Here is a 72,089-nt window from a genome sequence, read left to right on the forward strand (position 1 = left end):
TAATTCAATAACAATGAATTTTACCAAATTTCCAAACTTTGCTGAAAAACACGAACTGGTTCTGCCCTATTTTCATGGAACAATAACTTTGGTCTGGAATTTGAATGATTTCTAGTTGAAATCTGGGAAAAGTGCCTTCTGAAAAATTTTGTTACTATGAATCTATTTTCCAACGGTGTAAATTTTCCAATTTTTGAACTTACCAAACTCAAGATATGATTTTCCAAGTATGGTCACGCAAAGCTGAAAATTTTTGATCTCTTAAGGAATGAAAATTTATGAACTTCCCACTTCCTTTTGAGATTGATGATTCATTTTAAACTCGATTTCATGGAGGATACAAGTTTCCCTTGTGACTTTAAATCTTCATTTTGAATCTCAATTTTCGATGAATTAAAACCCTTTTAAGGCGTTGTCTTAAATTTTAAGTAAGTACATTCTCTTCCTTGAATGTTAAGTGGTTTAGAGTGCATGTGAGTGATGGTTGGTCACTATTTCTTCAGGTGCTCAAGAGGGTTTCGAAAGGGATCCCGGTGAGGACAACTAAAGGGCTTTATTTGCTCACTTGCTTTTGAATTGGTGAGTGTCAAGTGCATGAATTGCTGCTAAATACTGAATTGCTTCTTGTTAATTAAGTGATTTGGACTTGTCGAGACGAGTGTGTACTTTATCGCACTCGTTTTCTTTTACTTGACTAGATAATTGACTTGAGTGAAAGTGAATTGATAATTGAATTGCGTGAACTTGGCAAATTGTATTTGTACATCTGGGGACGCCCAAAACTCATTGGCTAACCTTGCGACTCGAGGCGGCATGAGCTTGGTCAAGAAGCCTAGTGGACCATGAGAAAATTATAAGCTTGATCTTTGAGGTCTTGCTTAGCATACTCGAGTAGTATTGCCCTTCCAGTGAGTGTTTGGTTACGGATCCGAGAGGATGAAATAAGGGATGGAGGAAGTAAGTGAGAATTCTATAGACTTGCTACCTACTCGGTTGACGGAGTGTCATCATGTGGAGGTATTGGATCAAGTCTTGGCAAAGCAATGGGAATTTAGCTCCTGAGAGCTCCCGTATCCTTATTGATTGTGCTTTACTGTTATTTGTGAATTACATGAACTTTCTAGCTATATTTCTTGTACAAGTGTTATCGTTACTTGAACTTATGTGTTTGCATGCTTTTCTTGGCCTCACTGAGCATTAACTCACCCCGTAGTTTGTTTTCCTTAACAGGAGCTCGGAATGGAAAGATTTTGGAGAAGCTGACTTGATTACCTTTTGATTAGAATTTGGATGTAAATGGTTTAGTCAACTTTGAATGGTTGTATTTTGGGAAAATTTGATGTACCTTTTAGAAATTTTGTGATGTAAGACTTGAATGATTATTTAAGGAAGCGACTTTTCTTTATATTGGGTTTTATTATTGGTTGATTACCTTTAAGTTTAAATTTGACTCGTATTGAGCCCTGGCGATAGCTAGGCAGGCGGCCCGCTGATATCCTAGGGTTCGCCGTAAGGAGAAGTGGGGTCGTCACAGTTGGCATCAAAGCCTAGATTTAGAGATCTATTTGGGAGATGTTTTAGGGGATTTACTCTTGAGAATAGGAATGAGATAACTTAGTTATGCCTTAAGTTAATGTTTGAGTGAATTAGTGACTTTAAGTTTCCAACCTTGAGTTTTGTAGTTGTTTTGTAGGAATGGAGAATGGTAATTAAGGTCAGGTGGCTAATGGTAACGGAGAGGCTAATGGTCATGTGGAGCCTCTTAGGCCTATCCGATATCGAGTACTTGGTGGAGGATCTCGTGTTCGATACTCACCATCCTCTAGGTTCCCTTGTTGTCCCTGTAGGGAGACGCATGTCTGCCCTAATGATCTAGTGTTGTCTATTGATGATGAGCGCCGACAGCTATTGATTTCTAATAGGGCACTAATTGAGCAGATTGAGGAGTTGAGGGTTATAGTGGAGGTCCAGGGTGCTAGGATCTTAGAGCTTGAGGGGACAGTGATAGATGAGCGGACTGGAGCTGTGGCCGCTCGTGACCAGGTCCAGAGGACTAGGGCTCAACTAACTAGGGTAGTCGATGAGATCCGGGAGTGGGCCGCTAGGATTTTAGCTGACACCACCATACTGATAGATGAGGTGGTAGACGGAGTCGAGAGCTCGGCTCATGAGGGCACTGCTGAGGAGGAGCCTTTTGAGGAGGACCTAGAGAAGGACGTCCAGACTAGCGGTTCTGCTGTGAACTAGGCTAGGATTGTTGAACTTTTGATTATTTTGTAATTGGGATTAGTCGGGGTGGTGCTAGTTCAAAGACCATTGTATTGTGCTTAACTAGGCAGCCTATCTTTTGGAAGCACTTGAATTTACTTTTGATGTGCCGACTTTATTGTACTATGACTCCTAATCTCTGCCATGGATTGTGTTTATATGCGACCATTTTGGTCTCTTCCTTGTTTATTTTCGTTTTACATGATTAAAGTGTCATTTTAACATTACTTATATATATTTGTTTTGTTTCTATGCCTTTAGAAACTACTAAGACTATGGATGGCCGTAGAAGTGGAAGGGGCCGAGGGCGTGGGATTAGGCAACCCCAAGCCCATGGGGATGATCAAGGATCGGCAACTGGGCCGAGCCAAGGACAAGGAAATGTAGAGGATAACCAAGTGGTTACTGCCATTAACCGTATGACGGATATCTTAGAACGGTTAGTAGAGCGTCAAGATCCAGGACCTGTTAACCAACCCGGAGCTCAAGAGAGAGGGAAGGATAGAGCCTTGGAGCGATTTTTTAAGTTTGCTCCGCCTAAATTTCTTGGGGAATCCGATCCAGAATTAGCAGAAAACTAGTTGGAGAGAATGACTAATATATTCACCGCCTTAGATTATACCGAAGAGAGACAAGTGAATTTCGCTACCTTTCAATTTGAAGGTGCAGCACGTACTTGATGGGATGTGTAAGGGTAAAATGGGAAAGAGCGTAGACCCCTTGAATCTGGGAAAACTTTATAAGAGAGTTTAATGAGAAGTTTCTCCCACCCTTGATTCAAGAGAAAAGGGAGGACGAATTCATAAAATTGAGACAGGGGACTTCTAGCGTGGCTAACTATGAGGGGAGATTTACTAAGCTTTCTAGGTACGCTCTAGAATTGACGGCCACTGAAAGGACAAAGATAAGGCGATTTGTACAAAGACTTAATGTGGAGATTCAAGAGGGGTTGGCAGTAGCCCAAATCTCTATGTTCACTGAAGCCCTAGAGAAAGTGCAGAGAGTCGAAAGTGCAAGACTGCAAGTTAGAGATTTTCATGCCAAGAAAAGGGGCGCTCCTAGTCACCTTCCTGGACAAGCAAGTAAGAGTGTCCCACCTTCTTAAATGGGAAGAGGAGCGGGAGGATTAAGGACTACTGGAGCACCAAGAGGGGCTTTATCAAGAGGAGGCCGCAATAGGCAAGGTCAAGTGAGAGGAGCACCTTCTGGTGGTCAGGCCGTGACTCCTTAAGTTGATTGTGGCTACTGTGGCAAGTCCAACCATGCGGAGATTAAGTGTTGGAAGAAATTGGGAAAGAGTTTGTATTGTGGCAGTATCGAGCACCAGATCTCAAAATGCCCAAATATCCCAAAGGAGGAAGGTGGTACTCAAAGGCTAGAGAAGTCGGCTTCTAAGCAGTCTAATGCTGGAAGGAGTCGACCTAAGTTGCCGGCTAGGGTTTACGCTTTGGACCATTAACAGATCCCCGATTCCACTGAGGTAGTTGATGGTATGATCCCTATTTTTCACCGTTTAACTAAGGTTTTAATTGATCCTGGTGCGACACACTCTTTTGTAAAAGCTAAATTTATGAGTGGGGTAGATGTGAAGTAGATTAAGTTACCTTATAATTTGGAGGTTAGAACGCCTATTGGGGATCAAAGTTTAATTGCTAACTTGGTATATAGAAACTGCAAGATATGAGTTGGAATGCAAAAACTATTAGCCGATTTGATGAGTTTAGCTATTAAGGGGTATGATGTCATCTTAGGTATGGATTGGTTAGTTCGCTACCATGCTCAATTGAATTGTAAGATGAAAACGGTAGAGCTGTGCATTCCGGAAGAGGCAATCCTAAAATTGGATGTAAGCGGTAGACTAGCCTCATCCGCCCTTATTTCAGGAATTCGAGTTAGAAAGATATTGAGTAAGGGAGCTCAAGGGTCTTTGGCTTTCCTTATAAATATTCCTAATGACACGGTGAGATTGGAAGATATGCCAGTAGTTAAGAAGTATCCTGATGTTTTTCTTGAAGAACTAGAGTCTTTGCCGCCGGAAAGAGAGATAGCATTTAAAATTGATTTGACTCCAGGAGTAACACCTATCTCTAAGACACCTTATAGAATGGCTCTGGCTGAATTGAAAGAACTGAAGTTGCAATTACTAGATTTACTAGGATGAGGTTTCATAAGAGAAAGTGATTCTCCGTGAGGAACTCCTGTGTTGTTTGTTAAAAAGAAGGATGGGAGTTTAAGATTGTATATAGACTACTGGGGCTTGAATGACGTTACCATCAAGAATAAGTACCCTTTACCCCACATTGATGAATTGTTTGACCAATTGCAGGAGGCGGTAGTATTCTCAAAATTGGACCTCAGGCAGGGCTATTATCAGCTAAGAATTTTGGAAAAAGATATACCTAACACTGCCTTTAATTCGAGGTATGGGTACTTTGAGTTTGCAGTGATGCCGTTTGGGTTAACTAATGCTCCTGCAGCTTTTATGGATCTAATGCACCGAATCTTTTAGCCTTGTTTGGATCAGTTTGTGGTGGTGTTCATTGACGATATACTGGTGTATTCTAAAACCCTGGAGGATCATGAGAAATATTTGAGAATTATCTTGCAAACCTTGAGGGAACATCAGTTGTACGTTAAATTTAGTAAATGTGAATTTTGGTTGAAGGAAGTGACTTTCTTAGGTCATATAATTTCCAAGGAAGGAATTAAGGTAGATCCGACCAAAGTTGAAGCAGTTTCTAAGTGGAAGCAACCGGAAAATCCTACTGAAATTCGAAGTTTCTTAGGGTTAACAGGGTATTACCGGAGGTTCATTAAAAATTTTTCTAAGATTGCGGGACCCCTGACTGAATTGACTAAGAAAAGTGGGAAGTTTATATGGAGTTCTAAGTGTACAGAAAGTTTCTAGAAGTTAAAAAATGGTTTAATAAGAGCACCTGTCTTGACCTTACCTAATGGAAAGGATAGCTTTGTGGTTTATACAGATGCTTCAAAGGAAGGCTTAGGGTGTGTATTGATGCAGAATGATAAGGTGATTGCATATTGCTGTAGGAAGTAAAAACCTCACGAGAAAAATTATCCAACTCATGATTTAGAGTTAGCGGCGGCAGAATTTGCATTAAAGAAGTGGAGGCATTACCTATATGGGGTGACATTTGAGGTTTTTATAGACCACAAGAGCCTTAAGTACTTGTTCTCTCAAAAGGAGTTAAACCTGAGACAGTATAGATGGGTGGAGTTTTTAGAAGATTATGATTGTACGATCAATTATCACCTTGGAAAAAGCTAATGTAGTAGCTGATGCTTTGAGTCGTAAAGTGCAAGTAGTTGGATTGATGATTAAAGAATTGTACTTGTTAGAGGAGGTTAGTAGTTGGAACCCTCGTCTTGAACCAAGAAAGGTAATCCTTGGGAACATTGTCGTGAAATCCGTTTTGCTCGATCGTATCAAGGAGGCACAAGAGAAGGACTCAGAGGTTCAAAAGTGGTTGAAAAAAGTTAGAAAGGGGGAAAAGTCGGATTTTAATTTGGGAGTAAATGGAGTACTGAGATTTCGAAATCGCATGGTAGTGCCAAAGGATGAAGGGCTAAAAAAAGAAATCTTGGAAGAAACTCATTGTTCTAAGTATACGGTACATCCTGGAGTGAATAAAATGTACCAAAACTTGAAGATCCTGTATTGGTGGGAAAATATGAAGAAGGAAATTGCTCGATTTGTCCAAACTTGTTTCATCTGCCAGCAGGTTAAAGCCGAATATCAAAAACCATCTGGCCTATTGCAACCTTTGGAGATACCCGAGTGAAAATGGAAAAATATCACCATGGATTTTGTATCTAGATTACCAAAGATACAAAGAAGTCACGACGCCATTTGGGTGATAGTGGATAGACTAACCAAATCTGCTCATTTTCTACCGATTAGTATGAAGTATTCCCTAGAGAAATTAGCTAAATTATATTTGGATGAGATTATAAGGCTACATGGGATCCCAGTAAGTATTGTGTCCGATCGACACTTTCAGTTTGTTTCTCGATTCTGGCAGAAGATGCAAGAAATGTTAGGAACTAAATTGAGTTTTAGCACTACCTACCACCCACAGACTGATGGACAGTTAGAGAGGACCATTCAAACTCTTGAGAACATGTTGAGATCCTGTATTTTTGGATTTTGGAGAGAGTTGGAGTGAATACTTGACATTTGTAGAATTTGCTTACAATAATGGCTTCCATCCATCCATTCAAATGGCTCCATATGAGGCTCTTTATGGCCGGAAGTATAGATCTCCGATTTATTGGGATGAAATAGGTGAAAGAAAGATGTTAAACCCAACTGCAGTACCATGGATTGAGGAGGCGTACGAAAAGGTAAAGTTAATACGCCAAAAGATTCAGACAGCCTAGAGCCGCCAAAAGAATTATGCAGACAATCGAAGGAAGGATTTGGAGTTTGCGGTTGGAGATCAAATTTTTCTTAAGATCACTCCTCTAAAAGCAAGTTTGATGGCAGGAAGAGGAAAGAAGTTGCAACTAAGATTTGTAGGACCTTATAAGATTCTCCAATGTGTGGGAAATGTGGCCTATAAGTTGGAACTGCCACCAAGTTTCTCTCGAATTCATAATATTTTTCATGTGTCTATGCTCAAGAAGTATGACCCAAATCCCTCCCATGTACTGCAACCAGAAAATATTGAGATTGACGAGGAACTGACTTATAAGGAGAAACCAGTGAAATTTCTGGATCTTAAGGTGAAGGAACTAAGGAATAAGCAAATCCCGTTGGTAAAAGTTGTATGGAGAAATCACGGATTAGATGAAGCAACTTGGGAGGTAGAAGAAGAGATTCGAGAGAAATATCCAAACCTATTTCTGAATCAAGGTATGAATTTCGTGGACGAATTCTTTTAAAGGGGAGAGGATGTGAGGACCCATATTTTATTCTTATTTTAGTCTATTTTATAATTATTTTACCTTAGTGTTATTTAATTATACTTTTTTTTAGACAAAAGGATTGTTGTTTTTATTGATCAGAAAGCATTAGACCGACCGCCCGATGAATTCGCTTCCCTATAGCAATGTGAAATCGTTAGAAAACAATGACGAAACTGAAGCAACTCCTCCAGCTCCTTCTCCAACTGCCATGGACAAGCACTAGCCCCCTGAACGATCCGAATGAGTGTAAGCGAATGTGCCTTGATATGTATCTCTTGGAACCCTCGGGCAATACAGTATTTAACACCCACCAGGAGCCCGCGTAACTCTGCATGCAGGCTGCTCATTGTCCCAAAAAATGTAGAATAACCGAACACAAAATTCCCATGATAGTCTCGCACCAACCCACCCCCTCCACTCAACCCTGGGTTTCCCCGAGAACACCCATCAGAATTTAACTTCCACCCTCCTTGCGGCGAGATCCATCGAACCGGTTGAATGACCACCAGCTTCTGGCAGTGGGCTACCTCATAAAGCAATCCTACCCACGAGGATGCTGACCACCTCATCCTCAGGAATTGCACCTGCAAGATGTCTCCTAGTAATTGGACGATCCGATTCACAATCTCTCTAATACTCAACTTTTGCCCTTCAAACACCCCCTATTCCGTGCCTTCCACAATTCCCAGCAGACCACTGCCGGGAGAACCCTATTCAAAAATGCCAAAATACTATTATGCCCTTTCCTCAACCACCAAAACCACACCATATGCCGCATCGTATGCGCCCCATCCATTTCTCCTGCATGTATCTCAAAGTGACGTCAAACTAATCTTGCTCCTTCCCCAGGCCAAAAAACGTGCTCCATGTCCTCCTCCCTAGGATCCTGGCAACACCAACATCAAGAAGGGCCCCATACCCCAAATCTCCTTAGTTTTTCCATAGTAGGGAGCTTGCCTTGTAGTAACCGCAACATCAAGAAAGAGATTTTAATTGGTAGACCGTGGTGCCAGACAGCTGCAGCATTCCAAGATCTGTTATCAACATGCCGGACCAGGGAGTATGCCGAAGACGTGGAGAAGCTACAAGAAGGCGTCAACGTCCAAACCATTCTATCTGGACCTTGAAAGGTTGGGGGGGCCACATCCAGGATGTGCGCAACCAATCTGCCTCCAAGTGTTGATTAAGCATCGCAATATTCCAGACCCCCTGATCTACAAAATTAGCAACCAAATGGTCGTGGAATATCTCCACCTTTTGACATAACGCCCCTGCCCCCATCCAATTGTCATGCCAAAAACTCATCAAGCCCTGCTTCACAACCCAACTGATGTTGTTCTCCATCACTTGCTGCACTGCACTCATCCTCCTTCACATTTGAGAGCTCCACGGACTAGCCTCCGCCAGAGAAGGATGTAACCCCGAGCAATATTTTCTTGATATGAACTCTGCCCAGAGTGATTGTTGCTGCCTAAATTTCCACCAAAGCTTAACTGAGAACGAGTCGTAAACACCCTTCAACCCACGCAAACCAATACCTCCTTCATCTGATGTCCCCCATAGGAAGTCCCAAAATGTGATGTCCACAAGGCCTCCTATCGAATCCAATGGAAATTAGTCCCAAAGTCTGATGTCCCCCACAGGAAGTCTGCGAATATCTTCTCCAAGGACACGAGAACCCCCTTTGGCGGAGAAGCGGCTGCCAGCAAGTGTGTTAACATTGAAGCTAACACACTCTTAAGCAGTACCACTCGACCTCCAACAGATAAAAACTTATTCTTCCACAAGAAAATACGAGTCACCACCGCATTATAAATCTTTGGAAAGTAAACCTTTTTCTGCCATCCAACATACAGAGGACATCCGAGGTAACGTACCGGAAAAACTCGCCTCTGAAACCCAAGTGTCTTGCCAATCACTGCTGCCTTCTGCGGCGGAAACTTTGGGTGAGTCAAGAAGCAGCTTTTTTGGGAATTTATCCACTGTCTCGATGTCACACTATACTCGTCCAGTACCCTTTTAATCAGACCTAGCGAGGATCTCGCTCCATTGGAGAAGATGATGACATCATCGGCATACGCCAGATATGTTACTACAGGACACCGAGGAGGGACTTTAAAAGGAATGAACCGTCGCTGAGTGGTTAACGCATTTAGGGCTCGAGAAAACACCTCTGCTCCGATGACAAATAAGGTTGGCGATATGGGATCCCCTTGCCGGAGACCCCGTGACGACTTGAAAAAACCTTGAGGAGCGCTATTGACCAATACCGAGAACTAAACATTAGAAACAAGGCGCTAGATCATGTCAATCCAGGTCTCAGAGAACCCAAAGCAGTGAAGAACTTGTAAAAAAAAATGGCCACGAGACTCTATCATATGCTTTCATCATGTCTAATTTAATCACCATGTTCCCACCTCGATTAGAATTCGTGATATCTGATAACAACTCTTGAGCAAGAAAGAAATTATTCGCAATCTGTCTCCCTTTCACAAATCCGCTTTGCTGTGGAGATATGAGCCGGGGCAGTATCTTAGCCAATCTCTCCAATAGTAGCTTCGAAATGATTTTGTTAGCAAAATTACATAGACTGATAGGTCTAAACTGAGTGAAATCCTGAGGGTTTTCCACTTTTCGCAGCAGTACAATCGATGTAGCCGTGATAATCCTAGGGAGCTCTGCCCCACAGAAGAAACTCACCACCGCCCGATATATATCCATAGCTATCACCTCCCATGCAAAAGTGAAGAATTTTCCTGTGAAACCATCCGGACCCATTGCACTTTCCTCATCTAGGGAAAAAACAATGTCCTTCACTTCTTCAAGCCGCGAGATCTCCGTTAACAAAGTGTTGTCTTGGACAGTGACTAATTTTGGAATGAGCTCCAAAAAATCCCTGGCCGGGGAACTGCTATCTGCCGTGAATAACTCCTGGAAGAAACTAACGGCCGCCTCACCAATCTGTGACTTCTCCTCGAGCCACTCTCCGTCCGACTTCCTCACCCGATGAATCATAGCACGACGTCTCCTCTCCGCAACCAGTGAATGGAAGAACTTCTGTGACGCCCCCACTTCTCCCTAAGGCGAACCAAAGGGTATCCGCGGGACGCCTGCCCAGCTCTCGCCAGGACTCACTACAATCCATCATTCAAGAGCTCGAAATACTTTAAGTAACTTCAATACATAATTAAAGTACTTCAAATATCTCACACTTACAATTATGTAGCTTTCAAGCTTAAATACAACCCAACGGAAAAGGGGTACAATAGCCATCCGTTATAATATAACTTAAAGTTTCAAAAGAAAACAATCTAGTACTACTCACGAGCACCCTTGGTCTCGAACCCTGTAAAAGAAAACCACAACGTGGAATGAGCTACACAGCCCAGTGAGGTTCCAAGACACTCTAACAGTTCAAATAAATCAAGTAAGTTGGGCATATCATATGCATGGTTCAAGGTTACACAATGGCATGTTATCATGAGGTGATAATTTTTGTACGGGTAATTTGAGACATTTATCATGGTATGAGACATTGGCATGTATAGTTCACGAGTGATTGGAACTTATTACCGGTGCGAGTAATTAAACATATTACAGGTATGGAGCATTAACATGAAACAGGTTTCATGATATGAGTACATTGAACAGGCAACAGGTATGGAGCATATCGCAGGCATGGCTCAGGATTTCATGTTGACATTTTAGCATGAAACAATTATCATGATACAAGGTAAACATATACTGTAGGATACGGTGTTCCAGTGGAACTCTGTCGGTCATCTGCACCTTATGACTTCCGGATCCCCTCGGTTTGACTGGCCATCACCTTATCCCTCCAGTGGTAATACTCGAGTATACCGAAACGGTGTCCCAAGGTTCCAACCTACCCGACCGAGCCCAGTCCTGGCTCGAGTAGGTTAGTAACGATGAGAAGGGCCCAATTCAGCTTAGAGCTTACAACATGCACAAGTAATCAAGTAATTCGGCAAAAGGTAAAATTCATTATTTGAGTAGGTCGAGTGAGGTAAAGTACACACTCGCCTAACAATGATGGACAGCTTCATATAACATGCGATTCATGATAATCAAGTGATCAAGTAAGTTGGTGATCACGTAAGCAGATAATCAAGTAAGCAAGTAGCCGAATGGATTAGAAAACGGTAAGTAAACACGGTAAACGGTGGTAATTACGGTTAATTGGTAGACATATGTCATTTTAATAGGCCACCATTGGCCGTTTTTCACTTTTTCCACATAAGAGTCGAGGAGATTCACTCCAACCGACTTTTACTGTCATAGCATAATTAATCATTTAAACACATCATGTAGATATGCTCTCCAAGCATTTCATATCTAGTATTTCAAGTAATCACATAAATATGCTCTTTAAGCATTTCATATCGAATAGTTCAAATATACATATTTCAGGTATTTCATGTCGAGTAATTCAAGTATACCTCATTCAGATATGCATGAGTGTGGTAAATACTTAACATATAGCACTTAACACTTAATAATCATGGGTTATGCATGTCATAGACTTATTCCAATTACGTATTCCTATATGGAACACTCACCTATAGCAACAAGAGAGTAATACTCAAACAAATGTCTAGGCGTCCACTTCGAGTTCCTCTTGAAGGTCCCCTTGAGCGCCTGGGCAAATAACCATTAACTATTATACACTATCACTTAGAACCCCTACTTATCAAAGAAGGTTATACAATCTAAGGAGAATTCATTAATTGGGCCTTAATTATTAATAATCGAGGCTCAAGAGTAAAGTTTTAAAGTCTAAAGAGAGAGACTAATATTTTCCATGAAATCGAGTTCAAAATGTTCAATCGGTATCGAGAAAAGAAGGCAAGTTTCCAAAATCTCATTTTCTAAGAAATTGACAAATTTCAGCTTTGGGTGTCAATTTTAGAAAAATTGTATCTTGCACTATGTAGGTCCAAAATTGGAAAGCTTGATACCGTTGGAAACTTCTTCAAAAGCGCTAAAAGTTCCTAGAAGATAATTTTCCATGATTCCAAACAGAAGGTATTCAAAAATTGACTCAAAGTTGCTGCTTGGGACCATTTAGACAGTTTCGGGGTTGGTTTTTGACCATCTTTGAAAATCCGGCAAAATTCATACAATACGAACTAACCTCCGAAATTTAGAACTCAATTAGAGCTACAATCAAAGTTTAAAACAAAACAAACGGTACAAGAATTGAAGTTTTGAGTGCCAAGATATAGCAGCTCAAAGTTGGCTAAAAATTCCTCCTCGATCAAGAATTTCCAGATTTAAACATGAACTTTGGGACTTCGTTTGAACATCTAAACAGACTCAAAATGGTACCAAATTTGGTATGATTATACTACCATAAAAGGGCTATTCCTCTGTCAAATTTCATAGAAAAATATGCACGGAAAGTCACTTAACGAAATCACTCAAGTTTCCAAATTTTTAAGGCAAAGCTGCCTCGTGTATGAAAATTTCCTTTTCTAAACTTTTGACCAAGGGAAGATACCTAAAACATGTCTCGTTTATGATAATCAGGTCTAGCAAGAATTCAAAATACATTTGATAGGTGATTTACATCAAGTATTTCGAAATAACAAGTCCCAAATCATTGTTAGTTACAAATCTGTCCAAGTGGAAAATTCTATCACTGTAGCTGTTTCAAACTTTGGCCACAACTCACTCAATTCAACTTGGAATTGGGCGTGGTTGATGGCGTTGGAAATCTCTCTCATAAAGCTGAGTTTTCTCAGAAGAAACCATTTTCAAATTCCATTCACAAACAGCTCGTTTTTGAGCATGAAGATACAAGTCCTGTCCTGTCTCCTGGAGAGAAACGAAACAGGACAGTGATTTTCAATCGAATGGTGTGGCTCCCTCAAGTGGAACCAGAACGTGAAATTGGCACCAATGGAAATCTGGGAATGTCTAGTTTCCAATGCCACAAACGGTACTTGATTTCGACATCGGAGCAAAGAGTTATAGCCGATACAAAATGACTGCCTGGGCAATACGGGATTCATTTTCCAGTTTTGCTAACTTTGGAAATCAACTCATTTGACCAACCAAATCATGTTATTTTTCAATGAAATTTTGTACACACTCACACTAACATGTAAAAAATATAATCAAGTCATTAGAACCTCAAAATTGTGCACAAAATGGTCGGACAAGACAGGGGTAAAACGGTCACTTTTGCTCCAAGCACCTCCTATGATTTTCTACCAACAATACAACATTAATCCACTAATTTAAGCACTAAACCACCATTAAATCCATCATCAAGCATGAGATCAGTCCTCAAGACAAAGGTGGGAGTTCATAGAGCCCACCCATTTCATTTTACACCATAAACAAGCTACCCAAATGCAAATACTACCTTGTACATGTAAGATGATCTTCATAAAGCAAGATTTAAGTGTTGGATTAACACCTACTTGATTAGAGGATGAAGGCAGAAATTTCGGCCCCTTAGATGCTCAAGAAAACCGTGGATAGCAGCCCTCTTTCTTAGCTTGATGTAATCTCCAAGTAACTAGCTAAGAGTGGTTGAAATTTGAAGTGAAATGGAGAAGATTTGGTGAAGAAATTAGGATGGAATTGGAGTTGTTTTTCTCCTTTGTTAGCTGGCCAGATGAGGAAGCAAGAGAGAGAGAGAGTGATCAGATTTTAGCTTCCAAGAGAAGGTTCATTTGTGTGGCCCATAATTGTGCAAAAGTCAACCCTACTACCGCGCGCACTCGCGCGCGTTTCGTGCTCGATTCCTCTCGTGTTTGTTTCGCTAGTGCACTAAACCTCTAATGCACTTATATTCATATAAATATCATTCACTCTTAATTGTCCCAAAATAAGGGTCTAAAGTTCCTAAATTAAAATCACGCGTGTGAAAACGCGTATCTCCAATCTGAGCGCGATAACGCGAAACTTCCGAGAAATTCTTATAACGATAATACTAATAACTATCACTTGAGTATTTAAACATTAAAATACCTAATTTAGGTCTATTATACAAATCTCCAATATTCCAAACTTATTGTACTCTCAATCAGTCAAGATTTCCAAAGACGTGTTCACTATTTTCACTAAACGAGCTTCCGGAAATTAATTTTTGAAACAAGTCATTTTAAAAATATAATGAAACTATATTTCCATGTAATTAGGTCTCAAGAGCTTAGAAAATAATATTCGGAGTAAAAGGCCAAATAAATAATTAAATAAGCGAGAAATGGGAGATTAAATAAGTAAATTTTGCGAGTCCTCACAACCTCCCCTCCTTAAAAGAATTTCGTCCTCGAAATTCATACCTTCTGTAATCTCAGACAACTCTGAACCGTGTGGTGTGTTCATGTCATGCGTTCTTTCAGATGCCACTGGTCGGTTTCTCCTTCCATTGACTTGTCGAGAGACAGTTCCATTTCCTTGTTGAGCAGTAGTTTCTCGTGGATACCTCCTTGGACAGTCATGAACTTTATGGTTGGTACTCCCACACCCCATACACTTTCGTCCCTTTAACCAACAGTTTTCTTCAGTGTGATTCGTCCTTCCGCAATATCCACAAGTCGGACGAGGTATTATGACCTGACTGGCTTGCGAGGTTTTCTTTGATCGTGTCTGTTCTACTGAAGTCTTTCGCGACATAGTTCCTTTTGGTTCCTTTATCATGAGTGGTGCAGGAAATAACAGTCCTACTTCATCCACTTCTTTTCTAACTTTGGGTGGTGGTCCATTTTCTCCTAGTGTACTGTCAGATGCATCTCTTTTCCTTGCTTGAAAAGCTCTCAGTTGAGATTTTGTGCTTTCTACCCTTTGCGCTTTTTCGAGAGCATCACTAAATGTTTCAACCTGTGCTGCAGCAAGGGCATCTTGGATTTCCAAATCTAATCCTTGGATAAACCGTCTTATTCTCTTCCGTTCAGTAGCCACCAATTCTGGGGCATATGTAGATAATTTCGTAAAGCGTGTTTCATACTCAGCTACGCTCAAAGTTCCTTGACGAAGCTTTATAAAATCATCTTCTCTCTTTTCTTGGACAAGTGGAGGAAGAAATTTCTCATTAAATTCACGTACAAAGTTTATCCAAGTCCTTAGGGTTTGATCTCTTTCCCACTTGTTTCTTATAACATTCCACCAGGCTCGGGCTGCTCCTTCAAGTTGAAATACAGCAAAGGTGACTTGTCTCTCCTCTGTGTAATCCAAGGCATCGAATATATTTCTTATATTCTCTAACCAATTCTCAGCCACCTCTGGATCAGGTCCTCCAGCAAACTTGGGTTGGGAAAATTTCTGAAACCGCTCTAAAGGTCGATCCTCCCCTATTTCTTGGTTTCTACGTTGGTTTCCTTGTCCAACACCTTGACCTTGTTGAGCTACTAAGAGCTCTAGGATATCCGTCATGCGAGTTAAAACTTGTCCCATTTGGTCATTTCCTCTCCCAGCACTTAGCTCGACATTTTGGTCAATATCAGATCCATTATCTACTCTTTCATTTCGGGGTTGTCTAGGTTGACGTCCCTTTCGTTGTCCTCTAGTTTCCATGTTCACAGCTAGTCTATACGCACATGCATAAACCTCATACTTAGCTAAAATTGAACTATACTCATATACCAGTAGCAACATTTAAAGAGGATGAAGTCACTTACACAAATAACATTATCACTATGCAAGTAAACACAAAGTAGAGTTCATTACATCATAACACAAATTATGGTCAAGTAAAGTTCATGCCAAGTCAAAGTCAATAACAAAAATAAACAAATGATTATCACCAGTACATTCATCTCTAAGGCGCAAACTCTTAGGTTCTACTCCCATCGTCTCACTATGGAAGATCACAAATAGGGATCCACTAGATTAATTGAAACTAGATGATTCTCGTTCCCTAACATGCTCGATTTCAATCCCAACACAAGGATCTTTTGAGTTACAATATTTTCCAACTTCCACTCTTAATTATTGTACCATCTTAACCAAACAATTATTGGTTTCCTGTAACCATTCACATGAAATATCGATTCATTCTTATTCCCCACAAATGGAGACATAAAGTCCCTATGATTGCCATCAACTCTCAAATACTCGGGTACAAGAATCCAAAATAGGATAATTCACAACTCGAGCCGGCCGGTCCCAAGAGTAAATCACCACATTCGAGATTCCTACCCAACATACATATTAAATTCCCTCCAATTATCAAGATAAAGGTTTTACAACCTACAATATTCATGATTCACAGCTTACATTTCTAGAAGGGCACTTAAGCCTTTACTCAATCACAAAGTAAGGACCATAACACCACTTGGCCCTATCTTGCTCCTTTGTAGAGACCACGCGAAGTGGCACTAAATTTCATCGCTACAAGCAATCATTTAACTTTCAGACTAGTCCCACAGTCCGGCATCCTAAACATTTAAGCCTAGGATACACTACAAAGATCTGAAACCTAAGCTCTGATACCAACTGTGACGCCCCCACTTCTCCCTAAGGCGAACCAAAGGGTATCCGCGGGACGCCTGCCCAGCTCTCGCCAGGACTCACTACAATCCATCATTCAAGAGCTCGAAATACTTTAAGTAACTTCAATACATAATTAAAGTACTTCAAATATCTCACACTTACAATTATGTAGCTTTCAAGCTTAAATACAACTCAACGGAAAAGGGGTACAATAGCCATCCGTTATAATATAACTTAAAGTTTCAAAAGAAAACAATCTAGTACTACTCACGAGCACCCTTGGTCTCGAACCCTGTAAAAGAAAACCACAACGTGGAATGAGCTACACAGCCCAGTGAGGTTCCAAGACACTCTAACAGTTCAAATAAATCAAGTAAGTTGGGCATATCATATGCATGGTTCAAGGTTACACAATGGCATGTTATCATGAGGTGATAATTTTTGTACGGGTAATTTGAGACATTTATCATGGTATGAGACATTGGCATGTATAGTTCACGAGTGATTGGAACTTATTACCGGTGCGAGTAATTAAACATATTACAGGTATGGAGCATTAACATGAAACAGGTTTCATGATATGAGTACATTGAACAGGCAACAGGTATGGAGCATATCGCAGGCATGGCTCAGGATTTCATGTTGACATTTTAGCATGAAACAATTATCATGATACAAGGTAAACATATACTGTAGGATACGGTGTTCCAGTGGAACTCTGTCGGTCATCTGTACCTTATGACTTCCAAATCCCCTCGGTTTGACTGGCCATCACCTTATCCCTCCAGTGGTAATACTCGAGTATACCGAAACGGTGTCCCAAGGTTCCAACCTACCCGACCGAGCCCAGTCCTGGCTCGAGTAGGTTAGTAACGATGAGAAGGGCCCAATTCAGCTTAGAGCTTACAACATGCACAAGTAATCAAGTAATTCGGCAAAAGGTAAAATTCATCATTTGAGTAGGTCGAGTGAGGTAAAGTACACACTCGCCTAACAATGATGGACAGCTTCATATAACATGCGATTCATGATAATCAAGTGATCAAGTAAGTTGGTGATCACGTAAGCAGATAATCAAGTAAGCAAGTAGCCGAATGGATTAGAAAACGGTAAGTAAACACGGTAAACGGTAAACGGTAAACGGTGGTAATTACGGTTAATTGGTAGACATATGTCATTTTAATAGGCCACCATTGGCCGTTTTTCACTTTTTCCACATAAGAGTCGAGGAGATTCACTCCAACCGACTTTTACTGTCATAGCATAATTAATCATTTAAACACATCATGTAGATATGCTCTCCAAGCATTTCATATCTAGTATTTCAAGTAATCACATAAATATGCTCTTTAAGCATTTCATATCGAATAGTTCAAATATACATATTTCAGGTATTTCATGTCGAGTAATTCAAGTATACCTCATTCAGATATGCATGAGTGTGGTAAATACTTAACATATAGCACTTAACAGTTAATAATCATGGGTTATGCATGTCATAGACTTATTCCAATTACGTATTCCTATATGGAACACTCACCTATAGCAACAAGAGAGTAATACTCAAACAAATGTCTAGGCGTCCACTTCGAGTTCCTCTTGAAGGTCCCCTTGAGCGCCTGGGCAAATAACCATTAACTATTATACACTATCACTTAGAACCCCTACTTATCAAAGAAGGTTATACAATCTAAGGAGAATTCATTAATTGGGCCTTAATTATTAATAATCGAGGCTCAAGAGTAAAGTTTTAAAGTCTAAAGAGAGAGACTAATATTTTCCATGAAATGGAGTTCAAAATGTTCAATCGGTATCGAGAAAAGAAGGCAAGTTTCCAAAATCTCATTTTCTAAGAAATTGATAAATTTCAGCTTTGGGTGTCAATTTTAGAAAAATTGTATCCTGCACTATGTAGGTCCAAAATTGGAAAGCTTGATACCATTGGAAACTTCTTCAAAAGCGCTAAAAGTTCCTAGAAGATACTTTTCCATGATTCCAAACAGAAGGTATTCAAAAATTGACTCAAAGTTGCTGCTTGGGACCATTTAGACAGTTTCGGGGTTGGTTTTTGACCATCTTTGAAAATCCAGCAAAATTCATACAATATGAACTAACCTCCGAAATTTATAACTCAATTAGAGCTACAATCAAAGTTTAAAACAAAACAAACGGTACAAGAATTGAAGTTTTGAGCGCCAAGATATAGCAGCTCAAAGTTGGCTAAAAATTCCTCCTCGATCAAGAATTTCCAGATTTAAACATGAACTTTGGGACTTTGTTTGAACATCTAAACAGACTCGAAATGGTACCAAATTTGGTATGATTATACTACCATAAAAGGGCTATTCCTCTGTCAAATTTCATAGAAAAATATGCACGGAAAGTCACTTAACGAAATCACTCAAGTTTCCAAATTTTTAAGGCAAAGCTGCCTCGTGTATGAAAATTTCCTTTTCTAAACTTTTGACCAAGGGAAGATACCTAAAACATGTCTCGTTTATGATAATCAGGTCTAGCAAGAATTCAAAATACATTTGATAGGTGATTTACATCAAGTATTTCGAAATAACAAGTCCCAAATCATTGTTAGTTACAAATCTGTCCAAGTGGAAAATTCTATCACTGTAGCTGTTTCAAACTTTGGCCACAACTCACTCAATTCAACTTAGAATTGGGCGTGGTTGATGGCGTTGGAAAGCTCTCTCATAAATCTGAGTTTTCTCAGAAGAAACCATTTTCAAATTCCATTCACAAACAGCTCTTTTTTGAGCATGAAGATACAAGTCCTGTCCTGTCTCCTGGAGAGAAACGAAACAGGACAGTGATTTTCAATCGAATGGTGTGGCTCCCTCAAGTGGAACCAGAACGTGAAATTGTTACCAATGGAAAGCTGGGAATGTCTAGTTTCCAATGCCACAAACGGCACTTGATTTCGACATCGGAGCAAAGAGTTATAGCCGATACAAAATGACTGCCTGGGCAATACGGGATTCATTTTCCAGTTTTGCTAACTTTGGAAATCAACTCATTTGACCAACCAAATCATGTTATTTTTCAATGAAATTTTGTACACACTCACACTAACATGTAAAAAATATAATCAAGTCATTAGAACCTCAAAATTGTGCACAAAATGGTCGGACAAGACAGGGGTAAAACGGTCACTTTTGCTCCAAGCACCTCCTATGATTTTCTACCAACAATACAACATTAATCCACTAATTTAAGCACTAAACCACCATTAAATCCATCATCAAGCATGAGATCAGTCCTCAAGACAAAGGTGGGAGTTCATAGAGCCCACCCATTTCATTTTACACCATAAACAAGCTACCCAAATGCAAATACTACCTTATACATGTAAGATGATCTTCATAAAGCAAGATTTAAGTGTTGGATTAACACCTACTTGATTAGAGGATGAAGGCAGAAATTTCGGCCCCTTAGATGCTCAAGAAAACCGTGGATAGCAGCCCTCTTTCTTAGCTTGATGTAATCTCCAAGTAATTAGCTAAGAGTGGTTGAAATTTGAAGTGAAATGGAGAAGATTTGGTGAAGAAATTAGGATGGAATTGGAGTTGTTTTTCTCCTTTGTTAGCCGGCCAGATGAGGAAGCAAGAGAGAGAGAGAGAGTGATCAGATTTTAGCTTCCAAGAGAAGGTTCATTTGTGTGGCCCATAATTGTGCAAAAGTCAACCCTACTACCGCGCGCACTCGCGCGCGTTTCGTGCTCGATTCCTCTCACGTTTGTTTCGCTAGTGCACTAAACCTCTAATGTACTTATATTCATATAAATATCATTCACTCTTAATTATCCCAAAATAAGGGTCTAAAGTTCCTAAATTAAAATCACGCGTGTGAAAACGCGTATCTCCAATCTGAGCGCGATAACGCGAAACTTCCGAAAAATTCTTATAACGATAATACTAATAACTATCACTTGAGTATTTAAACATTAAAATACCTAATTTAGGTCTATTATACAAATCTCCAATATTCCAAACTTATTGTACTCTCAATCAGTCAAGATTTCCAAAGACGTGTTCACTATTTTCACTAAACGAGCTTCTGGAAATTAATTTTTGAAACAAGTCATTTTAAAAATATAATGAAACTATATTTCCATGTAATTAGGTCTCAAGAGCTTAGAAAATAATATTCGGAGTAAAAGGCCAAATAAATAATTAAATAAGCGAGAAATGGGAGATTAAATAAGTAAATTTTACGAGTCCTCACAACTTCGAGTTCCTATCCCCATCCTGAAGCCACTTCACCCGTGCTTTCTGCCTCCCGAAACCCTCCTCGATCGTAAGAGCGTGGCGCAAGCGCACCTGAGTATGATGTCATCCATTGGATCCAGGTCATACCTTGTCTCAACCTCTACCACCTCGCGCTCAGTGCTCCGGGCTGTCTCAAAGATATCCCCAAACGAGAGCTTAGACCATTACTTGAGAGCCTGCTTAACACCTCGCAGTTTTGTTGCCAAAACCTGCAAGGGAAACCCGCTCACCGGCTGTGACCAACATTCTCGAACCATCCCCAACAAGTCCTTGTCAGTGGTCCAAACATTCAAAAATCGAAACCACAGATAACAACAACGGAGAGTGATCAGACGGATCCTGCCCCAAGTGTTGAACCATGACCTAGTGTTGCATCTCCAAAGCTGTCCCATTTAACAGCAATCTATCCAGGCATTTCCAAATTCGAGCTGTACCCGACTGGTTATTACACCAGGTAAACTTCGACCCCGAGAACCCCACATCAACCACTCCCGCTAATGACACGAAATTTAAGAAATCCAAACCTTCCGAAGGTCGAACCGGCAAACCCGCCCTTTTTTCCCCTCCGTTGGTGATCACATTAAAATCTCCCACCAAAAATCACAAAGCTGAACTCGGTTTATCCCATAATAAGTCACCCCACAAAACCTCGCTTTCCTGATCCGTACACTTATCATGAATACATGACAAATGAATGGAAGCAGGCAATAAATGAGATTGCACTTGGACAATTATATGTTGGGACGACTCCCCAATACTCTGGCAATGAAACAGAGACCGATAAAACACCCAAACGGAACCCCATTGATTAGTTAGGCAGCAGTCCATCCCCAATTTCAATCTAATGGTAGTAAGGTTCTCCAAACCCGTCTTAGGTTCAACAACGACTACCAATTGTAAAGAATGTAATTTAATAAGTCTCCTTAGTCTTTTTAGATTAGAAACTCGAGCCACTCCTCTTATATTCTAGAAAAGCACCTTAATCATGAGATACCGCAGAAAAGGAATTTGTTGAACCATTACCCCTAGATCTCAGGGTTCTATCAGAGGGAAAATCCGCATGAATACCACGTACCTTTACCATAGAGGCCCTCCTCAAGCCTACTTTCTCCTGCTCATGGATGCCAGAAATCACCACCGAATCGAGATGCAACTCTGCCAGCGGCGACGTCTCCCCGTGAGCATGCACCCCATAGCCTCCTTCCCTGGGAGGTAAATTTCCAACCCTTCGCTGCATCTCCTGCAACTCGTCCGCCATTCCGTCGGCAGCCTCTGACCGTGCAGACCACGCACCCGTTTGCCTCACCCCAGCCTCTCCTGCCCATACCAATCCCAACGAGTCTCCACCCATTCCTGGCAGTACAGTTACCGCCCCTATACCAATTGGTGGATCCTCAGCTGTACCCACATGCCCAAGCTCCACCGCTGGAGACTGGGCAGACTGTAAACCCGCCCCTTGCTGCTGCTGCTGTTACGCCTCTGCCGATGCTCCCAACTGCTGCATTTTCTCCACCCCCTACTGCTGCTGCTGTTGCGCCTCCACTGAAGCTTCCAGCTGCTGCACTTCCTCCACCCGTTGCAGCTGTAGATCAGCCGTCACCCCAACCACTGCGGGTAACAGTGCCGCCTGTCCAGCCGTGGGTGTTACCGAGGCCTGCAATAGAGCCGCAGCCTCTCTATTTGAATTCCCCACATTCGTACGCCGCCCTGAAGTAGGCCGCATTGCAGGATTCAAAACATGACACTCACCCTCAGCATGTCCCCGGCGGAAGCAATAAGAGCAGTACTTGGGAAGGTTATCCACCACCAGCTCTTGCCAAAAACCAGGGTTGTCTCCATTCCCAATCCAGACACGTGACGGCATTGTCTTCAACAGATCCACTTCTACGCACACGCGAGCTACTGTGAGGACTCGAAAATTTTCTCATTTTATCTTATATTACTGGCTTATTTAATTATTTAGTTACCCGTTTTCTCTGGATAATTTATTTCAACCATTTTAAATTCATTTTTATGGAACCATGTCTTATTTATACTATTAAAACGCCTCGTTAACAAATTTAAATTTTTCGAAGGCTCGTTTATTAAGGAATAACAAATACACATCTTTGAGATGATAGTCGATCTAAGAGTGCAATGATTTTGGAGAATTAAGGATGATCAATAGTGGACTAAGAAGAGTTAATTGAGAGATTAGATGTGATTAAGTTAAATAAAGCTTTTATTACGCGTACATTGATAGTTTCTCGAAAGTCGTACCCCGCGATAAATTGGAGACTTCAGAAATTAATATTTGTGAGGACACATGTTTTATTTCTAATATAGTCATTTTTATAATTAATTACCCTAGAGATAGTTAATTATATCATCGTTACATGAATTCCTTTTAAAGTTCACCTTATCACACGCGAATTGAAATTTTGCGTATATCGAGCCGAAATGGTTAAATGGAGATTTAAGAAATTTATTCTAGACTACTAAGAGTGAATAATTATAAGGTTAAAGGAACTACATTAGAGGTTTAGTGCACAAATGTAACAAACCCGAGAGAAATTTTTTTGATGATTTCATGACTTATGGTGAAGATTGATGACATTTTCTATTTAATCATGAATTTTCTGATTTAATATGATTCATATGTTGTGGCTTTGTATGATGATTGGAAATGGTATATAAGGCATCTAGGAGGCGGAAAAAGTGGAAGATTGCAAGTAATTTCTGTTTTGGAAGAAAATGGAAAAACCTAGTGTTCATGAAGCTACATTCTGCCCGAATTTTTAGCTCCTAGTTAGAGGCTGAATTGGCCTTTGCTTAAAACATGAAAGTTGTAGGTAATGATATTTTAAAGGTGCCTACAAAATTTCAGGTCAATCGGAGAAGTGTAGAATGAGCAAAGTCGAAATTACTATTGCTGTTCTGGTTTTACCCGAAATTGAGAAGTGCGTCTGTAATGGGTTATTTTGGTTGAGAATGCTTCCAAATTGGTTGTTGAGGCCTTCTGATGAAATGTAACCCTGTTTCTTAGCTTTCAACTGGTTTTGGAATTTCTGGATTTGGACTTGGATAGCCTGATTTATGATGTTTCCGCTAGAATGCGTTCTGTGAATCTGTAACCCTGATTCTGGTATGGTATCTTGCATTTTTGACCTGGTTACACTAGAAACTGGGTTGAGTGACCTTCTGAAATATTGTAGCCCTGTCTCTTAGCTTCGAAACGGTGGGTCTTTCACCTTCATCCGACAATCGTAGCGCCTTTGGTACCATTACCGCAAAATGACGTCAAAACTGTTTTTCTGGTTTTGAGCTTAACTTTCATTTCCGGACTTTTCCCTAGCTTGACTTGTACTAGTACTACTTGGAGCTTGCTGAATGGCTATTGGATGAACTTGTTGTTGTGTGTGTACCTTTGGGTTGGAATGAGGAAATAATGAAGCCATGATGGCTGGAAAAGTTAGCAAATTCAGGGGAAGTGTTGTCCGAACTTTGAAGGGATTTGTTTGCATGGGAAAAATGCACTTTTCATCCTCAAAGTTTGGGTTCTTGACCAATTTCACCTCAAAGTTTCACCAAAAACACATTTCATCCTCAAAGATCCGTAATTTTGTCAAATTAAGGACAATTGACGGAAATTTGCATGTGAGCCGTTAGAACCAACTTTAAACCCAACAAAAATAGGTAAAACTGAATGGAGCCATTTTTTTAATGGAACAATAATTTGCAACGGACAAAAACCAACATTCTTTTCCTTCTTCCCTCTCCTTCATTATGATCCACACACACCGCACTATCCTTCATTCCTTCCTCTCTTTGCTCTTTCTCTCTCAGAAAGTCAGAGAGAGGGAAGGGGAAATGAGTTTTAGGGATTTTTCCGTTCTTTTCTTTCTCCGCACCTATCTCACCCCTGTCGTTCATGCCTCACGCCTAATGACCCACGACCCTTTCAGTACCCTCATGCCTAATGCTCACGCTATTATCTCTTTCGCTACATTAAAAGCTAGCTAACAAGCTGCAGATGGATTGGTCAAGGAATTAAAGAAGTGTGGTTTTGGGGCCATGGAAAATGGGCTCTTACTGGAAGAGTTTTCACCAACTCTGCCGACCCTTTCGCAAGAAGGGCACATGGTCAGTGTAGCCATTGGCAATTGCATGCATGTACAAGGGCTGCGCTAGTTTTAGCGCTTTCAGTTCTTGTAGCTCCTTCTCCAGCCTCCAGTTCTCGTCCGTCAGCGTCTCGTAGCATTTCTTCAAGAACTCGCAGTCTACTTCCGTTTGTTTAAGCTTCGTTCTGCGTATAGCCAAGAAAAAGGCCCCCTCCATTATTTCAAATAGACAAAATTTATGCATATCTCAAAAAACTGGCTCGCACGATCGATTCTGTTTTTCCTCAACATTGTTAATCTTCGGGAATGAGGGATGAAGAAGCAAGTACCTGGCTCTTCTGTTCTGAAACCACACCTCAACTTGTCGAGGCCTTAAATTCAGTTCCCTCGCCAAATCTTGCTTTTGCTTCTGCAAAATCAGCATATATGTATGTATATACACACGATTTAATTTTCCCTGTGAAATGATTGTTCAAATGTTTAAAAAAAAAGAGCAAGGAATGTTATACTATTACGTGTGAAAATAAATCAACTAGCTAGCCACAGAGAGAGAAAGAGAGAGAGAGAGATGTTATCGGATTGAGAGTGCTATGCTGCTTGAAGCTCTCTTCCAAAAGAGCAGACTGAGCTTTTGTGAGGCAAAGCTTCTTCCTTCCATTAGAACCATCATCATCTTCGTCACTTACTCTTAAGGAAACTGTCTCGATCTCTACCTCTTCGCTGCTACCGAGCTCTCTCTCCCTCTTCACGCTATTGTTGGAAAAGGATGACGCAGCACTATCTTGACGATGCAAGTCAGCAGCAGAAAGTGGAGGCTCATTATTGGAGGCCTTATTAGCAGAGTGACTGAGAGGAAGAAGGAAACATTTGTCTATAGTTGCAGCAGAGTTTGACATCCATTCATTCATGTCGTCAACATATTTCGCGACCTTAAAGATTTTGTCATCAGATTTGACTCCCATTGCTGTCACAGACGCGTTTACAAGCCTTAAAGAATCCTTGAACAAGACATTGCAGTCTTTCAAAGCTGTCAAAGTTCTTGAATCTTTGACCTCAGAGATTGCCTTTTCATTAGCTGAAATCAAGTCCTCTAGTTGATTGATAGCAGCACGGAGAGAGAGGGTGAAAATTCTTGATGGGGTGGTCTTGATCTCGCCTAAATCGGTGGAGAAATTCATGCGGAGGCACCATATAGAGTCAAAACATGAGGTTGGTTTTGGAGTCAGATTGCAGATGGCACGAATTGCTCTATCTGGAGTTGAAGCGGAGAGTAACTCAGACTCTTTTTCTTGTATGAGAGCTATGGAAACTGTGATGATTGAACCGATGATAACCGTGAATAAGATGATGAAAAAGACGTAGCTCCTTATCTTCCTTTTCTGTCTCGAAGCTTGATCTTCCATCAGCTGCCTATCCTTATTGGTGACTGAGTTCATATTTGATTTCCACACTTTCTTATGGGATTTGTTTGAGAATAAGGAGATGATTCTTGTCGAGTGGGGATATGGACTGGGAAAGATATAGTAGCTGCTTGATTATCTTCCAAACAGACAAGTATAGATACTGTTCAAGTTTTGTGGAAATAGTCAAGTCAATTCTGGCCCCATCTATTATAAGTCTCTGAGCCAATGAAACAAGAAGTCAAACTTTGGGAAATTTTTAACCACAATCTAAGACCAACATGCAAGTAATTATGAAAGTGGCTCCATTCTATTTGACCCGTTTTTGGTTGAGTATAGAGTTGGATTTGACAGACCGTGCTTCTCACATGCAAAGTTCCGTTCAAATTAAATAGTTGTCCTTAATTTTCCGTCAATTGTCCTTGATTGACCAAAATTGCAGGTCTTTGAGGATGAAATGTGTTTTGGGTGAAACTTTGAGGTGATATTGGTCAAGAACCCAAACTTTGAGGATGAAAAGTGCATTTTTCCCTTGTTTGCATTGAGTTTGTGATCTAAGACTTGGATTTGAGCAAGGCAATGTTATATGATGGATGATTTCTGAGCCATGGAGGTGAGCGACTTCAAACTATTTCTAAAGTTAATTATGAACTGTTTCCTGCATTATTTACTTTTGAACTGTTTCCAAAGTTACTTTTGAACTGTTTCCAAAGTTACTTTTGAACTGTTTTCTTGCATCATTTACTTTTGAATTGTTTTCTTGCATATCATGCGTACTTGCATATGAGTGTTCCTTGTTTGCTGTATTTCTTGACTTATTGGCTTGTTATTATTGATTGATAATGTGTTAAGTGCTTTCAATGATTGTTAAAACGGGTTTTCTAGGCGAGTGTGTACTTTATCGCACTCGACCTAAATGAAACATGAAATTTTCAATGATTAAATATTGAAATGCTAGTTGCGCATGAATGTAAGCCGTTTGGCTGAACTGGCCACTGCCCTTCGTTACCGATCGACTCGAGCCAGAAGCGGACTCGGTCGGGCGATATGGTGACCCTGGGTGAATTCGGTATACTCGAGTATTACCTTGTAGTCCGGCTACGTCCGGATGGGTGGAGTCCGGCCAATGGTCGGATGGGCGGAGTCCGGTCAACGTCCGGAAAGGGGATGAACGAAATAAAAGATGAACGAGGGTTTATTTAAAAAATGTATTTTCAAATGATTGGAGGAATAAGGGGGAATGTCAGGGCAACGAACAAACGAATAACCCGTATCCTTTTCATGAATGTTACTCTCGCTTTCCATTGTACATGTTTCTTGAATTATTGATACTCCATATTTAATGTTTTATAAATGTTGTAATTGTTTCTGGACTTATCATTTGATTTATGACATCATTGATTTATGACCTCATTGAAATGAACTATTGTTAAACCGATTGATTACTGATTTTACCGGTTACTCGCTGAGCTTCTAGCTCACCCCAAAAATATTTTATTCCCCTCCACAGGGCTCAAGGCGAAGGAAGGACTTGTAGTGCTTATTCATGTGTCTGGATGGCCTATATCTTGTACAGTTTGGATTTGGAATCATTTTATGTATAGTTGGGAATTGTTTCCGCTTCGCTTATGACATGTAATTATTGGAGACTTTGATGTATATTGGAGATTTATATTGTAATATTTGGGGTTTATTCTTGTAATTCATTTGAGGATTGTAGTGAACGACTGAGTCCCGGCGAGAGCTGGGCAGGCGATCCGCCGAACCCTCTGGTTCGCCTTAGGGGGAGGTGGGGCCGTCACATGGGATAGTACGAAAGGATCAAATCTAGTTTATTTAGTATATCTGGACCAATGTGAGCTTTTACTTTAAGTGTAAGTTATGGAAGGTAATGGTGATATTAAGTCATCTCGGGGGCGCCTTCCGGTGGTCCATTGTCGAGAAGGGCCTAAGAGAGCTCATTGGAGATATAATCCAACTCGCTGAACTAGGACTCCATGTGATTGCCAGAGAACTTACTCGTACCCAAATAATGGAGTGTTAACGGTGGTCGATGACCAGAGGCAGTTGTCTGAGGAAACTAAGATAGTTCGAGAGGATAATCAAGGACTAAGGGAATGATGACCAAGTGTGTTACCTTGGTCGAACAAGTGGTGATGACAAGGTACTTAATGGGGGAAAATGAAGAAGAAAACTGCTAGTGCTGGAAATGAAAATGATCCTACGGAAGTAGCAGAGACTTCTGGCTCCGCCAATCACTAAGCTAGTGATTTAAACTATTTTAATAGTTTTTGCCTAGGATAGTCGGGATGGTGCTTGTTCAAAAGCCATTGTATTTATTTAACTGTACTATCTAACTTTTGAAGCAATTGAACGTTACTTATGAGATACTTGACTTTATTGCTTTATGACTTCAAATCTATGATTGGGCTGTACACATTTGCGATTATTTCGGTGTCTTCCCTTTTATTTTCGTTTTGCATGATCAAAGTGTCACTTTTCAATCTTCATTTATGTGCACTCATTTTACGTCATGCCTTTATAAATGTTAAATTTATGAGCGGCCAAAAAAAGTGAAAAGGGACCGAGGGCGAGGGGTTAAGCAACCCCAAGCTCAAGGGGATGTTCAGGGAACGGCAACTGGGCCGAACCAAAACCCTAGAAATGAAGGAAAATAATCACGTAGCTACTGTTGTTGACCACATGATTGATGTCCTAGCACGATCAGCTGAGCACTAAAACCCTAAACCAATCAATCAACCTAGGAACCAAGAGAGGTGTGAGGATAGAGCGATTCTTGAAGTTTGCCTATCTAAGTTACACGGAGAGTCTAACCTCGAAATAGTAGAATTGGTTTGAGGGGATAAAATGATGCACTAATGAGAGCAAGAGGTAAGGATTTCTTGTGAGGACCCAAAAATTTTCTTATTTATCGAATATTACAAGTTTACTTAAATATTTAATTACTCATTTTCTCCGAATTATTTATTTTGACCATTTAAAAATCCATTTATATGGAACAACGCCTCTTTTATATTTAAAAGTTTTTGTTGGAAAATTCACTTTTCAAAAATTCGTTTAGTTCGGAATAACGAGTGCACGTCTTTCGAGGCTATACTTGAATCGGGAGTGTATCAATATTGGAGAATTAAGAATGATCAATAGTAGATTAATAAAGGTTAATTGAGGAATTAATACTAAACTCCTGTGAGGACTCGCAAAAATTTATTAATTTAAATTACTATTCCGAGCTTATTCAAATATTTAATTGCCTGTTTCCTCCGAATATTATTTTCTAACATCTTGAGACCTAATTACATTGATCTATGACTTACTTATATTTTTAAAATGACTCGTTTCAAAAATTAATTTTTGGAAACTCGATTAATGAAAATAGTGAAAACGTGTTTGGAAATTTTAGCCAATTGAGAGTACAATAAGCTCGGAAAATTGGAGACATGTACAATGGTCCTAAAATAGGTAATTTTAGGTTTAAGTACTCAAGTGATAGTTAGTGGTACGATCGTTATAAGAATTTCTTGGAGGTTTCACTCTATCGCGCTTAAATTGGAGATACGCGTTTTCACGCGCGCGATTAATTGAGGAACTTTAGACCATTATTTTGGGACAATTAAGAATGAATAATATTTATATGAATATAAGTGCATTAGAGGTTTAGTGCACTAGTGAGATAAACTCGAGAGGAATCGAGCACAAAACGCGCGCGTATACGCGCGAGGAAGAGTTGACTTTGGAGTGAATTATAGCCACACATTAAAGCTTCCTTTAGAAGCCTCATTTAGATCAAAATTCCCTCTCTCTTCCTCCCTAAGACAGCCGGCCATTGAGCTTGCAAAAACAATACCAAAGTTCTCCTAATTTCTTCACAAAATCTTCATCAATCTTCATCCAATTCACACCAAAATTGAACTACACTTAACTTAACCCTTGGAGTTCATATTAAGCTACAAAAAAGGGGAGCTTTTCATGGTTTTCTTGGCCAAGGAGAGAACCGAAAATTCTGTTCTTGCACACCAAGTGAAGTAGGTAACGATCTAACCTTCAAAACTTGGATTATGGAAGTTATAGTGCCCTTATATACTCATGCATGTTGATGGGTAGTTTGTTTATGATGGAAAATTGGTTGTGTGGGCTCTATGAACTCCCACCTTGGATATATGGACTTACTTGTGGTGTTTTGATGGTAATAATGTTTATTTAATGCTTAAACTAGTGGATTAATGTTGGGTTGTTGATAGAAACTCAAGGATGGTGCATTGACCAAAAGTGACCGTTTTACCCCTGCTTTGTTCGAGCACTTTGGTATGAAATTTTGAGGATCTAATGGCTCATTTATGTTTTTCACATGTTATATTGGTTTTGTAAAAAGTTTCATGGAAAAATAACATGATTTGGTTGGTTAAATGAAGTGATTTCCAAAGTTTAGAAAACTGGAAAATGATTCCCGTCACTACCAGGCAGTCATCTTGTTTCGGCTATAATTCATCGCTCCGATGTTGGAATCGAGTGCTATTTGTGGCACTGGAAACTAGACATTCCCAGATTTCATTTGGTATAAAATGCACGTTCTGGTTCCACTTGAGCAAGCCAAACCATTCTTTTGAAATTTGCTGTCCTGTTTCTTTGCTTCCTGGAAGGCAGCACATGAGCTGTAACTTGATGCTCACGAACGAGCTAGTTATGGACAGATTTTGAAAAAAGTTTCTTCTGAGAAAATGTAGGCTTATGAGTTTATTTTACAACACCACTAACCACGTCAAATTCCAAGTTGAATTGAACGAGTTGTGGCCAAATTTTGAAACTGATTCAACGAGGAAATTCCTCATTTTGGGCAAAATCCTTAACAACTCTTGGTTTAGGACTTGTAACCGAAATTCCTGGTGTTAATCACCCACAAATTTTGTCTTGGATGCCTCTTATACATTTTCTATGCAAATGGACCGTGTTTGAGGTACTTTGTAAGCCAAACGTTTTGAAAACGGAAAACGGAACTCACAAGGCAGATTTGCCTTGGAAATTCTAGAAACTTGGGTGATTTGGTTAACCAACTTCGCGTGCTTATTTAGCTATAAAATTTTACAGAGAAATATTCCTCATATGGTAGGGTAATCCTACAAAATTTGGTGTCATTCCAAGCCCGTTTCACTGCTCGAATAAACTCCCAAAGTTCATGATTTGAGTTTGGAAAACCCTTGTTTAACAAGGAAATTTTGGTAACTTTGAGCAACCATATCTTGATGCTCAAAACTCCGATTCTTGATCCGCTTGTTGTGTGTTAAACTTTGATTGTAACCCTAATTGAATTTCAAATTTGAGAGGCTAGTTCCAATTCTGTGAATTTTGCTGAATTTCCAAAGTTGGCGAAAAACCAACCCCGAAACTGCCTCGATAATCCAGAACAGAAACTTTGAACCCAATTTTGAATATCTTCCGTTTAGAATCATGGAAAAGTGTATTCTAGAAACTTTTAGTACTCTGGAAGTAGTTTCCAACGGTACCAAGTTTTCCAATTTTGGATAATCAGGGAGTGAGTTATGATTTTTCAAAGAATACCCAAAAAAAATTGAAAATTCTTGACCTTTTGAAAAGAAATCCGCGCGGAAACTGTTCACCAGGAATTCGGCTAGATATCCGACCCGAACCCGGCCGGATTGTGACGTGGCCAGTCTTTTTCCGACTTCGATCGTTCGTTTTGAGATCTAATTGCTCGTACTTGTTTCCGTCCAATGATTTTAAGGATGATGACCCATTTTTACTTGAGTCTCGTAACACTTTTGAGTCTCGGTTTCTCAAAAGAAATCTAGGCTGACTTTCGAGAGATTTTCTAAGACCGTACTAGTGTACGACCTTCCTCATTGTTTGAGGATTATCAGTAATAGTCTATTGTTAATTGCTCAGGTACACAAGAGGAACTTCAAGAGGATCCCACGGTGGACGCTTGAACTTCAAGTGCCATTTCTTCTTGTTTAATTGGTGAGTGTCAAGCGCATGTTTACTTGAACTCCTGTGAACTCAATACATGTTTACTTGTTATTGATACTTGAAATTTTAAAATTTGAGACGAAGGTGTATTTTATCGCGCTCGTTCTCGCTTGAAATAAATGGCTCGTACTTGAAATGCTTGAATATCTCGATTGCTTGAAATGTCACATGCTTGTATGGCTTGCAATAGTATGCTATGGTTGCATACGTCGCTGGAGTGAATCTCCTCGACACTTGAACATGCTTGGGGGACGCCCACATCTCATCGGCCGACCTTGGACTCGAGCCGGCATGGGCTTGGTCGGGAACCTTGGCGAGCCATGAGACAGATAAGCTCGACCTAATTAGAGGTCTTGCTTGGCATACTCGAGTAGTATCACCACAAACCAAAGACAGGCGGGCCCGAAACAGGGGTATGTAAGGTGAAAGGGGACAGGTTAAGTGGAGTTCTATGGACTAAACCTACCCGATTGACGGAGTGTCAATTCGTGGAGGTTATTGTTCGTGCAAGTGGAACATAGCTCCTGAGAGCTCCAGTATCCTTGAATTGTTTCTGTTTACTTTTCCAGTGAATTGTTAATCATTGAAATATTATTGCTCGACTTGTAAATTTGGATTGTTACTTGAACAATGTGCTTGCATGTGTGTTCTTGGCCTCACGAGCATTTTGCTCACCCTGTAGATTTGTTTTCCTTAACAGGATTGGGCTTGGAATGAGACTCGGAGGAAATTCTCTATTGCGTGCTTTTGTGGACTTTTGTAATAGGGTTCCAATTCTATTGACTAGACTTTGTGACTATGGTATATGTTGGGATGTATTATGGAAACCCGTTGTATGGATTGGGTAATTGTTAAACATTATTAAGTTTGAACGCTTCCGCACTAATTGCATTTATATTATCTGGATGTGATATCTAGTACCGTTATAAGCTTGAACGTAAATTGCTTGAGTCCTGGCGAGAGTTGGGCAGGCGTCCTGCGGATACCCTTTGGTTCGTCTTAGGGAGAAGTGGGGGCGTCACATTTCTTCTCGAGCAACTTTGTAAGTATTGGAAAATGAATTAGGGTATGAAACTTTTATATTAAGGAATAAGACCTCAGTATTTTGTTATGGTTATAAGGGATGATAGTAATCTTGTGGAGACTCAAGAGCTCATTCATATTAAGCGGAGAATAGGTAAGATTTATAAGTTGGAGTAACCTATAAGTCAAATAATGAAAGAGTAATAGAGCCAGAATTTCCATTGTGAATAGTTACTCATTTTGATCCTTAATTTGCCTGGCAGGCTAGCAGTTGACTTAAGCCAACCGGTAAGATGGCAAATTTGGGAGAGATGTGTAAGGAAATGGACCTGCTTCGAAAGGAGGTAGAGTTTCAAAAGAAATTAGCTGACTACTGGGAAGGACCGTGGAAACAAGAATATGCAGAGAAAACTGAGTTGCTACGCCAGAACGTAGAACTGGAGAAGAAATACAAAGGAAATTCTCAAACTGATCATGCTGTGACTTCTCGTGTAACTTGTGGATCTGTGGCAAGATTAACCACACTGAGGCCGAGTGCTGGAGAAAGCAAGGAAAATGTCTGAAGTGTGGTAGTACCAAACATCAGATTGCAAGTTGCCCTAGTAACCCTAATTAAAGAGGAAATACTCAGTAGCCAACTAGGTCGGCTACAAAGCCATCGAGTACCGAATGGGGGTAATTAATATTAATGGCTATGAAAAGAACCCAAGTAGTGGAGGTTTCACAAGTCGAGATGGTTTGACTCCACTCAAGGGATAGAGGTTGTAGTTTTACCTTAGTTTAGACTGGCACTTTTGGAGGTGGTAATCTTTTGTATCTAGGAAAATCCTTTTGCTGTTTTGTATCTTGGCAACTCGACACATTTTGTTATGACCTTGTCGTTTCCCTTCTCCTTTTGAAATGATTTGATAAACCTCTTCCAACTGGATGTAACTATTATGATCTTTATGACAGCTGAAAATTTACTTCGCTTTTAATTGATTTTATGACTTACATGTACATTTAAAACGTGCCCTACACTTTTTAGATTTATAATAAGACATGAACGGTAGTAGACGTGATCGAGATCATACTTAAGAATATAGACAACGCTGAGATCTTAGAGGTGACTAGGAATCGGGACCAAAAATCGAGAACGTAGGGTTGAAGTTGGAATCCGATGTTTGATTGCCAATTTGATATATTAAAATTGTGAAATTTGGGTTAGTGAAAGGAAATATTTGATAGATTTAATGAGCCTAACAATTATGGGACATGATATAATGTTTGGAATGGAAGTTTGAGGCTATACATAGATTCTCGAGACTTGAACAATATGACTATTAAGAACAAATACCCTTTTTCCTCATATAGATGAAAATTTGATCAACTGCAAGGGCCGTGGCATTATTCAAGTTGGATTTAAAATAGAAATTTACTAGTTGAGGATCCTAGAAACTAATGTACTTAAGATCACTTTTAATTTAAGACATGGCACTTCAAATTCACAGCTACGCCCTTTGGGTTGACTAATGCACTAACAGCAATTATGGACTTAATGCATCGAGATTTTAAACCGTATTTGGATCAATTTGTGGTGGCATTCATTGATGACATATCGGTATACCCTAAGGTTCGAGGAAATCATAAAAGACACTTGAGGATAGTTTTACAAATCCTGAGAGAGCACCAATTTTTGTTAAGTTCAATAAGTGTGACTTCGAATGAAAGAAATAGGACTCGATGAGAATTTGACCTATGACAAGGGGTCGGTAAATATTTTAGATTGAAAAATGAAGATCTTATTTGTATGGAGTGACTTTTGAGGATTTCATGGATCACAAGAGTCTTAAGTACTTCTTTTCCTCAAAAAGAGTTGAACTTGAGGTAACGAAGATGGGTGGGGTTTCGGAGGACTATGACTGTACGATCATTTACCACCCATAGACTGATGGACAGTCAGAGAAGGCAATGCAAAACCTTGAGGACATGTTGGGATCATGTATCTTGGATTTTGGAGAAAGTAATTGACATTGGTGGAATTTGCTTAGCTAAGATTCTAAGTAACTATGATATGACACATTCTTTTGAAAACCCTAAATTCATGAGTAAGGTAGACATAAGGTCGATTAAGTTATTCTATGACTTGGAAGTTAAAATGCTTATTGGGGATCAAAGTTTGATTGCTAATTAGGTGGATAGAAATTATGAGATATGGATTGGAGAGAGTGTAAGTTGTTGATCAATTCGATAAGTCTAGCTATTAAGGGGTATGATGTAATCTTGGATGTGAATTTCGAGGACAAAATTCCTTTTAAGGAGGGAAGGATGTGAGGGCCCGAAAATTTTCTCATTTTATTTTATATTACTGGCTTATTTAATTATTTAGTTACCCGTTTTCTTCGGATAATTTATTTCAACCATTTTAAATTTATTTTTATGGAATCATGTCTTATTTATACTTTTAAAACGTCTCGTTAACAAATTTAAATTTTTCGAATGCTCGTTTATTAAGGAATAACAAATGCACATCTTCGAGATGATAGTCGTTTTGAGAGTGCAATGATTTTGGAGAATTAAGGATGATCAATAGTGAACTAAGAAGAGTTAATTGAGAGATTAGATGTGCTTAAGTTAAATAAAGCTTTTATTGCGCGCACATCGATAGTTTCTCGAAAGTCGTACCGCGCGACAAATTGGAGACTTGAGGAATTAATATTTGTGAGGACTCATGTTTTATTTCTAAAATAGTCATTTTTATAATTAATTACCCTAGAGATAGTTAATTATATCAACGTTACATGAATTCCTTTTAAAGTTCACCTTATCGCGTGCGAATTGAAATTTCGCGTATATCGAGCCGGAATGGTTAAATGGAGATTTAAGAAATTTATTCTAGACTACTAAGAGTGAATAATTATAAGGTTAAAGGAACTACATTAGAGGTTTAGTGCACAAGTGTAACAAACTCGAGAGAAATCAGTGTTACGAATCCTGCGCGCGACCACTAGTGAAAGTTAACTTTTTGCACACAACCTAAAGCTACTATTCCATTCTTTCTTCCCAAATTTTAGCACACAAAACCTCTCTTTTCTCTCTCATCTTGGCCAGCCCTAACAGCAAGGAAAAGAGGAAGAAGAGCTTCACTCAATCTTGCACCATCCTTGTTCCAAATCCTTCACAAATCATCACACAACTTCCATACAACTTGGAGAGCAACTTAAGCTAGAAGAAAGACTTCATCTTGGCGGTTTTCTTGGAGCTTTGGTGCCAAAAATTTCTGGTTTCTCTCAAAGCTAGGAGGTAACCATCCAACACCATCCAATCTTTCATTCTTAGCTTTAATGGGTTTTATCCTAGGCTTTGAAGCTTATAGCTTCATTATTGTTGTTATTACTTGGATTGGATTGGTTGAAGTAGGCTCTATGAATTTCCACCTTAGTTGTATGGGCTGATATAATGATATAATACTTGGTTTGAGTTGTTTAAGATGATTATGTATAGAGAATTGAAGGAAAGATCGAAGGAAATTGAGTAGGAATGTTGGGCCGAATCTGTCCTGTTTTACTGTGCCTTTATTTCAAAATTTTGTGGGTTGTTTTGCTGTGAAACTGATGTATATATGTTGTATATGGTGTGTAGAAAGTTTCTACCAAAAATCATTTGAATAGGTTGAGAAAAACATGAAATTTCGAAATTTAATCAAATCTGGAAACTGTGTTCGGGCAGTTTGAACAGTGTCCCTTTGATCGAACATATCTTTTTGTACAGATGTCGAAATTGAGTGCCGTTTGGAATTTGAAACTAGACAGTTGTAGCTTTCCAACGGTATAAAATTCACTTTCTGGTTCGAAATGAGTGAGTTGTAGAGAGTTGGCAAATTTTCTGTCCTGTTCTGTTGGCCTATCTGAGAGAAAGGTAGAAGCTGCATTTTGTGGCTCTATTTTCTCTCACTTGAAAATTGATTTTCAAAACGATTTGTTCTGATGAAATGTAGACTTTTGAATCTAGCTTTTAACGCCACCAATCATTCTCAATTCCAAGTTGTATTGAGTGAGATATGGTACAATTTGTAAACTACAGCAGAGCTGGAAAACCCTACTTATTGCTGGCCAACTGATTTGGTTGTTTGTTAGTGCTTTGCTTTGAAAATTTTGATATCAACCAACTATGAACTATTTATGAAATGTTTCTTGGACCTTGGTTTCACAAATGAACCAAAATGGGATTGATTTCGAGGTGTAAAATGTTTAAAAAAGGAAAAAAGAAAGCAAGAAGACAGATTCGTCTTGGAAATTCCTTGAACTTTGGTAGTTTTCTTAACTACCTTTCGTATGATTTTTCAAATGAAATTTGATATAGGAGTAGTCCTCATATGGAAGTTGAATTGTACCAATTTTGGTGCCAATCTAAGACCATTTCGATATACAAATGATGTGCCAAAATTGTTCTTCAAATCTGGAAAATTGACCAAACAGTCATCATTTTTGGCCAACTTTGAGCTACTATATCGTGATGCTTAAAACTCTGAATCTAGTTCCGTTTGTAGTGTTTAAAACCTTGATTGGAACTCTAATAGTGTTGTGAATTTCAGAGGCTAGTTCACTTTCTGTGAATTTTACCGAATTTCCAAAGTTTGCCGAAAAACAAGACTGAAACTATCTTGTATGCTCAGATCAGCCACTTTGAACTGAAAAATGATTGTCTTCCGTTTAGAATCTTGGAAAAATGTCTTCTAGGAACTTCCAGTACTTTGGATCTAGTTTCCAACGGTATAAAGTTTTTCAATTTTGGACTTACTGAGTGCAAGATCTGATTTTTCTAAGTTTGGCATGCAAAACTGAAATTTGCCGATTTCTTCGAAAATGCAATTTTGGGAACTTGACTTCTTTTCTTAATATTGATTGAACATTTTTAAACTGATTTCATGGAGAATATGAGTTTCCTTAGTAACCTTGAACTCCTCACTTTTGAATTTTGAATTTCTATAAAGTGAAGCTTATAAGGACATTTACTTGAATTTTAAAGCTGGTGTTTATTCTTCCTTAGTTGATAAAGAATTTGTCAAAATGTGAGGATGATTGTTAGTCGTTTCTACAGGTGATCAAAAAGGCCTCGAAGAGAATCCCGAAGCGGATCATTAAAGACTTTTCACTCACTTTTGTTGGGAATTGGTGCGTGTGAAGTGCATGAATTATTGCTAAATGCTTTAATTGTTAGATGAGCATTTTGAAATTGTTGAGTCGAGTGTGTACTTTATCGCACTCGTTCGTTTTGAAGTAGAATTATAATCGAATTGTGCTAAATGAATTGCTAATGAATAGAAAATTGAATTGTATAAACTTGGCATATTTGGTGTGTCATGTTGTCGATTGGACTGAATGTCATCGACTATTAAATTGTAATCGAAATTGGGGGACGTCCAAACTCATCGGCCGACCTTGCGACTCGAGCCGGCATGGGATTGGTCGTGAAGTTTGGTGAGCCATGAGGAAAGTATAAGCTTGATCTATTGGAGAGATCTTGTTTGGTATACTCGAGTAGTATCGCCTTTAATAAAAGAAGTGCGGACCCGGAGCAGGGGGGTAATGGTGAACGGGGAAGAGTAAGTGAAGTTTCTACGGACTTATACCTACCCAGTTGACGGGGTGTCAACTCGTGGAGGTACTGGATCGAGCAAGTGGAATATAGCTCCTGAGAGCTCCTGTATTCTTATTGAGTGTATTTTATTGTTATTTGTGCACTACTTGAACGTTATTGCTTTATTAATTGCATAAGTGTATTGCTAATTGAACTATGTGTTTTACATGTTTTCTTGGTCTCACTGAGTATTGGCTCATTCCATTAGTTTGTTTTCCTTAACAGGTTGGATTGGGAGATTTTTGGAAAAAAAACCGACTAAGTTATACTTTTGATTGGAATCTTGGTTGTAAATGTTTAGTCAACTTTTAATGGTTGTATTTTGGGATTTGATGTATCTTTTGAGAACATGATGTAAGATTTGGATGTTCAGTTAAGGAAGCGACTTTTCTTCATTTAGACTTGTATCATATGATATGTATCTTTAAGTTTGAATTGAATTGTCACGAGTCCTGGCGAGAGCTGGGCAGGCGTCCCGTGGATACCCTTGGGTTCGCCCTTGGGAGAAGTGGGGGCGTCACAGCTACACTTGGAGGGGACACAGCAAGAGTGGCCACATCCACCAGTAAAGGCAAACCCACGCAGGACATGATTTGAAAGGGCACCTCCTTGTTGAAGAAGTGCAAAGGTAACTTCGGTAGTTGGAACCACAGAGGGACAACAGAGGACTCCCTGTCTACATGGAAGCCTGGCCTCCATTTGAAGACTCGCATAGGGGCAGCAGAGACGTACCAAATCCTCTTGAACCACACTCGATGGAAGTCAGCCTTATTATGCAGTTGTATCAACACATGCCGTGCATCCAGAAGACCTACCGTGGGTTTCTCTCGAAGATCCAGCGCTGAGAAGAACTTGCACACCTCCTCCATCTTCGGTCTACCCTTGGAAAACTTCCTTACTAACGCAGAACGATAAGGGTTGGCCAAGGTCTCCACAGCCGCCTGCAAAAAAGATGATGGTTGGCTCCCCCTTGTGAGTCTCCGCTTCTGCCGCTATGGAGATCGAAGGGTGAGACGCATTCTGCTTGAACAAATCTGAGAAGGACTTACTTTGGAACGTCGGGGAGACTGGTTGCATCGGGGGGTGCCCTCCAGCAGGTGGCTGGAGAGCTGCCATGACAACCCATGACCGAACTAAACCCTAGCCGGCCTAGTTGCCATAAAGAATGAAACCCTAGCAACCTACTTGTTCAAGATCTATTTAATTATCCTATTTTGCATGAATTTTCTTAAATTAAGCTTTTATTGCGCGTGCGTCAAAAGTTTCTCGAAAGTCACACCGTGAGGATTGCACGAAAGTTTCTTGAAAGCTTTTTTGCTTAATTTTCTTAAATTAAGCTTTTATTGCGCGTGAGGATTTAATACTAGACTACTAAGTTTGAGTAATTGTAGTGCTAGAGGAATTACCTTGGAGGATTAGTAGTTAAGTGTATCAAACAAGAAAGAAAGTGGTAGTGCAAGGCACTATTGAGCCACTATTGAGAGTTGACTTTTTATCCAAACTTATGGTTAGCCTTTCTTTATTTTCCCTCCACAAAATCAAGCACATTTCACTCCTTCACCATCTCTCTCTCTCGGCCGAACCTTGAAGTTCAAAAGGGGGGAAGAAAAATTTCATCTTTTTCTCTTCAATCTTGCTCAAAGATCATCATCCACCCACAAATCTCTTGGAATTTTACTCTAGCTAGAAGAAAGGTGCAAGCTTGTGGTGTTTCTTGGTGAAGTATTGGTGGAAAGTCTTGTATTCAACTAGGGTTTAGGAGCTTGAAGAGGTAATCACTTCATCCTTCCTTAATCTTTCAAATTTTACTAAGAGTAGAGGTTGTATTTCATGGGTTTGAAACCCTAATCAAGATTCTAGGCTAGAGGACTTGAGGAACTTTTATTTCTTGCTTTATATCCTAAGCTAGTGGTCTTGAGGTGGCCTTTAGGTATCAGACTTGAGGCTTTTTACTTGATTGTTGTTGTTATGTGATGAGTGACTTGATATTGGTTTGGTAAGTAGAGAGAAAGTTGGAAGAAACTCTTGAGAGAGTAGACCGAAATTTCTGCCTTGTTGTCTTGCTTGGATTTCAAAATTTTGTTGTTTATATGGCTGCTAAAATGCTTTTTATATGTTGTATATTATGTATAGAAATTGTCTTCCAAAAATCATTTCAATTGGTTGCATAAAACTTGGGTTTTGTGAAAGGTAGAAATCTGGAAAATGGCTTCCAGGACAGGCGACCAGTGATTCTTTGTCTGAGCATAACTCTTTGTATAAAAGTCAAAATCAAGTGCTGTTGGTGGCATTTGAAACTAGACACCAAGATCTTTCCAACGGTATAAAAATCCACTGCTGATTCGTTTTGAGTGAGCCGTAGCGAACCGGCAAAGTAGACTGACCTGTTTTACCTGTTTATCCGAGAGAAACTGTGAAATTGTATTTTGTGGCTCAATTTCGTCTCACTTGTGAAAGGAGTTTTAAAACAATGTCTTCTGATGAATTATAGAATTTTGAATCTAGTTTCCAACACCATAAACCACTCTCAATTTGGACTTGTGTAGAATTAGATATGGTCTGATTTCAAAACTGCATCAAAGCTAGAAATTGGAAAATTGTTGAACAGGCTGTGAAATCCATCCATCTTCAAACTGTTGTATCTTGTTGTTCAAAAATCCAAATTTAGTTCCGTTTGTTGTGTTTGAAACTTTACTTGAAAATATTTCTGTGTTATAAATTTCAAAGGTTAATTCAATAACTATGAATTTTGCCGAATTTCCAAACTTTGCTGAAAAACAAGAACTGGTTCTGCTCTGTCTTCATGGAACAGTAATTTTGGACTAGAATTTGAATGATTTCTAGTTTAAATCTGGGAAAAGTGCCTTCAGGAAAGTTTTAGTACTATGAATCTAGTTTCCAACGGTGTAAATTTTCCAAAATTTGAACTTACCAAACTCAAGATATGATTTTCCAAATATGGTCGCGCAAAGCTGAAAATTTCTGATCTCTTAAGGAATGAACATTTATGAACTTCCCACTTCCTTTTGAGATTGATGGTTCATTTTAAACTCGCTTTCATGGAGGATACAAGTTTCCCTTGTGACTTTAAATTTTCATTTTTAATCTCGATTTTCGAAGGATTAAAGCTCTTTTAAGGTGTTGTCTTAAATTTTAAGCAAGTACATTTTCTTCCTTGAATGTTAAGTGGTCTAGAGTGCATGTGAGTGATGGTTGGTCACTATTTCTTCAGGTGCTCAAGAAAGTTTCGAAAGAGATCCCGGTGAGGACAACTGAAGGGCTTTATTTGCTCACTTGCTTTTGAATTGGTGAGTGTCAAGTGCATGAATTGTTGCTAAATACTGAATTGCTTCTTGTTAATTAAGTGATTTGGACTTGTCGAGACGAGTATGTATTTTATCGCACTCATTCTCTTTTACTTGACTAGATAATTGACTGGAGTGAAAGTGAATTGATAATTGAATTACGTGAACTTGGCAAATTGTATTTGTACATCTGGGGACGCCCAAAACTCATTGGCTAACCTTGCGACTCGAGCCGGCACGGGCTTGGTCGAGAAGCCAGGTGAACCATGAGAAAATTATAAGCTTGATCTTTTGAGGTCTTGCTTGGTATACTCGAGTAGTATTGCCCTTCCAGTGAGTGTTTGGTTATGGATCCGAGGGGGTGAAATGAGGGATGGACGAAGTAAGTGGGGTTTCTATGGACTTGCTACCTACCCGGTTGACGGAGTGTCATCACGTGGAGGTATTGGATCAAGCCTTGGCAAAGCAATGGGAGTTTAGCTCCTGACAGCTCCCGTATCCTTATTGATTGTGCTTTACTGTTATTTGTGAATTACATGAACTTTCTAGCTATATTTCTTGTACAAGTGTTATCGTTACTTGAACTTATGTGTTTGCATGCTTTTCTTGGCCTCACTGAGCGTTAGCTCACCCCCATAGTTTGTTTTCCTTAACAGGAGCTCGGAATGGAAAGATTTTGGAGAAACTGACTTGACTACCTTTTGATTAGAATTTGGATGTAAATGGTTTAGTCAACTTTGGATGGTTGTATTTTGGAAAAATTTGATGTACCTTTTAGAAACTTTGTGATGTAAGCTTTGAATCATTATTTAAGGAAGCGACTTTTCTTTATATTGGCTTTTATTATTGGTTGATTACCTTTAACTTTAAGTTTGACACATATTGAGCCCTGGCGAGAGCTAGGCAGGCAGCCCACCGATACCCTAGGGTTCACCCTAAGGAGAAGTTCTCGGTAGACTATTTCTGTCAATTCTTTTGTGATGAGTCATCATCCAAATGTATCCAATCAAAGGTAAACTATCAAAACCAGGTAGTTATCTTCTAAAATGCTCCGTAGCCTATATATGCAGAATCAGATTCGAGTCATGGAAGAATTTCACTCCTCTCTGACAATTGGTACATGCGGCAAATATATCAGCTAACACTGTTGGTACTATAGAGCATTGTCGGCTCTTAATCCCAAGAAAAAGGTCAATCACGAGTTTAGTGATTTTGAAAGCAATCTTCTTATCCCTTCTCGGAAAGAGGAAAATTCCAGCCATAACAAGTCCATATACCTACGGCCTCTTGCGTTCCCACATTGTCTTCGACGCAAACAAAAAGTCCTCGAAATGCCTCTCGAACCCATCTTTTAGTGCAAATCTATCAAATAAGTACATCTACGTTTTGATCAGATTCTTGTATTACAGACTCTTTCAACCCAATGAAGTGACAAAACTTGGCCTTGTTGGAGGTGAATGACAAAATTACTGTCGTGCCATGTGCTGACAAGTTAAGAAGACCGGCTACCACTTCAATTGTCACAGTCATTTCTCTATTTCCTATTCTAAATGCCGAACAAGTAGAATCTCATAATTGTACAAATGCCTCCACCAAGTAACCGTTCGACTTAATATCCTTAAAATTTCCAATTGGTCCTAGGCAAGACGCTACCTGATGGATTTCGCTAGACGAGAGAAGTGCGGACCACCTTCGAACCTCAACTGGAACTACCAACAATTGTTTAATTCATCGAGAATTGTCCATCTGAACTATAAAGTCCAGGTCAAATACCTTATCTATGGGCCCCACTTCTCCAGTTTTTGGCAAGAATTAAATGTGAAAATGCCATAAAGGGTTAGATATCCAGGAGAGAAAAGGTTGGTATAATCCTAAAAATGGGATTCTCTAAATGACATTCCCTCTAAGGTTAATGCATGATGCCAGTTTATTATGCAAGTAAATATGCAACAACAGGAATTAAACATGATCTAAGGGAGCTCCTTTGATATGTCGGGGTAGGCCTAAAAATGAAGTGCAATTATTAGGACACTAATGCAATAAATTATAATTTAAACGTGTAATAATCTATCTATTAAAGTAGGCTCTTAAAAGAATACCATGCCAGGACGATTATTTCTATGGCCCATGAATGCAAGAAAGGAAAGGAAAGAGTAGGTTAGTTCAGTTGGTAGATAACACATAACACATAAAATATTGGAATAACAAAATGATAAGGAAAGAAAAATGGGTAGAATGTGATGACCCCACCTTCCCCTAGAGCGTACCCAAGGGTTTGGCGGACCGCCTGCCCAACTTTCGCCAGGACTCACCCACTAACGTTCTTGAAATAGCCTTTTAAGCCTCGAAATTAATATAAAAGTTCCATTTCCAACCAACAATTCAAACTTAATTTACAATCCAAAAGTAAAACGTAAGATTACATGTCTAAAGGTTCCAAGTACATCTCATCTGCAAAAGTACAAGTACAAGAGATTATATACACTAGTTCACGGCTACTTGCTCTAGCCTCCACCCCTGTCAGGAAAACAAACTAATGGGATGAGCTAAAAGTTTAGTGAGGTTGCCAAACAAGCAAACAAGTAGGTAAACACGGGAGCATTTACACTTAGCACTTTGCACACTTGGCACAGTAATAAATAGTCATTGAAGAATCAATCATTCATTCATTGAAATGATACATGCTCATTTGGAGCCATTCATTCAAGTAATTCATTCATTCATTCACCAACTATTTTCCTTATCCCTCTGACATTAGAAAACATTTGTAAGTGAAAATTCCTTCAGTGTTCATGTCATTCATTCATTTATTTTTATTGCATTGAATTCGCTAGCCAGTTCTCCACCAGACTTCGTGGTAATACTTGAGTATACCAAACATTGTCCCAGGGTCACCAGCCACCCGACCGAGTCCGCTTCTGGCTCGAGTCGACTGGCAACGGAGGGTAAGGGCCCAATTTAGCCAAAAGGCTTACATTCATGCACAAGTAGTATTCAATCATTGAAAATTCACTATTGCTTGGGGGGTCGAGTGCGATAAAGTACACACTCGTCCATCAAAAATCCATTTAGCAATCATTGGAAAGCATTTAACATTCAGACAACATTTACAACATTCCACATAGTCATTTAAAGTACACACATGCAAGGAACACTCACCAACGATTAGTGTTTAGCAAAATCAGGTTCCAGCCTAGCTCTTTGGCCGGATTCTAAATCTGCGATCAAATGTTGAATAACAAAATACAATCAAGTAGGGTTTGCTTAATCGACTGTTAAATTGATGGATATATGTTTTACTATGTGTGTAGAAAGTGTCTTTCAAAGATCATGTCGATTGGTTGTATAACACTTGAGTTTTGGAAAAGTTGAAATCTGGAAATTTGCTAGCAGGGTAACCGGACAGTGGTTCTTTGTCTGAACATAACTCTTTGTACAAAATTCAAAATTGAGTGCCGTTTACGGAATTCAAAACTAGACATTCAGACCTTTCAAACGGTATAAGAATCCCCTGCTAGTTCGTTTTGAACAAACCGTGGTGAGTCGGCAAAGTGGACTGTCCTGCTTTGCCTGTCTGTCCAAGAGCAACTAGGAAGCTGCATCTTGTGGCTCGATTTTGTCTTATTTGTGAAACGATTTTGAAAACAATGCCTTCTGATGAATTGTAGCCTTTTGAACCTAGTTTCTAACACCATAAACCATTCTCAATTTGGAGTTATGTAGAGTTAGATATGGTTTGATTTCGAAACTGCAACAAAGCTGGAAACTGGAAAATTTTCCCTTCCTTGCTGACCGAATGGTCAATTCTATTTCAAAAATTTTAGTGTCAATTACCCATCAATTGCTCATTAAATGTTTTGGAACCTTGATTTAAAAAATGGAGCGAATTGGGGCTGATTTCGTTGGATAAAACTTTTGAAAAAAGAAAGAGAAATAGGGTTGGCATATTAGCTTTGAGGAATTTCACAAACTTGGGTTATTTCGTTAACTGTCTTCCCGTATGAGTTTTTGTCTAAATTTTGATAGAGAGCTAGTCCATATATGGAAGTTTAAGTGTACCAAATTTGGCATAATTTCAGTACCATTTTGATACCCAAATAATGCCCCAAATATTGCTCTTCAAAACTGGAAATTCACTGATCAGGTCACGAAAATCAACCGACTTCAAACTGTTATATCTTGTTGCTCAAAACTCCGAATTCAGTTCCGCTTGTTGTGTCTTCAGTTCCGACTTCAAACTTTCTGTTTGGAATCTTGGAAGGGTGTCTTCTGGGAAGTTTTAGTACTTTTAATCTAGTTTTCATTTTTGGATGGACAGAACTCAAGATCTAATTTTCCAAGTTTTGTCGCGCAAAGCTGAAAATTTCCGATTTCGTAGGAAATGAGTTTTTAAGAACTTTTCACTTTCTTTTGATATTGATAGTCCGTTTTAAACCCGATTTCATGGAGGATACAAGTTTTCCTTGTGACTTTAAATCCATACTTTTGAATCTTGAATTTCAATAGAGTAAAGCCCTCTTATAGCATTGTTCTACGTTTAAACGAATGCACTTTCTTCCTTGAATGATAAGTGGTCGCGAGTTTACGTGAGTGATGTATGGTCCCTATTTCTTCAGGTGCTCAAGCGAGTCTTAAAGAGAATCTCGGAGGGGACAACTAAAGACTCTACTCATTCAATTACTTTTCAATTGGTGAGTGTCAAGTGCATGAATCGTTGCCAGTTACTTGAATTGCTTCTTGTTGATTAGGTGATTTAGAATTGTCGAGTCGAGTGTGTACTTTATCGCACTCGTTCTCTTTTAAGTGAATTATAATTGAATTGTTTGAAGTGAATTGCCAAGTGAATTCAGTGAATTATTGCAATTGTAAATTATAATTGTGTTCGAATTGTTGTCGATTGGAGTGAATCTCATCGGCTTATACTCGTAATCGTGGGGGACGCCCAAACTCATCGGCCGACCTTACGACTTGAGTCGGCATGGGCTTGGTTGAGAAGATTGGTGAGCCATGAGAAAATCGTAAGCTTGATCTATTTGAGAGATCTCGCTTGGCATACTCTAGTAGTATAGCCTTTTCTAATTGAAGTGCAGGTCAGGAATAGGGGGTGTATCGGTGATCGGGATTGTGAAGTGAGTGGAATTATACGGACTTAATACCTACCCGGTTGACGGAGTGTCATCACGTGGAGGTATTGGATCAAGCCTTGACAACGCAAGTGGAATTTAGCTCCTGAGAGCTCCTGTATCCTTATTAATCGTGTTTTATTGTTAATTGGGAATTACTTAAACTTTCTAGCTTTAATGCTTGTACAAATGTTATTGCTACTTGAACTATGTGTTTGCATGTTTTTCTTGGCCTCACTGAGCGTTCACTCACCCCATTAGTTTGTTTTCCTTAATAGGAGCTCGGATTGGAAAGAATTTTGGAGAAGCCGACCTAATTACTTTTAATTAGAATTTTTGATGTAATTGCTTAGTCGACTTCTAGTGGTTGTATTTTGGGGAAAGTTGATGTACTTTTCGTTACTTATGATGTAAGATTTGAATGTTTCATTAAGGAAGCGACTTTTCTTTAATTCGACCTTTATTATTTTAGTTGTTTGTCCTGAAGTTTGAATTTGACTTGTATCGAGTCCTGGCGAGAGTTAGGCAGGCGTTCCGCGGATACTTTTGGGTTCGCCCTAGGGAGAAGTAAGGGTGTCACAGAATTTTTATTTTATTGATATTTATTTATTTGTTCAACTGGTTTATCTAATTATTTGATTATTTATTCATTTATTCCAATTAAATTATTTTATCCATTTTAATTATATTTGCATGGTACATTGCCCCAATTTATATTTAGCCCATTTGTTTTTAAAGTTAATTTTTCTGCGGCTCGATTAGTAAGAATTAGTGAAAACACGTTTTTCGAGACAATATTCGGTCCGAGAGTGCAGTAGTCTTGGAGAATTAAGGGTGATCAATTGTAGCCTAAGAAAAGTTATTTGAGGGATTGGAGGTGAGTGAGTTAAATTAAATTCAATTAGAAGCACTAATGGCCCACTATTCAATTGTTGACTTTTGCACCCAAGATAGCTTCATATCACCTTTCCATCAAGTCACTTCACTCAAAAGCTACCAAACCCTTCCTTTCTTTCTTCCCTCTTGGCCGGCCATCCTTCACCATTTCTTGCCCAAATTTCCAGCTTCATTTTCTTCCATTTTTGCTCCAAAAATTCACTCCAATCTTGCTTACTTTCTCAAATCATCACTCAAGCTTGAGAGGAGACTTGAAGGAGGAAAGAACCTTGGTGGTTTAGAGCTTAAACTCTTGTGGGTTGGTCTTCTACTCTTGGAGGTAAGATAACTTCCCAAAGCTCTCATTTTTCCTTCCAACTTATGGTTAGCTTAGTTAGTTTTAACTAGTTAAACTTGGGTTGTTGATGGGTTCAATGAACCTTGACTCTAGGTAGATGTCTTGAGGTAGCTCCTTAGGTAGTGGCCTTGAAGAATTATTGCTTGTTTGGTTGTTGTTTAGTGAATGGTAACTTGGTTTTGGTTATGGAAGTTGAAAAGAAAACTTGAAGAGAAAAATGGAGCAAGCTGTCCGAAATTTTGCTGGTTATTTCCCTCATTTTGATTTCGAATTTTGTGGTTGTTTTGATGCCAAAATGCTTGTTATATGTTGGTGTTATGTGTGTAAATTATCTCCCAAAAAGCATTTGGGAGATTAAAGTGAGGAAGCAAATTTCATTTGGTTGAGTTAAAGTTGGATTAAAGTGAGGAAGCAAACCTGGAAAATTTCTGATCAGGATACCAGATCAGTGTGTACGTATTAGCCCATAACTTTTCGTCCAAGAGTTGAAATCAAGTCTCGTTTGTGGCATATGAAACTAGACTCCGAGGGCTTTCCAACAGTATAAAATGCACCTGCTAGTTTGTTTTCTATGAGCCGTAGGGAACCGGCAAATTTCACTAATTTTCCTCACTATTTTAATTCGAGAAACAAGTGTAGCTGTAGTTTGTAGCTTATTTTCACTCATCTTACAAAACGAATTTTAATATAGTTCCTTCCAGTGATTTTTAGAATTTTGAATCTATTTTTCAACGCCACAAACGACTCTAAATTTTGATTTGTGCACCTTTAGTTATGATCTGATTTTGAAACTGTGTCAAATGCTCCAAAACTGGAAATTCCGTGAACCAGGTTCCAAAAATCAGCTTTCCTAAAACTGTTGTATCTTGGTGTAGAAAGGTCCAATTGAGTTACATTTGTTGCGTTTGAAACTATACTTGGAGTCCTATCAGTGGTATAAATTTCAAGGGCTGATTCCATTTCTATGAATTTTGCCAAATTTCCAAAATTTACTAAAAATGCAAGACTGTTTTGCTCTATTCTTGCTGGAACAGTGAGTTGGAGCTAACATTTGACTGATTTTGGATTTGAATCTGGGAAAAGTGTCTTCTAGAGAGTTTTAGTTCATTGAGACTATTTTCCAACGGTATAGAATTTGCCAAATTTGGACTTATGGAACTCAAGTTATGATTTTTGAAAAATGGTTGCCAAAACTGAATTTTTCCGTGTAAAGTGACAATACTCAAAGTCACTTGGAAACATTTTATAGGCTACAAGCATTACTTTCTTAGTTGTTTGTACCTCATTTCATACTTGAGAAATGGATTTCAACCCCTAGTCCTATGCCCATGAATTTCTATGCCGTGGATGTGGGGCTAGATAGGTACAAGAACCGAGAAAAGAGAGAGGTGCAACGGTTGAGCCACAACCTGGACCCCGAGCCGAATGAGGGAATCAGGTGACAATGGCAATACAGCAAATGACTAATATTCTTACTCGGCTGGTAGAGCAACAGGGTCAAGCCCCTGTCAATCAGCCTAGGGATCCTGAAATAGGGGAAGATAGGGCTCTAGAGCGATTTCAAAAGTTGTCTCCTCCCAAGTTTCTTGGAAGGCCAGACCCTGAAGGAGCAGAGAGATGGCTGTAAACCATGATCAATATTTTCGCCGCCTTGAATTACACAGAGGAAAGGCAGATAAATTTTACCGTATTCCAATTCGAGGGACCAACCAAAACCTGGTGGAATGTAATTAGGGCTAAGTGGGAGAGAGAGCGGACAGCATGGACTTGGTTGAAATTTGTGTGAGAGTTTAATGAGAAATATCTTCCACCAAAAGTCCAGGAGAAAAGGGAGGACGATTTCATTAGGCTACGTCAAGGAGGCTTAAGTATATCTGAGTACGAGACTCAGTTCATCAAGTTATCAAAATTTGCTCCTGAATTGATAGCTACGGAGTAAAGGAGGGTGAGGCGCTTTGTGCAAGGGTTGAATGTAAAGATACGGGAAGCTTTGGCGGCGGAACAAATTAATACATTCATCGAGGTACTTGAGAAAGCCCAGAGGATAGAAATTACAAGGGCGCAAGTGAAGGCTTTTCATGTAAGAAAGAAAGGTGCGTCTAGTGGAGACCAAGGGCAGGAACAAGGTGATCTAGGTATGCCACCCCCTAAGATGGGTCGAGAAGCTGGTGGTGTAAGAATTTCGGGGACACCTAAGGAAGTTACTCCCAGAAGAGCCCTTGGTGGAAGAGGACAATTGAGAGGTGCCTCACAAGGAGATCAAAAATCAATCCCTCACTTATCTTATGGATATTGTGGAAAGACCAATCATACAGAGGATAATTGTTGGCGAAAGGCACGGAAATATTTATGGCATGGTAGTGCTGAGTACTAGATTGCAACCTGTCCACTCTTCGGTGAGACTCAGCAGTTAGAAAAGTCAAACCCTAAACAACCAAATGTAGGAGGGAATAGATCCAGAGTGCCAGCCAAAGTGTATACCTTAAACCACCAGTCAGTGCTTACCCTGTCTAAAGTGGTAAAAGGTACGATTCATGTTTTCCATTGTCTGGCTAAAATTTTGGATATGGTGAGACCTAGGAGCTAGAGATGAACATGCAAGAAAAATACCCTAAGTTATTTACGAATAAATGTATGAATTTCGAGGTCAAAATTCTTTTAAGGAGGAGAGAGTGTGAGGACATGGAAATTCACCTATATTTTCCTTATAATTCTCTTATTTGGAATAAGTTAATATATAAATTCCTTTTTCTACTAATTTTACTCTCTCAATAGTTGTAATAAATAATAGAATCGAGAGTTTACTTTTACTTTTATAGTTAAAGTAAGTTAGGATTTTTGCGCATTTTGGTAGTGTGATCACTTGGTGAGGTGTGTGTGCTGAATTTGGTGGATAAGAGTGAATATTAGGTAAGAGAAAGTGTGTGATTAGAAGTGCTTAATAATAAGTTAGTGAATCATAAGTTAAAACAAAAGTATAAGAGATTTAAGGAAATAGGCTAGAACCGACGTGCACCGTTTGCTACCAATTGAGTACACCACTTGACCACTACTTTCTTACCCTAATCTCCTTGTTTTTATTTCATCTAACCAACCCTAAATTATCCCTTAATCCAGCCAAAATTCTTGACCAAAGAAAAGGGAGAAAAGAAAAAAAAAAGAAAAGAATCTTGAGTGACAAGTGTTGGCAATCCAAGAAGTGTTGGCAATCCAAGAGGTGTTGACCAAGACATTTTCCTTTCTTCTTATCTTTCCTTTTGGCTAAGTTTCTTCCATTTTTTCCTTCATGTTGGCTGAACTCTTGGAGAGAAAAACAAGAGAGGAGAACTTCCAACTACATCTTGGTTTACCCTTGTTTGAGTTGAATCACAAAAATCTAAACCGATTAAACTTGCACCAAGGGAGTTAGGAAGCTTGGAATGGTGAATTTCTTGGGAGAAATTGCTTGGTTCTTCACTTTTCAAGAAGTTTTGGAAGGTATAAGTTTATCAACTTCCTTTCTCTTTCTTATTCTTGCTAAATATGGTGTAGATGACATGAATCTTGGAATATTTTGGATGATCTTCTAGTTTTGGTGTAGATTAATGGATTTTCAGCTAGGGTTTTGCCATTTTAGCCATGATTTATGTTGTTCAACTATCTTTAGTTGGTATGGAGCTTCGATATGGAATTTACGAGGTGATTGTGACTTTTTAGCGTTAAAATATGAATTTCCAACTTTGTTAAGAAATTTCCAGATTTGATATTGGATGATTATTTGCTAAAAATGAGCTACAATTGGATGGTTTTTGGCCTAGATTAAGAACTACCTTTGTACGTTTACTCGTGATGTTTGAGTTAGGCTGATTTGAGAAGAAAATGAAGTCTTGAAATGGCTGGAAAATTAGGTAAACACAAAAGAAACGCTGCCCGGTTTTTCTTTCGTGTGATAAGTGAGTGAAACGGAAATAGGGATGTGATTTCGGTTTGATTTGGGACTTAGTTATGTAGAGATACTTAAGTTGACCTTGTGGGTGACTTATAAGCTAAAATTTTTGCTCAAAAGTGTATATTTCTCAAAAACAAAGTAATGGCCACTTTAAACACGATTTTCTAGTTTCTTCCGCCAAGTTACGAACTCATACGTTTTAATCATTTTTTTATCAAAACCAAACGAGTGAGCATGAATTTTCTAGGGTTTGATAAGCAAAATGAGTACTACTTAAACGAGTTTTATTTACTTGATTTTCTTTAAGCGAAACTCCTATATTTTGAATCCTAATTGATTTCAAACTGTTAAACGGTATTTTATTGCAGATTTGGTCTCCAGCCAGGGAGTTGAACTTGAGCGTGGTTCTGAAAAGCAATAAGTCTTTGGTGAGTGTTTCCAAGTGCATGATTGAACTTGATATTTGAAAGTAATACTTGACTTGTTTGGACGGGCAAGGGTGTACTTTTTCGCACTTGCCCTAATGTGATTTCTTACTGTTTATTGGTTATTATTGACTTGATATACATGTGTACAACTTGAATACTACCTGGGATCCTCACCCTATTGGTTAGTCAATCGAATCGAGCCAGTAAGGGTTTGATCGATGAGACTGACAACCCATAGGTACTATTTATTGTTTATTGTTTATTGTTTATTGTGTAATCTTTTGGATATGGTCCACTGGATTCAGTATACTCGAGTATTACCATCACTCTTAATTTGGAGTTCGGGCCTGGTAGGGGGTTGATCGGTGGATGAAAATTGGTGTAAAGTGGAGATCTACGATCATGATTTTTTTCTTCTTTAAACGTTCATGGAGTGTCAATGGGTTCGGATCAAGTAATGCAACGGGAATTTGGCTCTTGAGAGCCATCTGTATCCTTATACTTGGAAATGTTGTCTATTTAGTCAATTTGTTACTTGTAGCATTATTGTTTAATTTCATGAACTTTTATGCTCGCTACTTTGATATTTCAAGTTTTACATAATGACCAACTTGCTACTTGGGTTTACATGAAGTTGTGGAACCTCACTGAGGTTTGGCTCACCCTATTAGTTTTGTTTTCCTTACAGGGGGTACGAGCGAGGGTGTGAGGTTGGTAGGCTAGCATTGTCTAGTTTTTGAAATTTTGCGTTTGTACTCACGCTAGTGCTCGATTAAGGTTAGAAGTACAACTGGAACTTGAATCTTTTGTTATATTTGGGTTGTATGAATGTTTGAGATAGAAATGAATGTGCATGTACGTTCCAAGCTTGGGAACAGTTGTTTCCTTTACTTTTGATGTTGTAACTTATTTTCTTGAAGTGAGTGAATGAGTCCTGGCGAGAGTTGGGCGGGCGGTCCGTTAAATCCTGGGGTATGCCCTAGGGCGAAGTGGGGTGGTCACACTTTTCTTCCAGGCTTTTGTTGGGGTTTTGGCTTGGGCTTTTTGGTGTTTTGGCTTAGGTTTTTGTGGAATTTTGGGGGGATTGTTGATTGGATTTTGGGAGAAATTTGTGGTTGGGTATTGGGGCAATTTGGTTGGGTTTGAAATAAAAGAAAATCGCTAACTTTTTCTTTATTTCCTTTTCTCCTTTTTCCTACAAAATTACACAAAAATAAAAATGATTACTTAAACAATAAAAATAAACATGATTTTTTTATTTTTTTTATTTTTTTGAAAAAATTTTGGTGTCTATAATCCAAATATCACAGATGTGGTTTAATTGCAGCACTACATGGAGTTAGAGGAGATGGTACAAAAGGTTATCAAAATTGATAGATAGTTGAAGAGAAGAGGTGACTACAACTCCAATTCATTTTCTACACTTTTCATTGCAAGGGGTGCATCAAGAGATAATAGAGTACCTTCAAAACTTGAGGTGGAAATGCCTAAGGTTTCAAACAACACTCTAGTTTCTACTATTTGAAGCTGAGATATCTAATGTTATAAGTGCCAGGGACGTGGTCACAAACCACTCGAGCTCCCAAACAAACAAGTTATGGTGATTAATGCAAATGGAGAAATTGAGTTTCCAAATGAGAAGGAGTTCGAAGATATGCCTCGTTTGACTGAGAATGAATCCGATTGGGAAGAACATGAACCTGGAGAGCTTACATTGGTGACTACTAGAGTCTTAAATGTGCAAGTCAAGATGGAGGTAGACCAATGACAATGCACCAATATCTTCTACACTAGGTGTCATGTTAGGGATAAGGTGTGCAGTTTAATTGTTGATGGTGGGAGTTGTGCAAATTTTACAAGTACAATCTTGGTAGATAAGTTTGCACTACCAATAATTGATCATCCGAACCCATATACTATACATTGGTTTACCAATGATGTTGGTATACAAGTTACAAAACAAGTTTTAGTGACTTTCAGCATTGGGAAGTGCGAGAATGAGTTATTGTGTGATGTAGTTCCTATGCAGACAAGCCAAATTATACTTGGAAGAACTTGGCAATTTGACAAAAGAGTTGATTATAGGGGGTTTTCTAATAGCTATTCTTTCAAACATAAGGATGGGAAGATTACACTTACCCCACTTACCCGGCAACAAGTGCATGAGGACCAGTTGTATTTGAAATGGCAATATGAAGAGGAGTTGGCAAGGAAAAAAGGAAAAAGTGCAATCAATCTAAAGGTGAATGAAAGGAGCAGAAAAAAAATCAAATTGTTTGTTGATTGGGCCTCACTATTTCTCACTAACCCATTAACTTATCCTTGGTTTCATTCTTTTATGGCTACTTTGTAGGGACTTGAGCAAGCTAATAACAATTATTTTGAATGAGAAAAGGTCGAAGATTTGAGGACAAATCTTTTTGAAGAGAAGGAGAATGATATGGATGCGGAGCGGGTAAAATTAGTTGAAGTGTTTGTTCAAGGAAGGGGGGAGAAGGCTTGTGTCAGATAATATACGAGCACGTCAGAATAGCTATTCGTAGTTTGCATTTTTCGTGGATTATATCGTGATTTTTAGGATTTTTTCTATTTTATCCGTTTTAATTAATTATTGTTTGACTTTTTATTAAATCATTTGGTTAGATGTGTATGGTCAATAAAAGAGCCAATCTTGTGTTAGCCTTGAATTTAATGGGCCGTTAATTTAGTTGAATCCAATAGTTTAGTTATTAAGTGATGTCAATCCAAGTTCAACATGACATGGAGATTGATTTCTAATGTGTGGCTTTCGGTGATTATCAATGGCTTGCCACAAGGGTTTTTTAAGTCCACCCATGGTTTGAGACAAGAAGACCCAATTTCTCCAGCTCTATTTATTATTGGTGCTGAAGTCTTATCCAAATCTTTGAATGCATTAATTTTGCAGTGAAGGTTTAATCCTTTTAGAGTACCTATTTGTTGTCCAGTTATTACTCATTTGTCTTATGCGAATGATGTAGTTATTTTTACTAGTGGCCTGAAGTCATCCTTGCAATTATTAATGGGTGTTCTTGATGACTATTGCACAGTTTGGCGTCAGAAAGTTAATAAAAAAAAGAGTTGTTTTTTGGTACACCCTAGCTTACCCTCCCAGTGCAAAGCTTTAATAGGAAAAGTGACCGGCTTTTAGAGAAAGTTTTTTTCGATCAAGTACCTTGGGTGTCCTTTGTATATTGATAGAAGAAAGAAGGTGTACTTTGCTGACATTTGTAATTCTGTGGCCAATAGGATCTTGGAAGTAACATGTATTATCATCTAGGAGTAGAATTGTTTTAATTAAGAATGTATATCTTCAATGCCTATTCATTTGTTAGCTACTGCTTCTTCTCCAAAAGGTGTGCGCTTGGAGCTGGAAAATTTTTTTGCAGATTTCTTGTGGGGATCGTCTGAGTTTGGCTCCAAGCTCCAATGAATAAAATGGCTTGACCTTTGCCGTCCTTTTGATGAGGGAGGTATTGCACTTCGTAGTATTAATGATGTCTTTGATGCTTTTTCCATTAAGCTTTGGTGGAATTTTAGGCAAACACGGTCTGTTTGGGTGGAGTTTATGTACTCAAAATATTGTAGAGGTGTGTATCCATGTCTTGTAGATGAAGATCCTTTGCAATCTTACACTTGGTGTAGGTTGCATTCGATGTAATGTGTAGTAGAGGATTATATTGGTTGGATTGTTGTAGAGGGTTCAATGGATCTTTGGCATGGTAATTGGATGGGTACGGGTGCCTTATGTCATAGAGTACAGGTCTTCCATAAACATTTGGTTGCTGATTTTGTAACTGAGGGGACATCCAATGTCCGGATGCTAAACCAATTTTTGAATCCGGCTGTAGTTAATCAAGTGTTGAGTATTGTGCCTCCATCTTTCAAGGTCCCGATAGAATGGTATGAACTTTAATTAACAATGGCTTGTTTCGGTTTCTTCGGCCTATATGCTTGTTAGATGGGTATCTAATTGTTCATTGCTTGCTTCATATGTTTGGCATGAAACACTTCCGATTAAAGTCTCCTTTTTTATGCTAAGGCTACTGCTCTTTAAGCTTACTCTTATGGATTAGTTGAGAAGGTTCAGAATACAGGGCTTACTCTAGGTGTTTTTGTTGTCAAGATCCTCGGGAGGAGCATTTGGATCATGTGTTTTGTATAGGTGCAGTAGCGAAGCATGTTTGGAGGGTCTTTGAGCTCCAGGTTGGTGAATCATCCTTGATTTTCACAATTAGGCATATAGTTCTGACGTGGTGGTTAAGGCTAGCTTAAAATTATTATTTGACATTTGTTTTTCGTATTCTCCCAGCTTTAATCTGTTGGGAGTTTTGGAAAGCAAGAAATTGCATAGTTTTTGGAGGGAGGAGATTGCTGATCAGATTTTCCACCAGCTGCAAGAGCTCTTTCATGAGCAATTTCTAGCAATGTCATGTTGCTTTCATTCTTGGGAGGATTTTGACTCGTTCTTGGTTGGTCAGCCGAGGAGTCTTTTAGTCTTTCCTATCAAATGGCTTGCTCCTACAGTGGGTTACAAGTTGAATTCAGATAATTGATCTAGAGGAAATCTGGGTCTTAGTGTTAAGGTGGTTTGCTATGTGACAGGCAAGGGAATTTTATTTTTGGTTACTCTTGTTTTTTGGCTCTTTGACAAGTTTACACTCGAAGCTCAAAGCTATGATTTTTGGGGTACATAGTGTTTGTCTCGAGGCCATTACGAGTTGCATATTGAAGCTGACTCTCTTGTTTTAGTTAAGATGATACAAGGATATTATTCATGTCCTTGGAGGTTACAAAGTAATTTGGAGGAGTTGCTGAAGTATAAGCATCATTTTCGGGTTATAACTCACTGTTACAGGGAGGCGAATAAACCAGCGGATAGACTTGCAAATACATGTGTTGAATTTAGAGTTGGATTGCATACTTGATAGTTTTATGGCATTGCCTGGTATGGTTCGTGGTGACATTAGACTTGATAGATTAGGATTTCCAAACTTTCATAGAAAAGCTCATTAGGATTTCATTATGTTCAAGGAGCAACACTTTCAGTTAGTTAAATTTCATCTTATGTTCATGTGCTTGGGAAGGCAAGGTCTAGTCCTCCTTCTTGTATTTTTTATGCTTATTAATAAATTTGGGTTGGCATTCCACCATCGTGTACGAGATTTGTGTTAAAAAGAAAAATCTAAGTCCAATTTGGATTTTGGTTTAGGTTAGGGTTTTTGCCTATATAAGGGTTTCAATTTTATTGTAATAGACAGTTGAAAGTTTATGACATTGAACTTTTGAGGTTTTCCCTAAGTTTGAGTGGATTCTCTTGCTTAATTCCAAATCTTAATTCTCTTTGGGCGTGTTTTTGAGTGGATTGAGTGTCGTATCAATTTGGTATTCATCCAAATTGTGGCTGGCCTACCCAAATTTCATCCAAACTTGTCTCCTTACGAACTAGAGTTTTCTTGTGAGATTGCAGATTTCTCTCATCTTAAGGAAATTGTTAACATAATGGAATCAAGAAGATATTTCCTTGGTATCATACATTGTCCATTTATTCTAATAGTTAGGTTATTCTTGATGAATACAATGTAGTTTAGTTATGAACTAAATGGGAACTTTTAAAAATTCAGATCAAATGTAATGGAACTTCTTACTTTTAGAGCAAATAGTTCATTGTATAAACATAATTGTATAATTACAAATCAGTACAGAGCAGGTTCATTATAACTTGCTCATTTTATTGTTGAAATTTTAATTCTAAATGTAGTTATTTCTTATTTTCTCTTGTTGTGCCTTGAAACTCCACTGCACTCAGAATCACAGCTTTTCCTTCCTCAGCATCTGCTTCCATTACGTTTGCAGTGAGGTTGCTATAATCTGTAATAAAAAAAGTTTCCATTTTGTCAAAAGCAGTATAATAAACTCTTCAAAAATAATTAAACAAAATCAAAGCATAATTACTTGAGAGATGAAAAACAAATTAAATGGTCCATTCCAAGAGATTGAATAAATGATTTATTGCAAAGATATGCTTTTGTCAGCATATTCTACTTTTCACCAAAAGTTAAAAAATGCATGTGAAAGCTTCAGGTTCTATCTACCTGTAATGCTTTTTCTTCGAATAAATGAATAGAAAATTCATTATTTAAATCACAGAAACAATGAACAAACTATTTATCCATCAATTCACAGTAAACAACAATTCGCATAAAAACCCTACCACTCTACAAGTTGCTGAACTAAAAGCATTTTTTGGCTAACATCATAAATATGGCAATAACTTATTACTTCTCTTCCCTGTGATTTTATTCATCATCTTTCCAATTTGCATCCTTCATATTTCAGTTTACCTCCAGACATCGTCTTCAAGTTGCATCTTGTGGTTTAACTTCGCTTGCTTTTTATATATAACAGGCCATTTCTTGATCCCACTTCAGGGCAAGAATTATGGAATTTAACAATTTTCTTGATGAATAATTAAAAAACATCGGGAAATATGACTTGTGTCCTTGTGGCAATGTCTACTGCTACCAGGGTGGATGTTGAAAGCAAGAACAGCCAATCTGCCAATTCTACGGTTTTAGTGAAAGCCTGACTAGCCAAACTTGTCCAACAAGCACAAATTTGCCAATGAAGGAAATAGAAGATTTTATTAAGGCTTGTCTAGATGAACGCTCAACATCTGCTTTACTCAAAAAAGTTTTGGGAAAAAACATTTACTTGACAAGTATTAGATCTGTGCTTGAAAAGGTCACCAATAAAACAAAACGTCAGCACAAAGAAAAGATAAAAGGAATGTAGTCCTGGAAGATTCTAAATCAAGCTCCATCTTACCATAGCCTAGCCAAAAATTGCTGAAGAAGGCATAAAATATGAAGCTTCACTTCCTATCTTCTCGTTTATGTTATTTTCTTCAAAAATATATGGTCCATGAATGTAATCTCATTTACAAAAATCCCATTTACTTCTTCAAAATTCATGTCCTTTCTCTTTGATAATATTGAAGTTGAGAAGCTATTCCCGTAGTTTTGCACTTTCAATTGCTATTTCAGTCTTTAAAGTTTTGAGTTGTAAGTGTATAAAGTGTTTTGCTTATGGACTGAATACAAATTCACTCATTCCTTTCATCCAGTGCATTAAACTTTTTCTGGTTCCACAATAAAAATTAAATTTGTGCCTCATACTAAATTACATAACTAAGCAACCAATTGTATGCCTAATATAATACAGTTGGATATAATGATTTGTAATGGCTCAATTAACATAAGCCCTTGGTTGTTATTTAAATTTTGCCTTGTTTCAAACTCCAGTGCACTCAAGATTATAGCCCCTTTTTTTTTCAACTTCTTCTCCTATTTCACTGGCAATTGCTTGTAGATAAGGAAGGTTCCTATGGACCTTTAGAGCAGATTCAAGGAGAGAAGACCACTCTGTAAATCTATAGAATTTCTTGAACAATTCTTTCACTTCATGCATAACACTTCTCTAGTTTTCAATGCTGACTTGCTTCATGGCGTGTATCAGATTTCAATGTCCTTCTTTACCATTTTGATCTCCCTAGTTCACGCTATCCATCTCCAAAATAAAGATAATGGTAAATACTATGAAAAAAATAATAACTAATCCCAGTTTAATAATCAATGTGATAGTTACTAAATGAAACCATTGCAAGGATGTCACCTATATATCATAAACATCTTCTTGTTTTCACCAAAGACAATTCATCTACGTGAAAAATTTAGACTTTTAGATACATTACTTCGTAATAATGCTCTAATTTTAGAGTCATCCTTTTAAAAAAAAAAAAAAAAAGAAAGCACTGGACATTATATGTAAATGAAATACATGATAGATGAAGCATATATCCAATAGTTAACAATTAAATCCATTAAGACTACATCCAAAGCATCGACAAAAACATCATTCAACCTGACTAACTAATAAACATGAGGAAAAAAGCTTGCACTTCAAACATTGTATTCTTAACTATCCAATAATAGTTTAATTGCCTATTATACACTATATATTTGCTATCGTGAAATCTCACTTAACTTGTCAGCCACAGAACTAGTTAATTTTAACTGCCTTTTTTGACTAACTTTTCCATATGAGGACAAAATCCATTCTTCCTATGGTAATATTTTCTAATATCTATATCATTTGCTACTTCACATATTATCTAATTACATTAACAGTACGTCAGTTCCTTCCACTTCACCTGTATTTGCTTTAGGCCATCTTGCATCCTTCTACCACTTTACCTCCCAGAGCCTTACAAGCAAGTGAGATCTTAGAATTTTCAAATTTACAGATTTTAAAGGTTCTTCCCATTTCTTGTTTATTTATTTCCATATTCTCTCTATTCTTTTGTTTTTCTTTCCAAGATCTATTCAAATGGAACTTGTTCCTGTTTCCTTGGCACCTATTAATCCAAGTCTATCAAACTGGGTGACTATTCTTCAAGCTATTGAAGCCTCCCGTGTTAAAACTTATTCACACTCTGGCCAAAGATACCGTCAATTTGTACTAGCCAACAACCAGGTATTTAATTTCTGGTTTTTCATACTACCTTCATGCCATAGAATCATTTTATGAATGATACTAATGGTGACCTAATTCAGGGCCATAGAGTTACTATGCATGTTCCTAAAGGCATAATCAACTAGCTTGCTGGATTACTGGTCCATTCAAAAAATATTAAAATATTACATCTCTCAAGTCTCAGTTCTGCAGACCCCTGCTTACTTTGCTGCATCTGAATATTACTTCCTCTAAATTGCTACTAAAAATACTCTAATTCAGGAAGTAGATGAACCAGGCCATCCTTCCCTTCCAATTTATTTCCAATTGCACCCCTTTATAATGCTTGATGCAATTGTATATACAAATGAATTAATAAGCATGTTGATACTCATGCTATATAATTTGTATTTCCTAAGATTAATAACTAATAATATTTTCTTTTTTTATTTAGATATCATGGAAATTATTTTGGATGCTTTTCTGCAAGAGAAGCGCATCCTCAAGGAACATGGAGCATTTCTAGGAACTACATCATTGCCAATCACTACAAGAAATTTGGCCTTTTGTGATAACATTCTCAGTGATAACAGAAAAACTTGTCAAAATTGAGCAAATTCAGTGACGACTTTTGATGTCATCATAGTTGACTGAGGGTAGACTCATCATCAGTGACAACACAGAATTAGTCATCACAATATGAATGGCACGCAACTGGCCGGTGTAGCGAGAAATCACCATTGTGATGACTTGCAAAAACGTTGTCACTGAAATGGGGTCTACAGTGACTACTTACAATGTCGTCACAATGTGATTGCTATGATACATCGAATGTTAGGAGATTGTTTTTTTTTTGGATTTGATTTAAAACCTTAAATTTGTTTTAAAGGGACTAGAAACCCTAAAGTCTAATAAAAAACCCTAGTTTACTTGTGACTAACCGGTTTTCTTAAATCTCTCATTTTTAATCGAAACCCTAATTGTAATCAATGGAATTGTAAAATCCCTCACATTTTGCTTAAAATTCCTTTTATTTGGCATTTATTCCTTTCTAATAGCTTTACTACTCATTCACACCCTCAGTAATTGCAATCAACCATAGAATTAAGGGTTTTCCCTTTCGTTTTCAAGTTATCGCAAATTAGGGTTTTTTTTCGCCTTTTCGTAGTATGACCATTCGGTACGGAGTGTGTATCAAATTTGGTGATTAAGAGTGAGTTTTAGATGATATTAAGTGTGTGATTAGAAGTGATAATAATAAGTTAGTGAATTATAAGATAAAACCCTAGTATACGCGATTTAAGGAAAATTGGCTCGAACCGAAGGGTACCGTTCACTACCGATTGAACACACCATTTGACCACCATTTTATCAAGTTAATCTCATTGTTATTAGAGCCTAAATATCAGCCCTAAATCTGATCATCATGGCCGAAATTTTTGACTTCAAGAACCAAAGGAAAAGAACAAAATTGAGATGAAAATTGGTGGTGACAAGTGGCGGTCATCCATGAATTGTTGACCAACTAATTTTCTCCATATTTATCACCAAAAACTACTCAAAATGCTCTCCATTTCCTCCATAGCAGCCGTGAGAGAGAGAGGGAAAAACAAGAGAAAGAGAGCTTCAATCCATCTTGGGTTTTGCTTGATTGAGTGAGAAAACAAGAAAACTAAACCGATTAACTTGCAAATTGAGAGCTTAGGAAGCTTGGGGAGCTAAACTTTGCAAGGAGAGGTGAAGGATATCCCTTGTCAGCCTATTATTGAGGTATATTGGCTGTCCATCATCTTTAGTTCCTTTATTCTTGGTTAAGTTGCTATACAATTCATATTTTTGGTTGATTCATAGCTATGCAAGTAGTTGTGATGATTTTTGGAGAATTGATAAGTTAGGGTTTTGTATTGTTCAACCATATTTCTTCTTGTTTAGATGGAATATGCTGTGAATAAGTGTAGACAAGGAGGTGAAGTGGTGTTTCAAGCTAGAATTGTGAAGATTAGCACTTGTATTCATGAATTCCAGTTTTCGGTTTTGTAATTCCCCTGTTCTGACTGGTTCTGTTTGACCATGATGGAGGCCGAATTAGACTTAGCACAAAACATGAAAATTGTATGGAATGATGTTTTATAGCTACCTACAAACTTTCACCTCAATATGAGTATTGTAGCATGTGAACATACAAAAATACCCCTGACTGCCATAGGTAGAGCTCTGTGGCCAGTTTTGACATTTCACCAAGATGACCGCGTCTGTTCACCCTGATTCGTACTGAATTAGCATTTGGCCAAAATACATAAGTTGTAGTGCTATGTCTTATCTTTCCAACGGCTCTGAAAACGCCTCAATTGGACTTTGGTAACCTGAGTTATTGTCGTTTACGTTTAGTGTGGTTAACCAGCCTGATTGTGAGATTCTGGTTCCGTAATTTGAAATTTTGACCTGGATACACTACGAACTGGACTGAGTGGTCTTCTTCAAATTTGTAGCCCTTTATTTTAGCTTTGATATGGTATAAATTTTACCCCAATCTGATAAGTGTAGCTTCGGTTGTGTCCGATACGCTAAGCGACGTCAAATCTGTTTTTTGTTTTATGACTTAAACTTCATTTCCGGACATTTTCCTAGCTTGATTTTGTACTTGTACGACATTGAGCCTATTGAACGGCTATTGACATGAGATTATTTTGTGTGTGACTTTGGGACTGATTTGACGAAAATATTGAAGCCATAAATGGCTGGAAAATAGGTAAACACAAGGGGCATGCCGCCAAATTTTCACTAGAGGTATAAACCGGTCTTTGGAGTTCTAGTTCTGTAATCTGCAAATTTGACTTAGATATACTGAAAACTTAGTTGATGTGACTTCATGAAAGTTGTAACCCTTTGTCTAAGCTTCGAGGCACTACCTAGTACATTTTGATCCGATAACCACAGCTTCAGTTATGGTCAAAATCGTATAACCCGTTTTGTACCATTTTCATTTTCGCGCACGCGCGCATGCATTCCTTTGCCGTTTTGCTGCTTTGATCGTTTTAGTCCTTATTTCCAGTTGTAATGGTCGATTCACTAATAGTTGAGTATAATCTTCTATCACAGGCAGTGACGAACCGGACAGAGTCGGTGGACCCGTATAAAGTGCCTTGATTTGCGTGCTCACTATTTTGAGTGAGTAATTGGGTTGTTTATTGATGTGAAATTGTCAAAGTGCTTTGTATATGTTAAATGGGTACTTAGGCGAGGGTGTACTTTATCTCACTCGACCTAAGCCCATCCTTTGTTTTGATTTCATATGTGAGAATACATGCCTTGTGTTGAGTATCACCCTTTTGCTGTGTGCTGATGGGGGTGATTACATGACTTGAGTTGAACCCCTTTTTGCTGTGTGCTGTTGGGGTAAGTATTTTGTTGTGTACTTTGTTGAGAGATATTATCTATTGAGGGATTGGATATCTCAGGGCTTGGTTCCAATCCGGTTCCAAGGGTAGACAGACTATTCGAGCCAGCCAGGGCTTAGTCGAAGTTAGTTCCATGCTACCTTGGGATTTCGTTCTTTGTTAAAGCTTTGATTAATGCTAAGTGATTTTGTTTCGCTCGAGCTGCTATGTGCTGTTGACTGGCCAGCGGGGGTTGATAAGGTGAACGGGAAAAGTAAGTGGAGTCTACGGACCATGAGTACTTTGGTTGACGGAGTGTCAACAAGCGTTCAAGCTCGGGGAATTGAACTGGCTTTGGAGCCACCCGTAACCTACCATTGTGATGTTATCTTTCTGTTATTGATGTGAAATATCCTGATTTACTTGTTTATTTGAATGTGAGTTTATATTTTTACCCCTGATTATTCACTAAGCATATAGCTTACCCCATTCCATTTGTTTTCCTTAGCAGGGGACCGACGCGGGAATCGCTCGAGAAGGTGTTTAGACTTTTGGCTATAGAATAGTTGAATTTGTACTTGTTATAAGTTGACCAGTAAGATGTATATATTTGTCGTGGTGGTTATAGTTATCAACTTTTTTAGGGTTTACTTTCTGGTACTCGTGGTATGTATGGCTTGATGTGATAGTTTACACAACTTTTGAAGATATAATAGTTTAAATAGAACTTTCTTTTGGCGTGAACTCTATTTTCTCGTTTTAGAGTATCGAGTCCTGGCGCGAGTTAGGCAGGCGTCTCGCCGATACCCTTGGATTCACCCTTAGGAGAAGTGGGGGCGTCACAATTACCGATTCAGAGTTAGTGACAACAATTAGTCGTCTAAAGTATTTGTTCGTAACTCACTTTCATTGATTCTACTATGCCACCCTAATTTTTCAATATGGCCCCAAATGTTGTAAATAAATTTTATTAATTCTATTATGACACCCTAACTTTTACATTTTAGCCCTATATGTAGTAAACTAATTCCATTAACTCTACCATGACACCTTATCTTTTGCAATTTAACCTCGTATGTGATAAAGCAATTTCAATAATTTTATTATGGCATCCTATCCTTTACAATTTAGCCTATGTTTTTCATTAGCAAAAAGAGGAAGGTGTTGTAATAAAAACTGTATGCATATTTTATAATTGTTCCAAACTTAGTTAATAACTTGTTATGAAGGTAAAAATATCATGGATTCCCTATGTAGTTCTCTTGACAACACATGAAAAATTAGTGATTAGCATAGTATGAAAATGATGGCAAAGAACAGTACAATTTAATATGAAATTAAGTAAAATCCTCACAATTGCATGACTAGAGTTTATTATTAATTACAATAGTGAAATTGTTTATGGTTTTATGAATCGGTACTTGTATCAAATACATTTAGTGTTTCATGCATGTATTAGCAAACTATTTTGGTTATCTGATCAACTAAACTAATTGTTAGGTCTTGTCAGACCACAATTTGTACATAATTGATAAAATTATTAAATTGATACCAAAAGTATTTGCATTAAAAGATTTTTTGAATCATAAACATATATGTAATAAGCTTTTTAGTTTTTGAACATTATTTTTTCGGAGAGATCCAAAAAAAAATCCTATGTTAGTAAAAAAAATTATCCAAAAACACTAAATTTTCATATTCAAAAATTTAATATAACAAATAAAGTTTTAATACAGCTTGTGAGCTAAAAAGCTTAAAATAATAAACAATTTTAATTACACATAGATGGAAAAAAAAGAGAAATATTAGAAAAGGCGTTATGTTTTTGAAGAAAGGTTCAAATAGTTGAAACTGTTATTTTTTGGCTGAAGCTAAAACGGAAGCGGGAAGCTAAAAATTGAAGGAGTAGAGGCGGGTGAATAAAACAAGCAGAAACGACGTCGTTTTAGCAAAAATTCAACAATAACACTCATAACACCTAGAAAAATTTCGGACAAAACTTGCTTTCCCCTTTCTTGCCAACTTTGGACACTACATCTTCTCCTTCTCTCCACTATCATCTTGCTGAAATTATCCAGAAAATCATTTTAACCCACCATTTTCCTCCGTAATTTGAGCTGCCCAAATCTTTTGGGAAGCTTTAGTGGAGTTGTAGATAGCAAAAATCCCTAACTCGGGGCAGCACTTGCTTGCTGGCAAGAATATAGAAAATTCACCATGAATTTTGGGGGAAAGCTAGAGTTTGAAGACTGAATCTTAAGGAAAACAAGAGTTTAGGTTGTCATGGCATAATTTGAGATAAATAATCTGTTACATTTTCCCATCTAATTTCAATATTTTCTATCAAATATAGGTCAAGTGAGCTGAATCTTGAGTTTATGGGCCCAATCTTCCACTTTAATCTTTCAATGGTGAGAGATTGAGAGAGTTGTGAGAGTGAAACGAAGTGGAAGGGAAGCTATCCTTTGTGAAATGAGCTGTCCAGACCCCCTGAGAAAATTCATGTTTGAATTTTGGATGTGGAAATTTTACTTGTAGCGAACTATTTTTCTGAGTTTTCCCCAAGTTTTTGACACATTCTTCACAAGGGACTGCAGATTTCATGAAAATTTAGGTGTTGTTTGCTAAAATTTTCAGGTGGAGTCAACAATTGATCAAGTTCAAGATGTGGGTTCGAGTACATTTGATGTCATTGGGAAAGTGATTGGTGCTGCGGTTGAAGTTGTGGAGACTGGGATTGATGCTGCATTGCCTATTTTGAAGGAAGTAGGAGAGCAAGCTCTGAAGCTAGCTTCCCCTGCAATTTCAGAGGCATCTAAGAAAGCTCAAGAGGCAATTCAGAGCTCTAGCATTGACACAGAGCCTGTGATAATTGCAACTAAGGTTTAGTTATCTTTCCACTTGAAATTTTGCAATTTGTATCACTATCTGATCTTATTGAGGTGCATATTATTACTTCACATAGATTGATTATTACTTTAACTGAATTCATATGGTGACAGAAAGAGGCAAAATGGGGGAAAGAGGAAAGTCACCTGTATTTTGAACCATTTTTCTTGATTGACTTGGACTAAAGTATTCTCTTTTGATCTTCAGTTTAAGGAAATGAATGGATCAAGATGGTGGGATGGAGGGAATATTCAATACCTTGCAATGGACCATGACTTCGTCCATTTATTTTAGTATACAAGTAGACAACGTGAATGTCCATTAATTTCCTTCTTAGACTCTGAAACAAATCTTAAGTTGCCTTTCTATGGGGATTTTAGTTAACATTTTGGTTTTTTTCCTTTCAATTAATACGTTTGATCCTACAATTGGTTTTAGAATCACTTACCTGGGTTCTCTAGCCTGATACATATCTGATATCTTTGGGAAAATGATGACATATCTGATACAGGCATCATTGTCCACTTCATTACTATCATGAGATTACAACTAGAATTATCAGGAGTACTATGAAAACTGTTGCATATCTGTATCTAGAGGAAGAGCCAGCATCAATGCCTGATACATTCAACTTTTTTTGAGAAAATCTAATACATACTTCAGAACTGGAACTGTGATTAATTGGTTGTCCAGTCTACTCGAACAATCTACTTACTTCCTGGATGTAAACTGTGCACCACAAAGCATTCTTGGTACAATGACCAAAAGCTAAAGAATCAATGGAAACTCAAACCAAATCAGATAACACTCTTCCAACAACTCGTGTCTGAATCACTTGCCAGTCTCTTTTAAAAGATGCAACTGGAACAACACTAACAGATTCATGGTTGCTACCACTTAACATTTCCATTCCTTGTTCCTTCAAAATAAAATCCATGGATGATTGTCTAAGTTAGCAAAAGTATGCGTTTAACATATAATCTGGAAAAAGCATTGAGAATTCCAGATTATCCTCTTTTATATGAACACCTAATTACTTGAAGCTTGTCCATGTATCCGTTGAGGTCTACCATTGAGATCAATCAATTTACTCTCCACTTTTATCTCCAACATGATTGTCATTTTCTAGCATTGGAACTGGACATGTACTGTGATGAACAATTATAGGACAGTGTAAATTGTTTTAAGATAGTGTAAATGATAAGACAACAATTATATGAATATGTTTCTAATCAAGAATCGCATAATCTATTATTCCTCTTATATATGTTTTAACTTTTGCTCATTTTACGTATGCTTTTGATAAGTAATTATACTAAAAATTTGTAATTTAGGCTTTTACCTTATGGCTACTTATGCACATTAGGAAAGAATATACTGCTTGTAGAAAAAATTCTTGCTAATTTTACAAATTTATAGAAATTAGGCTCATGGAATCTCAATTTATTTTTCTTTTTTGGCAGCACCTGCATGATCAACTGCAACTGAAGATTAAAACTTCACATGTAAGCTCCTTGTTTATTAGTAGGAATTGCACTTATATCTTTACAGATTCACCTCTTTTTTTAATTGCTTCATATCTAACTTATCTCTTTAAAGAAGGTACTAATTATTATCTCATACCTAGACAGCTTCGTGGCCGTAGCACAACCAAGAGGCAAGCAATTGAGCTTGATCATTTGAGGAGTGAAATTGAAGAGCATCAAAGAAGGGTAGATGCAGCAGAGGAACGAACTACACAAATTGCAGAAGAATTCAATGCCCAAAAGGAGCTAATTAAGAACTTGCAAGAGCAGCAACTTGAAACTAGGGGGTTGTACCAGGAGTTAATTGCCCAAATGAAAGACTTGCGCAAATGACAAACTATTGGAAAGGTAAGGAGATAAATTATTTGCATTTATTTTGGCTGAAACTCTATTTTGACTGATTCTTTTGCTTCTTGGAGTCTTGTTTCGTATGACTATTGATTCAAATTCAGTAGTATAAGGTTGTAATAGCATATTTTCTTACTAAAGTCTACTCTAATGCATTTAATAGTTTATTTTCAATGCAGTCCAGCTTGTTATTGATCATGAGGAGGCTGTTGGATTATGATGATAGAGATGGTTGAAGTCTGACATTGGTGTTGTGGTCTATGCTTTAGTTTAGAAATCTAGTACTTTTTTTTTTGGAAGGATATGCATTGGTCATTACTGCTTGAACTTATTATGTGGGCTTTGGGACCCAACATTTGTCGTTCACTTTTGTTTTAATGAATTTACAGACATTTATGGCCATATATATGAATTTGTGGCTTCATTCTACGTTAATTTTGTCTTTTGTCAAATTGAATATTCTGCTATAATTTGTTGGAAATGCTATGGCAATGCTATATTCGTAATGGTCAATTTCAAATCTTCAAGACAAATGCTTTGAAGGTTGTCACTAACCTGCAATTTCACTAAGTGACGACCATTTTTGTCACTGAATAATAGGACTGATTGTGACAAGCTCAGGTCGTCACTGTAGACTTCAAATTTGTGATGACTTTTACCATATCTATGAGAAAAACATAGGTGAAATAGTGATAAGAAAAGTCGTCATAGAATGATATCCGTTAGTGACAACTTTGTCCTCGTCATTGAATATCAATATTCCGTGATGACTTTCAAAGGGTTGTCATATGGACCCATTTGTTACATAGAATCTGTGACAACCATGTGACAATAGAAAAAGTCGTCACTATATCCATATAATGACGACTTTTGGCTTTTAGTGATGACTTTTTGTTATCACAAAAGGTCGATTTTCTTGTAGTGAATTAAGAGTAAATAGTTTACTCTTAAAATTATCACTTTTGTACACTTTGAAAAATATAATGAAATCATAACTACAGATTTTAACTGAATATTTTTCCTGCATGAAGCCAATGATTCTCACATTATGGAATGAATTTGAAGAGGTTGATGAAGCTGCCATTGCAGCTGTAAGAAACCCTTTTCCAATTGTCATTGCCATCAGAGTTAGAATCACAAGAAGAAATTGTAACAATGATGACATTTTCATTCTTTCAACTACACATCATGCTTTAATATGTTTAACATTTACTGCCATATTTCTCTTTCTTGCTCCAATAATAGATCTGACTTTCTCAACCCATCCTTCTTTGGTGATTTTGCTTGAACCCAAAGTTCAAGAAGCATTAAATTCGGAACATTGGTCAAGCTCCATCACTTAGGAATATAAAATTATAACTATTAATTTTACTTATCTATTTTATTGTGCATCAAGCATCATGGCCATATGATTCATTTGACACAAATGTTAACTCATTGAGTTATGCAAATCCACGCATTCTCCTTCTACCTGTGAATGATGAGCAGATTATTTAAACTACTCTAATAGAAAAGGGCAGACTAATATTTTCTACTTTTAAATTCCAAATTGCTCAAAACTATTTTTTCTTTTAAGCTACAAATTGAATTTTCCATACTCTACGATCACATTTGTGTTGGGAATATTACGCTGAACTAGCAAATAAAGTAACAAGAATTGGTTTCAAATTGTGACTGTATATCACTTTCCTTTAGCCTTTATTGTCCGGTATAACATGCAATAATTTTGGAAAAATATCCTTTAAGATAAGATGAAGTCTATTTGTCTTAAACTCTTGCACAAAGTAAGACAAACCCTCTTGAACTATGGAATGCTTTTGAGAGAATTCAAAGTAGTAAGAAAGTGATTTTCTGCAGTAAAACACTCTCTACTTGGCCTCTTTATATAGGAGAGATTGTTTAAGAAACAAATGAGCTTAATAAATACTTGTATGAATAGATTCAAGGTATTGTGTACAAATTCATGTACTTTAATTCATGCATCACATGATTCTATGATCAAAAACATGAATCTATTCTTACATTCAAGGATCCTTACATACATGAATATATTCATGAATAAATATACATTTATCACAATGTATGTACATCTTAGAATTATTTGATTCATAATACAATATATGTATGTACATCCTAGAATCACTAGATACAAATTTTGAAAATTTTCAACAATTTGTCTATGTTCTTTCATGATTATTTCTATTTACTAGGGAGCACCAACTGCATGGATTAAAGGATGTGTTGAGCTAAATTATGCAAATCATAAAATGTACTTCATGGCTTGCCAAGTGTGTGATAAACCTAATACTCCT

At 38.2% G+C, this 72,089-nt stretch overlaps 2 protein-coding genes, 2 long non-coding RNA genes and 1 pseudogene across 4 annotated transcripts; 2 read left to right on the forward strand and 3 right to left on the reverse strand.

Moving 5' to 3' along the window:
- Positions 1-3,982: 3,982 nt before the first annotated feature.
- On the forward strand, positions 3,983-4,429 carry LOC140012709 (uncharacterized). Its single transcript, XM_072060996.1, has one exon. The coding sequence runs from the start codon at positions 3,983-3,985 to the stop codon at positions 4,427-4,429; it is 447 nt and encodes a 148-aa protein (XP_071917097.1).
- Positions 4,430-6,768: 2,339 nt separating this feature from the next.
- LOC140012710 (uncharacterized) lies at positions 6,769-7,173 on the forward strand. The gene has a single exon (XM_072060997.1). The coding sequence runs from the start codon at positions 6,769-6,771 to the stop codon at positions 7,171-7,173; it is 405 nt and encodes a 134-aa protein (XP_071917098.1).
- A 3,318-nt stretch (positions 7,174-10,491) lies between these two features.
- Positions 10,492-13,700, reverse strand: LOC113702733 (uncharacterized). Its single transcript, XR_003451258.2, has 3 exons — positions 13,647-13,700; positions 11,778-11,856; positions 10,492-10,543 (listed from the first exon to the last, which is right to left on the reverse strand). It is a non-coding gene; the product is annotated as an uncharacterized lncRNA (long non-coding RNA).
- Positions 13,701-16,902: 3,202 nt separating this feature from the next.
- On the reverse strand, positions 16,903-20,142 carry LOC113702696 (uncharacterized). The gene is made up of 3 exons (XR_003451246.2): positions 20,072-20,142; positions 18,203-18,281; positions 16,903-16,954 (listed from the first exon to the last, which is right to left on the reverse strand). It is a non-coding gene; the product is annotated as an uncharacterized lncRNA (long non-coding RNA).
- Positions 20,143-24,918: 4,776 nt separating this feature from the next.
- On the reverse strand, positions 24,919-26,478 carry LOC140012711 (uncharacterized; annotated as a pseudogene).
- Positions 26,479-72,089: the final 45,611 nt, after the last annotated feature.

Source organism: Coffea arabica, chromosome 8e, assembly GCF_036785885.1.
Source record: "Coffea arabica cultivar ET-39 chromosome 8e, Coffea Arabica ET-39 HiFi, whole genome shotgun sequence".
In the NCBI taxonomy this organism is placed as follows: domain Eukaryota; kingdom Viridiplantae; phylum Streptophyta; class Magnoliopsida; order Gentianales; family Rubiaceae; genus Coffea; species Coffea arabica.

What these genes read in the sequence shown, in the direction of transcription:
- LOC140012709 (XM_072060996.1), top strand. Translation starts at nt 3,983, where the DNA reads ATGAGTTTAGCTATTAAGGGGTATGATGTCATCTTAGGTATGGATTGG.
- LOC140012710 (XM_072060997.1), top strand. Translation starts at nt 6,769, where the DNA reads ATGGCAGGAAGAGGAAAGAAGTTGCAACTAAGATTTGTAGGACCTTAT.